The sequence below is a fragment of the Bufo gargarizans genome, unplaced genomic scaffold (assembly GCF_014858855.1).
Source record: "Bufo gargarizans isolate SCDJY-AF-19 unplaced genomic scaffold, ASM1485885v1 original_scaffold_1288_pilon, whole genome shotgun sequence".
NCBI classification, from domain to species: domain Eukaryota; kingdom Metazoa; phylum Chordata; class Amphibia; order Anura; family Bufonidae; genus Bufo; species Bufo gargarizans.
The window spans coordinates 1-58,626 of record NW_025334294.1 but is presented as its reverse complement, the minus strand read 5'-3'; the positions used below and the strand labels follow the sequence as shown (position 1 = coordinate 58,626).

Below are 58,626 nucleotides of genomic sequence, written 5' to 3'. Positions count from 1 at the left end.
CCCAGTGACATAGTGGTGAGCTGGCATCAGCATGAGGATACCACAAAGTGCTAAGGTAGCAGCAGCATATGAGATCAAAGAGTGGCCCAATGACAGAGTGTTGAGATGGCAGCAGCATGAGGAGACCACAGAGTGGTGAGGTGGCAGCAGCATGAGAAGACTACAGAGTGGCCCAGTGAAAATATGGTGAGCTGGCAGCCGCATGAAGAGTAGAGATGGATTTGCCCGGCAGTCGTTTGGCAGCGAACTTTGCTCACTCGCGGTTCGCAGAACAAGCGATCATATGGCGATGTCCGCCGGCGCCATATTCTTTTGCATTGTACCAAACTTTGACCCATGACACATCCATCAGGTGGGACAGGACAGCCATTTGAGACGATTCAGCACATGGACACAACCCCTACCCTATAAATAAACCTGATCTGGCAGCCATTTTACATTCAGTTTTTTGTTATTATAGGGAGAGGTTGCTATGTGCAACAGGGACAGACTGAAAAGTATTTTTGAGGACTAGAATAGGTGTGCTATAGAAAGGTGTTATATACTGAGGGTTGTGATAGAAAGTATATTTTATTAAGTGTTTTTGAGGACTGGTATAGGTGTGCTATAGAAAGGTGTGATATACTGAGGGGTGTAATAGAAGGTATATTATAGTGCATTTGTATTGTGCAGGAGTGGGGTTCAGTTCTGCTAAGATACCGCAGCTAGATAGACGGACAAATGCTATTGGATTAACTAATTGCAACTGGTGTGATAAACCTGTTGTCCGGAAAAAAAAATGATTAAGGGGCTCGATATACCTGATTCCACAAAATACTCATTTAGGAGTTTGATATTCCTAATTTAACAAAATACTGATTGAGGCCTGCGATACACTGGTTACCACCAAATATTGATTGAGGGGTTTGATATACCAGCTTCCAGCAAATACTCATTAAGGGTTTCTAGATACCTGTTTCCACAAAATACTTATAGAGGGGATTGATATACCGGCTTCTACCAAAAATTGATTGAGGACTGCAATACACCAGCTTCCACCAAATATTGATTAAGTGGTTAGATATACCATCTTCAAGCAAATACTCATTAAGGTGTTCTATATACCTATTTCCACAAAATACTGACAGAGGGGATCCATATAATAGCTTCAACTAAATATAGATGGAGGCATGCAATAAACTGGTTCAACCAAATGTTGATTGAGGGGTTTGATGTATCAGCTTCCAGCAAATACTCATTAAGGGGTTGTATATATAAGGGGTTGTATATACCTGTTTCCACAAAATACTGATAGAGAGAATTGATATACCAGCTTCCACCAAATGTAGATTGAGGCCTGCCATACACCGGATTTCAACAAATATTGATTAAGGGGTTTGATATGCCAGCTTCCAGCAAATACACATTAAGGGGTTTATATATTCCAGTTTCTACAAAATATTGAAATAGGGGATTTATATACCGGCTTCCACCAAATATTGATTGAGGCCTGCGATAAACCAGCTTCCACCAAATATTGATTAAGGGGTATGATATACCAGCTTCCAGCACATAGACATTATTAGGCTTTATATACCTGTTTCCACGAAATACTGATAGAGGGGATTCATATACCGGCTCCCACCATTCTCCTTCATGGTCAAATAGCCCTTACACAGCCTGGAGGTGTGTTTGGGGTCATTGTCCTGTTGAAGAATAAATGATGGTCCAACTAAACACAAACCGGATGGAATAGCATGCCGCTGCAAGATGCTGTGGTAGCCATGCTGGTTCAGTATGCCTTCAATTTTGAATAAATCCCCAACAGTGTCACCAGCAAAGCACCCCCACACTATCACACCTCCTCCTCCATGCTTCACGGTGGGAACCAGGCATGTAGAGTCCATCCGTTCACCTTTTCTGCGTCGCACAAAGACACGGTGGTTGGAACCAACGATCTCAAATTTGGACTCATCAGACCAAAGCACAGATTTCCACTGGTCTAATGTCCATTCCTTGTGTTCTTTAGCCCAAACAAGTCTCTTCTGCTTGTTGCCTGTCCTTAGCAGTGGCTTCCTATTAGATATTCTACTATGAAGGCCTGATTCACACAGTCTCCTCTTAACAGTTGTTCTAGAGATGTGTCAGCTGCTAGAACTTTGTGCGGCATTGACCTGGTCTCTAATCTGAGCTGCTGTTAACCTGCGATTTCTACGGCCGGTGACTCGGATAAACTTATCCTCCGCAGCAGAGGTTATTCTTGGTCTTCCTTTCCTAAGGCGGTCCGCATGTGAGTCCGTTTCTTTGTAGCGCTTGATGGTATTTGTGACTGCACTTGGGGACACTTTCAAAGTTTTCCCAATTTTTCGGACTGACTGACCTTCATTTCTTTAAGTAATGATGGCCACTTGTTTTTCTTTACTTAGCTGCTTTTTTCTTGCCATAATACAAATTCTAACAGTCTATTCAGTAGGACTATCAGCTGTGTATCCACCGAACTTCTCCACAACGCAACTGATGGTCCCAACCCCATTTATAAGGCAAGAAATTCCACTTATTAAACCTGACAGGGCACAACTGTGAAGTGAAAACCATTTCAGGTGACTACCTCTTGAAGCTCATCAAGAGAATGCCAAGAGTGTGCAAAGCAGTAATCAAAGAAAAAGGTGGCTACTTTGAAGAACCTAGAATATGACATATTTTCAGTTGTTTCACACTTTTTTGTTATGTATATAATTCCACATGTGTTCATTCATAGTTTTGATGCCTTCAGTGTGAATCTACAATTTTCATAGTCATAAAAATAAAGAAAACTCTTTGAATGAGAAGATGTGTCCAAACTTTTGGTCTGTACTGTATATCATCGTCCCAAAAATTCTCATTAAGGTGTTCTATATACATGTTTCCACAAAATATTGATAAGAGGGGTTAGATATACCAGCTTGCAGCAAATACTCATTAAGGGGTTTTATATACCTGTTTCCACAAAATACTGATAGATGGGATTTATATACCAGCTTCCACCAAAAATTGATTAAGGGGTTTGATAAATCAGCTTCCAGCAAATACTCATTAGGTGGTTCTATATACCTGTTTCCACAAAATACTGATAGAGGGGATTGATATAAAAGTTTCCACCAAGTATCGATTAAGGCATGCCATAGAAGACTTAAAGGTAGGCAGACAATGTAATAGAGCAGCAGGAAATGCTAGCAGAATGCTTGGGTGTATAGGGAGAGGAATTACCAGTAGAAAGAGGGAGGTGCTCATGCCGCACTACAAAGCACTAGTGAGAACTCATTTGGAGTATTGTGCGCAGTACTAGAGACCATATCTCCAGAAGGATATTAATACTTTGGAGAGAGTTCAGAGAAGAGCTACTAAACTGGAACATGGATTGCAGGATAAAACTTACCAGGAAAGATTAAAGGACCTTAACATGTAAATCTTGGAAGAAAGACGAGACAGAGGGGATATGATAGAAACTTTTAAATACATAAAGGGAATCAACAAGGTAAAAGAGGAGAGAATATTTAAAAGAAGAAAAACTGCTAAAAGAGGACATCGTTTTAATTTAGAGGGGCAAAGGTTTAAAAGTAATATCAGGAAGTATTACTTTACTGAAAGAGTAGTGGATGCATGGAATAGCCTTCCTGCAGAAGTGGTAGCTGCAAATACAGTGAAGGAGTTTAAGCATGCATGAGTGTCACGGAAGGTGTACAGGAAACAAGACAATACAAAATGAATATATGACTCACTGGATCCAAAACTAAGGAATAAAAGGGAGACCCCTGAATAAGACCTGGCACTCTCCCTGACTGCTCAGCCTATGCAAAGATCCCGATGGTAGATGATCGCATATCCTCGTACCTCGACTGTATAACACCTGAACACCCTATAATAGTGAGGGGACACAACCACCGGCTCCCTACACTAGACACGGAGGGAGTCAGGGTCACCTGGGATCCAGCAAACATAAAATCACAAATGAATGTAACACTTATCTTGTAGAAGACTGGGAAATAGGATCAGCATGCACACACACTCCAGGAAGTTGTATAAGCCGCACACTATTGCATTATGGGGAGGAATTTAAAGGGATGCAATGAGTCCAACTACAAGACAGCTGAGAGAGGCTAACGAGATGAGGAACTGAAAACCAACACGAAGAAAGCTCAAGGAGGAGGTTCTGAAAGGCATCTGTCAGAGCTTCTCAGATGTCTGGTTGTGACAGTACCCCTCCCTCTACGAGTGGACTCCGGACACTCAGAGCCCACCTTCTCAGGATGGGACCTATGGAAAGCCCTGATGAGATGAGTGGCCTTAATGTCCGTCACTCGGACCCACATCCTCTCCTCAGGACCATAACCCTCCGAATGAACGAGGTACTGGAGAGAACCGCGGACAACACGAGAATCCACAATCCTAGAGACCTGAAATTCAAGATTACCATCAACCATAATCGGAGGAGGAGGCAAAGGCGAGGGTACAATGGGTTGAACATAAGGTTTTAATAAGGACTTATGAAAAACATTATGGATCTTCCAAGTCTGAGGAAGATCAAGATGGTAGGCAACAGGATTGATGACCGACAGGATTTTGTAAGGCCCAATAAACTTAGGACCCAACTTCCAGGAGGGAACCTTCAATTTGATATTCTTGGTAGACAACCACACCAGATCACCAACATTCAGGTCCAGACCAGGCACACGTCTCTTATCTGCCACACGCTTATATCTCTCACTCATGCTCTATAGATTATCCTGAATCTTTTGCCAAATCGATGACAAAGATGAGGAGAATCTGTCCTCATTAGGTAAACCAGAAGAACCCTCTCCCGAGAATGTCCCAAACTGCGGATGAAACCCATATGCACCAAAAAATGGTGACTTATCAGAGGACTCCTGATGACGGTTATTTAAAGCAAACTCAGCAAGGGACAAAAAATCACACCAATCCTCCTGATTCTCCGCCACAAAACAGCGCAGATATGTCTCTAGATTCTGATTGACGTGCTCTGTCTGGCCATTCAACTGCGGGTGGAAAGCAGAAGAGAATGACAACCGAACCCCCAAGCGAGAACAGAAAGCCTTACAGAATCTGGAAACAAACTGCGTGGCCCTATCAGAGACTATGTCTGAAGAAATACCATGCAATTTGACAATGTGATCAATAAATGCCTGCGCCAGCGTCTTAGCATTGGGCAAACCAGGAAAAGGGATAAAATGCACCATTTTGCTAAAACGGTCCACCACCACCAGAATCACAGTCTTCCCCGAGGAACGAGGCAGGTCCGTTATGAAGTCCATGGATGGGAAGGAATGGGTAAGGGAAGGAGAGGACCTGATGGCCGTGAATGAGGGACTTTGGCACGAGCGCATGTCTCGCAAGCAGCCACAAAACCCTCAACCGACTTACGAAGCGCAGGCCACCAGAATCTCCGAGCGATGAGATCCACTGTGGCTCTTGCCCCCGGGTGCCCAGCAAGGACAGTATCGTGGTGTTCCTTAAAAATCTTGTGTCTTAAAGCGAGAGGCATAAACAACCTCCCAGGAGGACAAAGATCAGGAGCCTCTGACTGGGCTACCTACACCTCTACCTCCAATTCAGAAAAAAGAGCAGAGACCACCACACCTTCAGCCAAAATGGGACCCAAGTCTTCAAAATTCCCACCTCCCGGGAAACAACGTGACAGGGCATCTGCCTTCACATCCTTAACCCCAGGGCGGAACGTGACAACAAAATTAAACCTTGAAAAGAACAAAGACCATCTGGCCTGTCTCTGGTTCAGACGCTTGGCTGACTCCAAGTAGGCCAGATTTTTATGGTCAGTAAACACGGTAATAGGGTGTCTGGCTCCCTCTAGCCAATGGCGCCATTCCTCAAAAGCCAATTTGATGGCCAACAACTCCCTATCTCCCACATCGTAATTTCTCTCTGCGGAGGAGAGTTTCTTCGAGAAAAAGGCACACGGTCGCCATTTGGCAGGAGAGGAACCCTGAGACAAGACAGCACCCACACCCACCTCAAAAGCATCAACCTCAACTATGAAGGATAGAGAACTATCAGGTTGTACCAAGATGGGAGCGGAAGCAAAACTCTCCTTGATATTAGAAATGGCCTTCCGCGCCTCTACCGACCAGGACGAAAAATCTACCCCCTTTCTGGTCATATCAGTGAGTGGTTTAACAGCAGAGGAATAATTCAAAATAAACTTCCTGTAATAATTGGCAAAGCCCAAAAAACGCATCAGCGCCTTCTGATTCTCAGGAAGCTCCCACTCAAGCACAGCGCGGACCTTCTCGGGGTCCATGCGAAAACCAGAAGCGGAGAGAAGAAACCCCAGAAATTGAATTTCTGGAACCGCAAACACACATTTTTCCAGTTTCGCATATAATTTATTCTCCCGCAGGATGAGCAAGACCTGACGTAAGAGTTTCTTATGAGTTTTGAAATCAGGAGAAAAAAATCAAAATGTCATCCAAATACACTAATACAAATTTTCCCATTAAATGATAAAAAATGCTGAAAAACGGCTGGGGCATTCATCAAACCAAAAGGCATAACCAAATTCTCCAAATGGCCCTCAGGGGTATTGAAGGCCGTCTTCCATTCGTCTCCTTCTCTGACCCTGACCAGGTTGTATGCCCCTCTTAGATCTAATTTGGAAAAGACTTTAGCCCCAACAATCCGGGATCAGAGGAAGCGGATAAGGGTCACGAATAGTGATACTGTTCAGCTCCCTGAAATCCAGACATGGTCTTAAAGAACCATCTTTTTTCTTAACAAAGAGAAAACCAGCGGCAACAGGTGACTTCGAGGGTCGTATGTGTCCTTTTCTCAGACTCTCAGAGATATAAGCACGCATAGCGATCCTCTCAGGTTGGGAAAGATTGTATAAACGAGATTTAGGCAGCTTGGCGCCTGGGATGAGATTAATAGGGCAATCGTACTCCGTGTGCGGGGGAAAATCCTGAACTCCACTCTCAGAGAAGACATCCAAAAATTCAGAGAGAAAAGGTGGTACAGTCTTAGTAGAAACCTCAGAAACAGATGTCGTGAGGCAATTCTCTCTGCAAAAGTCACTCCAACCATTTATTTGCCTCGCTTGCCAATCAATGGTGGGGTTATGTTTAGTGAGCCAGGGTAGCCCCAACACAAGAGGAGTAGGTAATCCGCTAAGGACGAAACATGACACATCCTCAACATGAGCATCACTCACAATTAAACAGATATTGTGAACTATGCCCTTTAATGATTTCTGAGAAAGTGGAGCGGAATCAATAGCAAAAACAGGAATATCCTTTCCCAAAGTGCATACCTGGAAACCATGAGTTATCGCAAATTAATTATCAATTAGATTGACAGCTGCTCCACTATCTACAAAAATCTCACAAAAAATGTTCTTGCTCTCTAGCGCCACCCTGGCAGGCAGGACAAAACGGGAACTACAAGCAAACGGAAAACCTGCAATCTCTGCCTCAACCCTGCCAATAGTAACAGATTGAACATTTTTAAAAGATTTTTTCCTTTTTGTTTCTTTATTACTCCCAAAAAACTGCCTGAATCTCCTAGAGGGACAAACATTTGCCAAATGATTTATACCTCCACAACAAAAAGAAACTTTCCAATGCGGGCTGAATCTTCTATTGTCAGAGGCAATCAACCCCAGCTGCATGGGCTCCTGCTCAGAAGGGACTGACAGCGACTGAGAACCCTGCGCACAGAATGAGACCGCTGCACTGTCCTGGGATTGAGTATGACAGGAAGGAGTACTCTCTTCTCTCTCTCTAAGATGCCTGTCAATACGAACGACCTGAGACATAGCAGAGTCCAAGGAGATAGGCCTCTCATGAAAGGCAAATGCATCTTTCAATCCCTCTGAAAGACCATGGTAAAATTGACTTCGGAGTGCAGCATCATTCCAACCAGTATCAGCTGCCCATCTCCAAAATTCTGAGCAGTATATCTCTGCGGATTGTTTACCCTGGCATAAGAGACGTAGTCTAGACTCAACCAAAGCAATACGATCCGGATCATCATATATCTGACCCAGGGCTAAAAAGAATTTATCCACTGAACGGAGGGGCCGTGCCCCCACCGGCAGCGGAATGGCCCACGACTGAGCGTTACCCCTGAGCAGCGGGGAATGGGGAAGAAGGCGAAAATGGAGTTTGCAAGCCTCTCTAAAATGCACAAAATTTTCACTGCCCCCGGAGAACGTATCCGGGAGCGAGATCTTAGGCTCAGAACAAACTCCATGAACGCAAGCTGAACCGGTCACTAGAAACTGAGAAAGAGTCTTACGGAGATCAGCTACCTCCAATGAAAGACCCTGAAAGCGTTCAGTCAAAAGTGAAACCGGATCCATGCTTGAGACGGTTTTAGCGGCTTATAATGTCACGGAAGGTGTACAGGAAACAAGACAATACAAAATGAATATATGACTCACTGGATCCAAAACTAAGGAACAAAAGGGAGACCCCTGCATAAGACCTGGCACTCTCCCTGACTGCTCAGCCTATGCGAAGATCCCAATGGTAGATGATCGCATATCCTCGTACCTCGACTGTATAACACCTGAACACCCTATAATAGTGAGGGGACACGACCACCGGCTCCCTACACTAGACACGGAGGGAGTCAGGGTCACCTGGGATCCAGCAAACATAAAATCACAAATGAATGTAACACTTATCTTGTAGAAGACTGGGAAATAGGATCAGCATGCACACACGCTCCAGAAAGTTGTATAAGCCACACACTAATGCATTATGGGGAGGAATTTAAAGGGATGCAATCAGTCCAACTACAAGACAGCTGAGAGAGGCTAACGAGATGAGGAACTGAAAACCAACACAAAGAAAGCTCAAGGAGGAGGTTCTGAAAGGCATCTGTCAGAGCTTCTCAGATGTCTGGTTGTGACAATGGGATAGGAATGAGGCCATCCTTCATATAAGATAGGGCCAGTGGCTATCCATAGTATTCAGTATATTGGGCAGACTAGATGGGCCAAATGGTTCTTATCTGCCGACACATCTGTGTTTCTATAAACTGGTTCAACCAAATATTGATTGAGGGGTTTGATATACCAGCTACCAGTAGTGATGTCCCGAACTATTCGCCGGCGAACAGTTCACGGCGAACATAGCTTATTCGCGTTCGCCATGGCAGGCAAACATATGCGATGTCCGTTCCGCCCCCTATACATCATCATTGAGCAAACTTTGATCCTGTACCTCACAGTCAGCAGACACATTCCAGCCAATCAGCAGCAGACCCTCCCTCCCAGACCCTCCTACCTCCTGGACAGCATCCATTTTAGATTAATTCTGAAGCTGCATTCTTAGTGAGAGGAGGGAGAGTGTAGCTGCTGCTGATTCAATAGGGAAAGCGTTAGCTAGGGCAGTCTTCTGTGTCCACAGACTCATCTGCTGTAAGGACAACATCCTGACAGCACCCCAAAAAGCCCTTTTTAGGGCTGGTACATCAGTCTGCTTTTTTTATATATATATACAGACGTGGACAAAATTGTTGGTACCCTTTGGTCAATGAAAGAAAAAGTCACAATGGTCACAGAAATAACTTTAATCTGACAAAAGTAATAATAAATTAAAATTCTATAAATGTTAACCAATGAAAGTCAGACATTGTTTTTCAACCATGCTTCAACAGAATTATGTAAAAAAATAAACTCATGAAACAGGCATGGACAAAAATGATGGTACCCCTAGAAAACACAGAACATAATGTGACCAAAGGGACATGTTAATTCAAGGTGTGTCCACTAATTAGCATCACAGGTGTCTACAACCTTGTAATCAGCCATTGGGCCTATATATATGGCTCCAGGTAATCACTGTGTTGTTTGGTGATATGGTGTGTACCACACTCGACATGGACCAGAGGAAGCAAAGGAAAGAGCTGTCTCAAGAGATCAGAAAGAAAATTATAGACAAGCATGTTAAAGGTAAAGGCTATAAGACCATCTCCAAGCAACTAGATGTTCCTGTGAGTACAGTTGCACATATTATTCATAAGTTTAAGATCCATGGGACTGTAGCCAACCTCCCTGGACGTGGCCGCAGGAGGAAAATTGATGACAAATCTAAGAGACGGATAATCCGAATGGTAACAAAAGAGCCTAGAAAGACTTCTAAAGAGATTCAAGGTGAACTTCATGCTCAAGGAACATCAGTGTCAGATCGCACCATCCGTCGTTGTTTGAGCCAAAGTGGACTACATGGGAGACGACCAAGGAGGACACCATTGTTGAAAACGAATCATAAAAAAGCAAGACTGGAATATGCCAAACTACATGTTGACAAGCCACAAAGCTTCTGGGAGAATGTCCTGTGGACAGATGAGACAAAAATCGAAGTTTTTGCCAAGGCACATCAGCTGTATGTTCACAGACGAAAAAATGAAGCATATCAAGAAAAGAACACTGTCCCTACTGTGAAACATGGAGGAGGCTCTGTTATGTTCTGGGGCTGCTTTGCTGCGTCTGGCACAGGGTGTCTTGAATCTGTGCAGGGTACAATGAAATCTCAAGACTATCAAGGAATTCTAGAGAGAAATGTACTAGCCAGTGTCAGAAAGCTTGGTCTCAGTCGCAGGTCATGGGTCTTGCAACAGGACAATGACCCAAAACACACCGCTAAAAACACCCAAGAATGGCTAAGAGGAAAAAATTGGACTATTCTAAAGTGGCCTTCTATGAGCCCTGACCTCAATCCTATTGAGCATCTTTGGAAGGAGCTGAAACATGCAGTCTGGAAAAGGCACCCTTCAAACCGGACACAACTGGAGCAGTTTGCTCATGAGGAGTGGGCCAAAATACCTGCTGAGAGGTGCAGATGTCTCATTGACAGTTACAGGAAGCGTTTGATTGCAGTGATTGCCTCAAAAGGTTGCGCAACAAAATATTAAGTTAGGGGTACCATCATTTTTGTCCATGCCTGTTTCATGAGTTTATTTTTTTACATAATTCTGTTGAAGCATGGTTGAAAAACAATGTCTGACTTTCATTGGTTAACATTTATAGAATTTTAATTTATTATTACTTTTGTCAGATTAAAGTTATTTCTGTGACCATTGTGACTTTTTCTTTCATTGACCAAAGGGTACCAACAATTTTGTCCACGTCTGTATATATATATGTTGGTAAGGCTGATTAGTCAGTTGTGGGAGGGGCGGAGGCTCTTCATATACGAGCCACAGCCTCATTCACAGGCGTGTGTTCTCAGGTGCCCCACCCTCCCTCTCTTATCTTCTCATTTCCACAGGGTATGCCCACTTACAGGCCTACCCACGATCATGGCTTAGGGCACACAACAAGCCATTTAGTCAGCTAAGACACGCCTAGCTGGGTTAGGTTGTTCCCGTTGCTTCTCTCCTTAGGGTTCTTCGGATATCTCTTGGCCGTAGCCATGACCACAAATATATATATGCTTAAACTCCTCCACTGTATTTGCAGCTACCACTTCTGCAGGAAGGCTATTCCATGCATCCACTACTCTCTCAGTAAAGTAATACTTCCTGATATTACTTTTAAACCTTTGCCCCTCTAATTTAAAACTATGTCCTCTTGTAGCAGTTTTTCTTCTTTTAAATATTCTCTCCTCTTTTACCTTGTTGATTCCCTTTATGTATTTAAACGTTTCTATCATATCCCCTCTGTCTCGTCTTTCTTCCAAGCTATACATGTTAAGGTCCTTTAATCTTTCCTGGTAAGTTTTATCCTGCAAACCAGGTACCAGTTTACTAGCTCTTCTCTGAACTCTCTCCAAAGTATTAATATCCTTCTGGAGATATGGCCTCCAGTACTGAGCACAATACTCCAAATGAGTTCTCACTAGTGCTTTGTAGTGCGGCATGAGCACCTCCCTCTTTCTACTGGTAATGCCTCTCCATATACACCCAAGCATTCTGCTAGCATTTCCTGCTGCTTTATTACATTTTCTGCCTACCCTTAAGTCTTCTATGGCATGCCTTAATCGATATTTGGTGGAAACTTTTATATCAATCCCCTCTTATCAGTATTTTGTGGAAACAGGTATATAGAACCACCTAATGAGTATTTGCTGGAAGCTGATTTATCAAACCCCTTAATCAATATTTGTTGGAAGCTGATGTATCGTAGGCCTCAATGAATATTTGGTGGAAGCTGGTATATCAATCCCCTCTATCAGCATTTTGTGGAATCAGGTATATAAAACCCCTTAATGAGAATTTGCTGCAAGCTGGAATATCTAACCCCTCTTATCAATATTTTGTGGAAACAGGTATATAGACCACCTTAATTAGAATTTTTTGGAAGATGATATATCAAAACCCTTAATCAATATTTGGTGGAAGCCATTGTATAGTAGGCCTCAATCTACATTTGGTGGAAGCCGGTATATGAATCCCCTCTATCAGTATTTTGTGGAAACAGGTATATAGAGCCTAATAATGACTGGAAGCTGGTATATCACACCCCTTAATCAATATTTGGTGGAAGCCGGTTTATTGCAGGCCTCAAACAATATATGGTGGAAGCCGGTATATAAATCCCCTCTTTCAATATTTTGTGGAAACAGGTATATAGAATTCCTTAATGAGTATTTGCTGGAAGCTGGTATATCAAACCCCTTAATCAATATTTGGTGGTAACCAGTGTATCGCAGGCCTCAATCAGTATTTTGTTATAGCAGGAATATCAAACCCCTTAATGAGTATTTTGTGGATTCAGGTATATCGAGCACCGTAATCATTTTTTTTTTTTTTTGGGACAACAGGTTTATCACACCAGTTGCAATTAGTTTATCCAAAAACATTTGTCCGTCTATCTAGCTGTGGTATCTGAGCAGAACTGCACCTAACTGCTGTACAATACAAATGCACTATAATATACTTTCTATCACACCCCTCAGTATATCACACCTTTCTATAGCACACCTATACCAGTCCTCAAAAAGACTTAATATAATATACTTTCCATCACAACCCTAAGTATATAACACCTTTCTATAGCACACCTATACCAGTCCTCAAAAAATAAATATATAAAAAATAAAAAATAATATAATATATACTTAGGGTTGTGATAGAAAGTATATTATATTAAGTCTTTTTGAGGACTGGTATAGGTGTGCTATAGAAAGGTGTTATATACTTAGGGTTGTGATAGAAAGTATAACACCTTTCTATAGCACACCTATACTAGTCCTCAAAAATACTTTTCAGTCTGTCCCTGGTCCACATAGCAACCTCTCCCTACAAAAACAAAAAAACTGAATGTAAAATGGCTGCCAGATCGGGTATATTTATAGGGTAGGGGTTGTGTCCATGTGCTGTATAGTCTAAAATTGCTGTCCTGTCCCACCTGATGGATGTGTCATGGGTCAAAGTTTGGTACAATGCAAAAGAATATGGCGCCGGCGGACATCGCCATATGTTTGCATGTTCTGCAAACCGCGAGTGAGCAAAGTTCGCTGCCAAACGACTGCCGGGCGAACAGCAAGTCCATCTCTACTCTTGCGGATTTTGGATCAAATCAAATATTTTTGGAGAACTTCGGCGAACTGACCGAATCGAATTTTTGAGAAATTCGTTCATCTCTAATATCACACATACATTATTAGTACACATAAAATAACTGTATATTTACCATTATAGATGATGCAATTAGAAACTTTATTAGCAAGACTTTATTTTTTTAGAAGGCATGTATATAATGGACAGAGAAGTCATATGTATTGTCTATACACTACCATTAAGAACAATTTTCTAAAGTAAAAGAAAGTCAAGAACATCCCTTAGATATAACTTCAGTGAGGAGGTAGAGTAAACTAGTAACACTGCACTGTATTCCGGTGTCTGACGATCCCCAGTTACACTGCAGAGAAAAAGACATGGATTAAGAAAAACAAATAAAAATGTCAAATTCAATCCACTGTATTCATATTACCGATAGAAAAGCAATGAAGTGATAAGAAAATGAGAAGTTAATTTTTATTTATAGCACAATGGGGTTTGTCTGATTATATAAAGAATAGTTTAAAAAATCAGACATAAAAGAGGAATGGGATGCCATAAGGACCCTCATCTATTAGCCAGTAGAAAACCAGTTCAAATATCATCTTTTTCTGCATTTAGTTATTACACAGAAATCCCACTGTATTCAATCAAAACTGTAATGCTTCTTAGCAGCCGTGGAATGGAAAATGTAACATTGTTTACTGTATTACCTCACATTTACCAGCAAATCATTGGAGGTCCCAGCAATGGCTCAAAATGTGGTACGCTTACTGCCTGAAGTCCTGGGGACCTCTACACAGGCCGATTATCAGGAATATAAAAATATTGCTTGTAGGGTGATCACATCTTTCACGTACAGTACTTGGCAGCACATGGTCGTGTATAAACTGGGGTTGTGCTGCCAACAATGTGAAAACTGAATGGGGCAAACAATCATAGTAGCGATCATTTATTCCCTACTAGGTGTGTCTCGGGTTGTTAAGAAGGCAGTGTTGAGCAACTTGCATAGCATCAATCCTTGCATGTGTGGACAGAAGTTGCCTAATGGAAGAACCCTAACAAAGGTTAGGCAAAAAAAAATATATATTTTAAAGAAGCCATCCATATCTGTATTCATATAGATTTTAGTGAATTGTAGAACAAAGAAGGATCCTCTGTGCAGGATTCTCAATTCTTTACCATAATGGGAGCTTTTGCAAAAACATCCGTATGTCTGGGGGATCTGTTTTATCTTTCATTACACATACAAGCCCTTGAGTTAATGGGTATTGTTTAATGCTCAATATGTCCTATGGTCAGGGTTGGACTAGGACTCCTTGAGCTGACCAAGGAAAACCATTCTTAGGGCCAAACCCTCATAACATCAATAAAGTCAAATAGGTTTTGATTCAAGTAAGTAGACCCTAGTGTGAATTTACTGTCGCTAAAAGCAGACAATGGACTTTCAATGGACTTTTGGGGCCCGTTATAGTATGAGAGCTCGGGCCCACTGACATTTCCTCTGGACCAATCTGATACTGTCTATGGTGGCACTACAGAGAAACTAAACACTTACTGTTAGGTTTCCCTACTGATTATAGCTAATTGTAGAGGAATGTTTTGTCATCTGCATCTTAACAAGTGAAACTTCTGACAAGTAGACATTGTCCAAAGAGAACATCCTCTATACTTTATTCTAAAAAGAACTATATGACATATCATGCAAGTTGACTATATCTTGGTCTTTCCTCAAGATAACATTATGTTGATTGCATGACTGTAAAGCACCTTGAAATTCTGCAGATTTTGTTGAAGACTAAAAATCTGTTCAATTCATTTAAATAAAATGTAAACTCTATACAGGGGCATGAAGTTGTTTTTTCAATCTGCAGCATGTGAAGGCATTCTTATAGTCCACCTATAAGTATAATGTCCTGTGAATTGTTAAGAAAATATAAATATGAGGCTTTAGTACTCACCAAATTTATATGATGCCTGGAAGCCTCTAAACTGAGTTCTGTCATCACTAACAAATCTCAGCCACAGTGAATTGCCTTGAGAGGTAAAGGAAGGGATTTTATAGTTCCCACAGAATGGACCCTTCCAGTTGGACCCATCCTGGATCTCTAAATAGTCATAGATGCAGTACTGACTAGCCTCTGTCTGAAAATCAGCAACCTTGAAGGAAATCTATAAAGAGCAAAAGTGTACATTGTAATATCATATCACAAGGTGATCCGACTCCAAGATTTTCCATATCATTTTTATTTATCAAATTTTTATTTCTGTATTTAGTAAAAATTATGTGGAAATATTTCGTAAAATTGTGACACTGATATGTTTTTCGAAATATAGATAAAAATAGAGAGAGAAATTCTAGGATAACTGAAATAATAAAAAAAATATATATTTTAGGGGAAGCTTTGGACAAGTTGAAAAGAATACTTTACCTTCTTTCCAACAGGAGCTGTAATGGTGTAGATGCAATTCATGTTTGGGCGGTAGGAATTGGGGTAACCAGGGGATGTAAAGTTTCTTTCCGGTGCATAGAACGCTCCTCCACATTGCACTGTGGAAAATATAATTTAATATCGTTATTGAAGTAGAATATTCATATACAACTTATTTTATATTTGTTGTCCATTCCGTTTAAAATCGTAGTCTAAAGAATAAAAAGAGAAATAAATGTAAAACTATATTTGATTTTAGCTGTTGAGAATTTGGAGCCTTTTTCAGAAAATCGGAGCCCCATAAAAAATTACTTTGTAGCTAAAACCTTACAATGGTACTCTAAGATTTTTTAGATACTTTTTTATGTGTTATTAGGTTCAGTGGGTCCATAAATGCTACTTGTAACCATCACATATTGTAAATTGTGTATCTCGAAGTATTCATGGATAAGTGATATAGTCATTGTAGTCATGCGTGGGTAATAATGAGTTGAGTGCTAAAAAATGATCTTCAAAGAACAGGAAGAAGTTCTATATGATTACTTAGTGATAGCTGCATGATTTTGGCTTAATATAGCTTGTGGCATGGAAAAAAAAGCTACTAAAACTTATAAAAAAAATTAACAAATAAACTTCAAACATTAGGCCATTTTCTGATTAAGTATCCACTTTAAGTTTTAAAATTAAAAGTTAAAAACAATATACCAAGATAAACTATAAACTCTAGAAAGTAATAGTGTACCTGTGCTGTATGTGGCTTTAAAGCCTACTCCAGCAACACTGCTGTCACTGGAAAACTCAACCAGTAACTGGTTAGTAGAGGCAATAATTTGAGGAATCAACCCAGTCCCACAAGTTCTGTCCAACAACAGGGGATCTTTCTTAGTGGGACCATCATAAATCCTAATATAGTCAGATATACAATTGGGTGACGACTGGACATCAAAGGCAACAAAGTTCAATGTAACCTAAAGAAATAATGAAAGGAAAGGACAATCAAACCAGTTGTGTGAGTCAGCACCAATATTAATAATGAAGAGCTATTTAACCTAATTGTAGATAGACCACAATGACCCGATGTCTGTTGATTTGTCAAAGCAATGAAACTTTAAAGTGTTAAAGCAGGGATCAGCAACTTCCGGCACGCCAGATGTTCTGAAACTACAACTCCCAGAAAGCTCCAGTCACTTCTATGGAAGTTGTGGGAACAGCCAAGCATTTTTGCATGCTGGGAGTTGAAGGTTCACAGTAGCTAGAATGCTGAAGGTTGTTAGAACATCGAGGTGAAGAAACACAAACATCATGAAAGTTGGAAAACTACTGGTAATTTTATAGTGAGGGGTCTAAAAAATTAAACACATCTATAGATACAAATAATGACATAGGATTAGTTGATGGTAAAACTTCTCATAAAAGGACAATAGCTGCTTATTTAATAAAATTTGGTGCTCTGTTCACACAAATTATTAATTTCAGATCCAAATAAAATAGAATCAAACCGATTCCAAAGTGCCTCATATGCCATTAAAAGTTGTGAATAACACTCTGTGGTCTCCTAAGACTGTATCAAATCTCTTTCAAGCTCTTGAAGGTCAAGACAGCATTAGAAATGTCAAATTGATGGTGACATACAAGACTTTGGGTAAATGGATGTTAGCCAGTAATAACAAGCATACTGCTTTTTTATTGTTTTTTTTATTAAGAAATGTATTCTATTTTGAGAGTAGATATAGTTTTTCTCTGTCTTCCGTCCTGTACAATGATGGCCACCATTTTGACCGAGCCATCCAAAATTAGAAAATATTTCTATTCTCCTGAACACAGATGTTCTGGGAATTTGTTATTATCGATTCCCTCATCTCTACTAATAACTGTTGGATAATTCATTCTATGTTTGTAACTTAACATCAATGATTATTCCAGACTGTAGACGACAATTTATCATGGTATAACATCTCCTTCCTTGTATACTAGACATTGAATATTTAAAGGAAAAATGGTCTAATGTAAAAAAAATTAGGAGCTCTGGTTCTTTGTCAATAGTTGTGCCTTTTCACTACGGTACCTGATCTGATGGTGTTCTGATCAGCCAAACACAGCTAGCATTATTCGGGTATGCTGATGGGTAGTTGGCGGAGGTTAGACTTCCATTCTTTTCATTAAGTAAATAAGCACAGGCATCTGAAAGGGGAAACACAACACAATCAATGACTGTGATGGCTCTTGTATGTAACTTTTTTAAATCTGTAGACCTGCAAAAGCTTACTGCATTGATACAACCGGTTGATTTTAGAGACATCTAGAACACTCAGTCCATCTCTTTGCCCAATTGGGATGTTTGGGACCGGTATGGTCACAATGGTGGGTTGTCCTGATGTGTTTGAAAAAGCGAAACTGTCCAAAAAAAAGAACAAATAAAGGTAGAAACATCAAAATTTGTACTGTATCATACATTATAGAAAAGGATATTACAGAATTTTACTATAGTCTTTATAGCTGCCATGTATTATTAATTTTACCAACAAGTAATGAGCTAATGACCTTACCTGTCATAATGCATCACTGATTTATAGTCATACTCAAGCCCAAGGTTGTTGGTGTTTTGTTTATTAAAATTTATAACTTGACCTACAAGACAAAGAATCTCTATAAGGCTTTGTCCATGTGTGTTGGATTTCATTTACAGAATTGACTCTGCACCTAATTCAATGTGAAATCTGCATCCAATGCAGGTAAAGGAAGTTTCCGCAAATAAAAAAATAAAAAATTGGAAATTACCTGGTGATATGTACTGGTACATGATGGTGACATAGTTATCCCGGTCACTCCTTGTATGCTCATGGTAGAACCCCAGGGCATGGTTTAGCTCATGCTGTACAATTCCTCTGTACATACAGCCAGCCATGTCTACTGCAACCATCTGACCTCCACCTATCCGGCCCACAAATGATGCACATCTGAATATAAATAAAACATTTTTATTATTTGTTATAGTATTGACAGATTGGTCAAAATAATAATAACGCATAAGAAATAAAGCTGATATTAATGTAGAAAAACATCAAATTAATTACTGATATTCTGATTCATAGCAAATAAACGTATTGGTTCCCACTATAACAGCGCTACAATTAGGTGTAATTGTGGTTAATATTGATCTATTAGTGAGGGATGTAACATCTCATCAGCTTTTAACACAGAGGCTCACAAACCGTGTTGTAGTGTAATACATTCATGACTATGTGCAAATACAAACCATAGTTAACTTCTATTATTCTACTGACAACTTCATAGGTCGTCCGCAGTGAGTTTCAGTTTCCTTCAGCTTCATTAATATATTTATAACTGTGACTAAATCTAGTCATCTAATAGGATGAGGAAAATTGGATGAGCTCACTCATTCCTCCAAAAACCCAGTCAATCTGGTGCATGGACTAGCTGGGCTGGCTTACTACAATGGGTCTTTAATATAGTATATATTTTATGCCTTGTGTGTCATCACAGACACTCAAAAATAATAGAAATCTGGTTACATGTTTGGAGTCTACCTTTGCTGTTAGCTACTAATATCTAAAAGGTAGACTTGAAATGTTTAAAATCCATGATCAAAGACAATATTTTAAACACTGCTATTGTGCGCACAAGGTGAAATACCACGTGCCGTTAAATGTTAAGACTGAAATAATAAGACTCCATTATGGAATTCACTTTTAGGTTAGTATAGGTACACCAAGCTTCACACACAATAGTAGATATAAATTTTCATTTCTTTACTTGTTTCACACTAATAATCATAGATTACATTATTATATAGACACTTCCAGTAAATTAAACTTGAAAAAGCCTAAATAATAGAACCTACCCCCTTGAAGTCATAATATTGAGGTAGTCTTTCTCTGTTGTCCGAGGCACAAACCTCACACAGGTGAGGGTTTCAAATTCCTCCATTGATGTCTTAAACAAGTTGAGGCTCCCAATACCTGGGGTTAAAAGAGTATTTATACAATGATGAATCTACGGTAAAACTGTCTAGTTGGCCAAGTTAGATATGACTTGAAAAATCTTACTATAATTGGAGGCAAACGAATAAGGCACATTGACCGTCCCATTGGCAGATTTGGGCCACAAGCACCCTGTGCAGGACGTAGCGCTGCGTCCAGTTGTTTCCAACATGTCACCTTGATGTAAGTTTATGTCATTTTCTAAATAAAGAAGATGGTGACATTTTAAATGCAGTATTTACCCTTACTGTACAAATCAAATATAAAGTTCACTTAGTTGTCTAATCTAGTCTTTTAGACCCATGGACAACACAGAAAATGAGTCAATGGTTGAACACAAAGTTCAACTTTTTCTGTAAAGTACAGTAAGATTGAAAATGTATAAAATAACTTGTATCATTTATACTACTGCTGCAGATCTGATTCCGTTATATGTTTAGTTTCTAAAAACTACTCCATACAGAGATATTCTCTCAACATATTCTCAATTAGGTCCATTAATATGCTCTTCATGTTATTAATATACAATATAGTTAAACATAAAATATATATATATATATGATAGTGAAAGCAACCAATTTACTTTGGAAGACTGTTTTGAAATCACCTTAGGTGGATACTTTGTGATGATCATAAATTACAGCCTAAATTATTCTTCATAGCTATATTTAGAATTCTGTCGGCTTCAGAACCAAACTATTGCCTGTTTAGTTAGTGTTTCTGTTATGGTTTGTTTGGAGACTTAAGGTTTGTGTGGTCCCATTGCATTTTACATAAGTGACATATGAATATTGCATTTTATCAGGTTGTAGAACCCCTCCAGATGATTCATTCACTGAAGTTGTAGCAGGTCTATACAGGGATGCACCACCAATGTTGCCAGGTGAGGCCTCAGGCAGCACCAGGTAGGGGCAAGAGGGGGGCAGCGGAGGGGACATGGGCAATGATCGCTTTCATTGTGGCAAATGGGTTAGGTTAACAAATTGGCATTAGGGGGGCCCTGTTTCAGTTTTCGCCTCAGGCAACGGAAATGCTAGGTTCAGCCCTGGGTCTACAGTGACCAAATCCATGCTCTACAACAATGGCTGGTGCTCTGTAGTTCCAGCAATACCTCCCAATACCATATCCACTACAGCTATCGCAGGCTTATTGTGTGGTAAACCCACGAGGATAGGTCATCAATATTAAAGTGCCAAAAACCCTCTTAAGGTTCTGTATCAGTTTTAAAAAGTATTCTCCTAGTTAGTATGTACTGGTGACTTGTATTTTCCCTTTCCCATCTGCATAACAGTACATTTATCAATGTTAAACCTCTTTTATTCCATCTCTGCCTAATCCTATAACTTATCTTCCAGATTCATCTGTAGCAGTATAGTCTCCTCTTACATCATAATTACTTTACACACTTAGTTGTCATCTATAACAATTGATGTTTTACTATGCAGTCCCTCTATGAGATCTTATATAAATATAGTAAAAAGTATAGCTCACAAATCTAACCCCTGTGGTACCCATATAGTAATAGTGACCTCTCTAATATTTACCCCTGTGGTACCCATATAATAATTGTGACCTTTAATATACTAACCTGTGTGGTACCCATTTAGTAATAGTGACCTCTACAATACTAACCTCTGTGGTACCCATGTAGTAATAGTGACCTCTCCAATACTAACCCATGTGGTACCCATATAGTAATAGTGACCTCTACAATACTAACCACTGTGGTATCCATATAGTAATAGTGACGTTTAAATAGTGTATACGTTTAAATGGATAGCTGTTGGCCAAGCCATAGTTTGAATGACAGCTAAGTTATGGGCATGGCCATCACAGGGGTCAGTGCAAATTGATTGATGTATATCATTAATTATCTATGTATGGCACTAATCCCTAGTAATTGGTGGACATACTCTTGAAGCACCTGATTCTTGTAACAATGGAATGATTATGGTTTTCACTATGTCAAATACACTATAGAAATTATATTAGAAGGTTTTCTTTAAAAAACATTCTAAAATTATTCCTTAATGTAAATGCGTAATGTCTATAACTCATGACTTTTATTGACCAGGGAAAATAAGCTGTTACCTTTGTTGACCTTGATTATCTTGGCAAAGGTTCCTTCAGGTTCTTCTGATGCTTTAGAATCTGTAACTAAAAGCATTTATATAATGAAGGAATCATGTCATGTATTTATCAGCAATGTATAATATTACTATTCGTTATAATTAGAATGTTACTATTCATTATAATTCTTATATTAATTAGAATACTATCACTCAATAAAACCTCGGAATTAGAATTTTCTTATTCTGTATTGCAATTTATTTTAATGGGATTCGAATTTCAACTTCCTAACAGTCTGTGATTTATCTTTCTATTATTTGCCCCATTAGTTAATTGACTAATAAAGTCACAGAAAAAATAAATAAATAAATCATCTGTGACTTTAAGACGTAACTGAAAAATGGGAAAATAATAGAAATATAAATCCCAAAATGTAAGAGTGTTATACATCCAATCCCTTTGTCATACATTATAATACACAATAAGACACTTCAGCTTTCATTGATGATTAATTACCAGATATACTAAACTTGACCTCATCTTACCTGGGCCTGATTTTGCAATTTTCTTGATCACATTTAATGTATTTTCTGTTGATTGGAAATGAGAAGTATATTGATGAATAAAATAAGAAATAAATAAAGCAATTGAGTTCTCATGGGGCAGAATTAAGATAATTTTTTTGTGAAATTTGAGAATAAAAAAACAATACTGTGCATGCTCTGTTTATGTCCTGCTACACCTAGAAGTAAAAAGTCTTGACATTGTAGGTACTGGAATTAGAGACCAGATGCCAAGTCTTTTCACTTCTAAGTGTAGTGGGAAGTGAAAAATCTGGTCTCTGATTCCAGTACCTACAATGTCAAGACTTTTCACTTTCAGGTTAAACATTATGTAATCTGCGCGATTGCAATACAGTTATTTTTGGCCAGCCAGGATCAATTAGTCTATACTGCGCATGCGCTAAGATTGAATCTAATAGGGCAAGCATGAAACTAAAGGGTCAGGTTATAGGAAGATTCAAACGCCTGGTTTTGGCTTCTGAAAGCAATCTGCAGGCAGGATGTTATAGAGCAGGAGCGGCTGAGCAGATTGGTCGGAAAGGATTTATAAAAATTTGTAATTTATTCTTTTAATTCTCTGATCTGAGCTCAATAGCCAAATGGTCAGTCCTATCAGTGACTGAGAGCCTTCCCTGTATAAGTGTGTATACCGAGATATCAATCACCAATAGGACCATCCACAGAGCTACTAAACTCAGAATGAGCAGAGATTTAATTTAAAGATAATCTAAACAATTTATTAGAATAGAAATTTGATCAGATTTTTTTAAAATTTCAGATTCAGTTGGGTAAAATTTTTAGACAAATACATTTTCCAGACATTTTAAAACATGTTTGATCAATGTAAATAGGGTTTGTACCAGAATCTAATTTCTTAGTCTGATCTAACAAATGAAACCAAAACTAATTTTAGGAAAATCGCTCATCTCTAATCTAAATGAATGAATCAGGAGTGATGCTGAATCTTTAGCAAAAAACTATAGTTAATTTCTATGCAACTAACGTTTTTTGTGCACTGTGGGTGAGGCGACTTCTTTCAGTCCGTTTGACTTACCCTGTGTCATCGCTACTCACTCTGAAGTCTTAGGGCTTGTCAATTGGACTAGAGAAGGCAACACTGGGAGGCATTACTGATGTAGCAATAATGCACTGAACTGAAAGGCTCCGCCCAAAGTGCACCAAAAACCTTATCTTCATACAAACGAAAATAACCATTTCTCAGGGTTAGGCAATCTGTTTTTTTTATTTTATAAGAAATGCCTGACTATGTTCTAAGAATTTACTAGAAAAATAAGTATGATTTTAATTAACCCCTTAAGGACACATGACGTACCGGTACGGCATGTTTCCCGAGTTCTTAAGGACACATGACGTACCGGTACGTCATGGCTTTAAATAGCGATGCCGGCGCCGCGGGGGTTAATCGGAACGGGATGCCGGCTGAAATCATTCAGCCGGCATCCTGTAACAATGCAGGGGGGGGTCATTTGCCCCCCCCGCATCGACGATCGCAGAAAACCGCAGGTCAATTCAGACCTGCGGTTTGCTGCGCTTTTTGCAGTTTCTGATCCCCGCGGTCCCGCGTTGCGGGAGGCGGGCTGTGCGGCAGGCGGGATCGCGATCCCCCGCCCGCCTCCTATTGCGTAATCGTTGGTGTACAGTGGGTATACCAGGGTGCCAGCACATTGCTGGCACCCTGGTATAAACGGCTGACATCGTTGATGCGATGTCAGCCGTTTAACCCTTTCCATACAGCGGTCCGTACGGACCGCTGTATGGAAAAGGTTAACAGTAAGAGGGAGCTCCCTCCCTCTCCGATCGGGGGGCTGCTGTGCCTTTGCAGCCCCCCGATGGAGAGGGAGAGAGCCCCCAGAGAGCCCCCCGAAGCCCCGTCCTCACCCTTCCCCGTCTGCAAAGTTCTGACCATAACTGAGCAGACGGGGAAGGTTCCCATGGCAACAGGACGCCTGCTCAGGCGTCCTGCTGTCCATGGTGCTGAACAGATCTGTGCTGAAAGCATAGATCTGTTCAGTGTAAGTAAAATACAGTACAGAAACCTATATAGTTTCTGTACTGTATTTTACAGACATCAGACCCACTGGATCTTCAAGAACCAAGTGGGTCTGGGTCAAAAAATAAAAAGAATAAGTGAAAAAAGTTAAGATAAAAAAAAAAAAACATTTATCACTGAATAAAAATTAAAAAAATAAAATAAACTACACATATTAGGTATCGCCGCGTCCGTAACAACCTGATCTATAAAACGGCCATGTTACTTTCCCCGCACAGTGAACGCCATAAAAATAAAAAAATAAAAACTATGAGAAAATTGAAATTTTGCCCACCTTACTTCCCAAAAAAGGTAATAAAAGTGATCAAAAAAGTCGCATGTACGCCAAAATAGTACCAATCAAACCGTCATCTCATCCCGCAAAAAATGAGACCCTACTCAAGATAATCGCCCAAAAACTGAAAAAACTATGGCTCTTAGACTATGGAAACACTAAAACATCATTTTTTTGGTTTCAAAAATAAAATCATTGTGTAAAACCTACATAAATAAAAATAAAGTATACATATTAGGTATTGCCGCGTCCGTATCGACCGGCTCTATATAAATATCACATGACCTAACCCCTCAGATGACCACCGTAAAAAAAAAAAAAAAAACGGTGTAAAAAAAGCTATTTTTTGCCATCTTACGTCACAAAAAGTGTAATAGCAAGCGATCAAAATGTCATATGCACCCCAAAATAGTGCCAATCAAACTGTCATCTCATCCCGCAAAAAATTAGACCCTACTCAAGATAATCGCCCAAAAACTGAAAAAACTATGGCTCTCAGACTATGGAGACACTAAACAATTTTTTGGTTTTAAAAATGAAGTTATTGTATAAAACTTACATAAATAAAAAAAATTGTATACATATTAGGTATCGCTGCGTCTTTGACAACCTGCTCTATAAAATTACCACGTGATCTAACCTGTCAGATGAATGTTGTAAATAACAAAAAAAAAAAACGTGCCAAAAAAGCTATTTCTTGTTACCTTGCCGCACAAAAAGTGTAATATAGAGCAACCAAAAATCATATCTACCCTGAACTAGTACCAACAATACTGCCACCCTATTCCGTACTTTCTAAAATGGGGTCACTTTTTTGGAGTTTCTACTCTAGGGGTGCATTAGGGGGCTTCAAATGGGACATGGTGTCAAAAAAACTGTCCAGCAAAATCTGGCTTCCAAAAACCATACGGCGCACCTTTCACTCTACGCCCCGCTGTGTGGCCGTACAGTAGTTTACGGCCACATATGGGGTGTTTCTGTAAACGGCAGAGTCAGGGCAATAAAGATACAGTCTTGTTTGGCTGTTAACCCTTGCTTTGTTAGTGGAAAAAATGGGTTAAAATGGAAAATTAGGCAAAAAAAACTTTGAAATTTGCAAATTTTTCGTAAATTAGGTATTTTATCAGGGGTCGAGTGGAGGGGGAACGCATGGGAACGGCGTTCCTGCACTTTTTTCATGGCAGGAACGCCGTTCCCTTTCAGCCTCAAGCCAGGAGAACACGGCTGAATCAGATTCACAGGGGGAGACGGAGCGCACTGTGCAGGGCAGGTTAAGGGAGGAGGGGCGGCTTCAGTTGAGAGGAAGCTGTCTGTGCGGTGCCGCTGCCTGCGACTCCTCTCATGGCGCCCCGCCCCCTAATGACATCATCTCCTTCACTACGAGATCATTTAGAATGTCTTTTAGAAAAGTTTGTCTTGGGATTTGAACTCACGACCTCTAAAAAAAAAAAAATATAAGACTTCTAATTATACCTAGTGTACTGATATCTAGTGTACAACCATACACATGACAGCTGCCCACTGTGTATGGATGTAGCAGAGCTGGGTGTGTTGGGGCAGCTGTCATGTGTATGGTTGTACACTAGGTATCAGTACACTAGGTATAAGTAGAAGTCTTATTTTATTTTTTTTAAACAGCTACCTTGACAGCTTTTATGGCTGTGAGGGTAAATGCCTTGCCTCTGATGTGTAGAGGTCATGAGTTCGAATCCCAGGACAAACTTTTCTAAAAGTGTTTTTTTTTTTTTTATAAGACTTCTACTGATACCTAGTTTACTGATACCAAGTGTACAACCATACACATGACAGCTGCCCACTGTGTATGGATGTAGCAGGGCTGGGTGTGTTGGGGCAGCTGTCATGTGTATGGTTGTACACTAGGTATCAGTACACTAGGTACTAGGTATAAGTAGAAGTCTTAGTTTTTTTTTTTTTAAGCAACTACCTCAACAGCTTTTATGGCTGTGAGGGTAAATGCCTTGCCTGTAATGTGTAGAGGTCATGAGTTCGAATCCCAGGACAAACTTTTCTAAAAGTGTTTTTTTTTTTTTTATAAGACTTCTACTGATACCTAGTTTACTGATACCAAGTGTACAACCATACACATGACAGCTGCCCACTGTGTATGGATGTAGCAGAGCTGGGTGTGTTGGGGCAGCTGTCATGTGTATGGTTGTACACTAGGTATCAGTACACTAGGTATAAGTAGAAGTCTTAGTTTTTTTTTTTTAAGCAACTACCTCAACAGCTTTTATGGCTGTGAGGGTAAATGCCTTGCCTGTAATGTGTAGAGGTCATGAGTTCGAATCCCAGGAAAAACTAAAAGTGTTTTTTTTTCTTTTTCTGATACTTCTACTGATACCTTGTGTACTGATAACTAGTGTACAACCATACACATGACAGCTGCCCCAACACACCCAGCTCTGCTACATCCATACACAGTGGGCAAAGTTACCTACAGTAGAAGTCTTATATATATATTTTTTTAAGTAGCAAGCTAGACAGCTTTCATAGCTGTGAGGGCATATGCCTTGCTTCTGCTGTGTAGAGGTCATGAGATCGAATCCCAGGACAAACTTTTCTAAAAGTGCTATTTTTTTAATTTATTTTTTAGTCCGCAGCGACACAAATTACAGCATGCTAGATTTTCTGTGCTTTTTTATTTTTTGGAGGGGGGGGGGGGTTGCAGTGGATCTTGGGTGAGTTCCCACACTTTTTTTCCCAGGACTTGACCCCTGTATTTTATTATGTAAAAAAATTAATTTTTTTGACTTTATTTTACCAGTGTCATGAAGTACAATATGTGACGAAAAAACAATCTCAGAATGGCCTGTATAAGTAAAAGCGTTTTAAAGTTATCAGCACTTAAAGTGACACTGGTCAGATTTGCAAAAAATGGCCTGGTCCTTAAGGTGAAAATGAGCCTGGTCCTTAAGGGGTTAAACTAATACCAGACACTAAAGACACACTTGAAGAATAGTGGTACAGACACTGAAGTATAGCCCAAATAACGCTGAGGAGCTCTTACCATATTCATTTAATCCAGGTATGGAAAGCTGGAGAAGAAACACATGCAGTCATTAGTAACACTACAATTCCAATCATGAAAAATATATAGCTTCATTAATATAATAGTATAAAAAGAATACAATCTGATTGGGGTTAATTTGACAGCATTTCATAGATTTCTGCTAAATCCTTCCATAGGAATGGGACAGTCAAATAAGTTTCTTCTGTCCTTCTAACATGTGCAGAGACTGTCAGGACATCTGAGAAGACACTAATTTTACTGGAGACATAAGAAATGACCTTACCTGTAATGATGGAGATAGAGGAACACTCGTCACGGATCCCACCACAAAAAGCAGGAGAAGAAGAGAAATCTTCTCAGCCATGTTACTGAGAGATAGCTACAGTATTGGAAGATTGTTTTCTTGTCTGGATTAGTGCTCAATGTATATGCCTTATATACCTGTAAATTATAGACCTCTACCAATCACAAAGCAGAACGAAACATATCTGTAATGGTCAAAATAACAGCCTGAAGCCCATAACAGGTTTAGAATCATCTGTGTGTGTGACCACCAGGTGACTACCAAGGAGATGTTTTTCAATTTGTTCAGCCATTCCAGTAAGTTTTCATGGTGTAATTGTTATCCCATTGATAATTTTGTGTATGTGTGTCTAACCTTAAAAAAATAAATAAAAAAATACAAATTTACACCCGATTACTAGTATTTAAGAATTAATGATTTGTTTTGTTTTTATAGTTAGATTTGCAACCTCTGCTTGGAAGGGCAACTGTATCATTTACTTCTGTAGGGAATTCTAAAACAACAGACAGATCTATCATAGAGTTGAATGTGGCTCAGTTGTTAGCACAAAAATAGAAAGAAGTTAAAGCAGCACTTACAGGAGAAGATATTCAGCTAGTGGTGGTGCCAGCAGTGATGGGTACCAGCCTGTAGTACCCTCGTTATTGAGAAAGCAAAAGAGAAATCGCAGCACTCTGTAGTTGTTTGCTTTGTTCTTGATATCCAGTGGTAATTTGTATAATTTATTTAATGATGGCGTTGCTAGTAAATTGAAATTTAAATGTTATAGTGAGAAGAATAGATAGCAATGCTCGCGTGGACCTGCATATCCTCTTCAAACAGCTGTTTGTGGGAGTGCCGGGTGTCGGACCCTCGTCGATCAGATTTTGATGACCTTTCCTGATGGTAGAGCATCAATATTTCTGGCCTACACAACCCCTCCAATTATTATTAGTTTTGTTTTCCTCATTTATGTTTTCATTTTGAGTCATAAGTGATAACGCGATGTACTAGTCCGCAATCCGTGTTGGTGCATCTACAAGCAGTTCAAGTGTTGGTGTGATGATGAGGGGAAAATAATCACATAGTAGGCTGACAACTTTTATTTTACACTAGAGAGAGCATTTTCCTGAATCTGGAATTTGTACTACACTTCCCTGTCTTTAAGTTCCAGAAAACAGATTTTCAAACTGTTCCATACTTTGTGTGACTGCATAGACTTAGGCCCAAAAACGGTCAGGAATACGGAAGGATTCCAAATGAAAGACCTAGGGCCATAATGTTGGTAGTAGCCGCATAAGTAGTAGTAATAGTCCACAGTTGTCCCTGTTGGTTTGGGAAAAGCGCAACATTACCCCTTTCTTGTGGGGCTCCTTCCATTTTCCAAGTAAGTAACAAATAAACCGCACCACGCTCTACAGCAGACAGTCAAGAGAGTTTCCCTGCTAATGACTTGTCTTCGAGAAGTCATCATTTACGCTGCAGTGAGAAAGAAGTTCAGAAGGAGGCTAGGGACCCCATGCATAGCTGTGTTGACAGTGGTAATAGTGGCACCTTTAGCCACAACATTGGTGCTATAGGTAGCGACAGTGGCAGTCAGTGAAAATTCATAGCAGGGGAGGGGGCCAAAAAGAGCCCATCATGATATCTCACAGTCTAATAAAAATGGCAGGGAGGGTGTGGACTCCGAATGTGTGCTGGACAAGACCTGGGCGTTGGATAGAGGTGCTAAGGAAACAACATCAGAGGGGGAGGGAGATGTTGACAGCAGCAGCAATAAAGTGTAGAACCAATGTACCTTCCAAAGAACAGCCAGGCAGGCCAATGTCTGCTTCAGGATCCGTTGATACCACTGACACTGTGGACTCGTTAGGCCCAGAACATGCCATAGCTAGGATAAGTTCAGTTGCTTCTATTTCTGTGTGAGTAACTTCCATATAGCGTTTTTCTCCACAAGGTAGAGTCCAAGATCTGCAGGAATAAAATAGGCTGTATTCATGCCAACAAAATCACAGATAACAGAGCTCTATTGCAGCAAATTGCAGCAAACTGACCAGCATTCCAATTGAGAACAAGTCTGTCCTCCTTCTCCTGTTCCACTGTGTGGCAGCCAACCAGCATCCACAAGCAATACAATGCCCTTGTCCTCATCATCATTAGTTTCTTCTACTCATGCTAATATTCCTCCTCGTCCTTGTTCTCCGCTTCATTGTGAGAACTGTATTACTGCCAAGTTTGGCCATGAAAAAACTTTTCTCCATCAAGAATTAGCTTTTCTACAAGCCAAACGCCCACCTAAACACGTTGCTGGTGGAGTAATCGCTGCCATACCATTGTAGCAGTGCCTTGTACTCTCACGTGGAGGAGAATCCGGCAGTTCTTTGTGATTTTTGCTGTGTGGCAATCTGCACTCCACGGTGGACACCTGGAGCAGCTGTTATAGGCAGAGACGCACAATATTTAATTTATGGGGGATTGGGTCAACGTTTTTTGTAAGAGCGGAGATTCAGCACACCCAGCAACATGGCCATGACTCCGCTCTTCACAAAGCCACCCCCACCCCTCACCCCACCCCTACTTCTGGCTGCCACAAGCAGCAGGTGCCACAGAAGCAGTAGCAGCACCAGCAGTCTGTTCAGTCTTCTCAATATACGTAGATTTTTTTTTTCCTGTGCCACACCAGGCTGAGGCTAGTCAACAAGTTGAGACCTCTTGCCTCAGCTCCATATTTAAGGCCTAACTACACACTGGCCTGTCTCCGGTGCATACACTGTTCCCTGACCCCATGTATTTCTGGGCAGGCAGACTGAAACAGTGGCCTGAACTGGCATAGCACAGCTCTTCCTTCTTTCTTGGCCATCCTCCAGTGTCATTCCAGAGAGGGTTTTCAGTGCTGCAGAATGCGTAGCGGAACGCAAACGGACCTTTGTCCTTCACCAGTGACCAAAACATCACTATTCTTAACAAACTAAGCCTGGATTCAAGAGGATTTTTACACTCCTCCAGCTCAGGCAGATTACTAGATCTTGCCTTGCTGACAATGTCCCACCTGGCCACTGCATTCTGTACTGCCTACCATTATGTTGGCTGCCTTCTATCATGTTCTGTATGGCTGCTGATGCCTCCATCATGCCCCTGTTGCCTTCATTCCACTGCTGCTGCCTACCCACCATCATGTTCAGTAAGGCTGCAGATGCCTCCATCATCTTGCTGTTGTCTTCATTCCACCTACCAACATGTTGTGTACATCTGATACCATCATCATGCCGCTGCTGCCTTCATGCCTATCCTGATACATGCTTACCATCATGTCTCATACAGCTTCTGCTGCCTCCATCATACCACATTTGCTGCCTGCCTACCAACATATTCCATACATCTGAAGCTGCTACTACCTGCCTACCAACATGTTACATACCTTTCACACGAGCATTGTGGAATGTCTCAGGATTTATTGAAACTGACGCGATTTCGCAAGCAAGTTTAGTGAGTGTTGGTAGCAATTGCGTACAGTGTTTCAGTTTTTTCCATGCCAGTGCAATCAGTTTGGATGCATGCGTTTTTCATGCATGTGAAAAAAATTGAAGGTTTACAAACAACATCTCCTAGCAAACATCAATGAAAAATGCATTGCACCCGGACTGTATCCAGATTACATTCAGATGGAATGCATTTTTCACTGAAGCCCCTATCACTGTTATGGAGCCATGGCTGGGTATAAAACGCAGAATATAAACCATGCTTCGATTCTCAGGTGACGCAGAAATGATGCATGAAAAGCAATGCTTATGTGCACAGACCCTTTGAAATAAATGGGTTAGGATTCAGTGCGGTTGCTATGTGTTCACTTCAATACATAACATCCGTGGGGAAAACTCGCTCGTCTAAAAGGGGCTTAAGGCTGCTGCTGTCACTTTAGCTGCTGTTCCTCGCTGCTAATCTGCTACTACCAACATTATTAATGCTATGCATCTGCTAGTACTACCACTAATATTAGTACTACTCATAGATAAGCAACCTACTGCTTTGAAGGTTCCATGAAATGATGCTTCTGCTGCCACTACCATTGCGGCCTTGTGCCTCTTATTACCCTACCCTTTCCAAATCCACCCTGTACTGCTGCTGCTCTCAATTAAAAGTAAGAATGTTATAGGCTTGTTAATAACAAGCCACTTTTTCTTCAGACATCTCTTGTGTGTATCATATGAGCCAACATTCTGACCCCATCCAGAATTTTTGGATACTTTATCACCCAACAAGCTACCGAAATGTGTTTTTAAACACACTGTTTGTTAATGCAGTCTTTACCCATAGCTATATCATACAAAAAAGGTGTATCATCAAAAATGATTCATTTAATTAACAATATCAACTCTAACTAAAGTTCTATATATAAAAGTCTGGATAAATTGAAACGCATATTACAAAACAGAATGTGTCCTAATGCCTGAATGTGCATGCCCGAATTTTACAGAACGTGGCCAGGGGGAAAAAGCTTCCTTGTAGCCAGGAAACTAATCCTGTTTTTCCACACTGATCTAAACAGTCTATTCACTATGAAATGAATGCATGATAAACAAGTGCAGGGAAATCTTTACCAGCTCACGTCTATTCTCCACATATCAATGAATTGATGACACCAGTACCTCCCCAGCCCTAAAGGGAGGCAATAAATGCTTTTTAAAACTCAATGACTGCTTTGAGTAAACAAAAGTATATCATTGTTCTGTTTAATTTACCATTGAGGAGACGGATAAAGCCATGACATTTCAAATGCACCTGTAACAGGCAATGGGTGTGGACCCACAGTGTCAACTAACCTGTATGACTTGGGGCAGGCAAACAGTTAAGCACACCTTCGCTGGAAAAATAGCGATCTAGGAACCTAAATTTTAGGCATTCTCCTCTAGTGGAGGGCAACTTAAACAACCCAAAGTTACCTGCCATAAGAGGGGAATAGTAAGGGTGCAAGCACGCTGTCCTATTAAGAGCCTGGAGTGGGTGCTCCCTAGGGCAGAGGACCTAAAAAGAAAGCACAGGCTGTGGCCTGCAGCAGAGGAGTGGGGATTTAGTGGGCACATGGAACATTGGCATCCAGACTTGCTGCAGAGGAGAGCACACGGGTCCACACAGCAGGCAAGATGAAGAGTAGATTAAGAGATGCAGGGCAGCACTGGGCATGGGCCAGCATTGCCACAACCCCAAAAAATTCCATTATACAGATAACATCAGATACTCAACCAAAAATTGTAAGGCTCCTGTGTGGGAGGGAAACACCACAACGAGCATAGGATGGAAAAGGTGATACCTGAATAAGGCCTGGAAACTAGGGAAGGAAAAAGGACACCTGCTAGAGAAAACTCTAACTCCAGTCCTGACAAACTGCTAGTATGAATAGGCCCCAAAGGTAGGCAAGATCATACACCGGATACCTAGAATCCTATCTCCCCCTATAGGACCCTGGAACTAATGTCAGGACTGAGTCTACCTGTTCCTCCAAAGGGAAGGATGAACAGGAGACTCCCTCAGGCCTAATGACAAATAGGGAAAGGCAACACACATATACAGTTGCAAGAAAAAGTATGTGAACCCTTTGGAAGGATATGGATTTCTGCACAAATTGGTGATGAAATGTAATCTGATCTTTTTCTAAGTCCCAACAATAGACAATCACAGTCTGCTTAAACTAATAACACAAAGAATGACATTTTACCATGTTTTCATTGAACACACCATGTAAATATTCACAGTGATAAAGTTCTGTAGCTCCAAAGTAACAGTTATAAAATGCACCGTGGCGTGATAGTCCCACAACAAACAGGTATAGCGGCGCCCCGCTTCAGATTTAACTTTTTATGGCATATTCTTGAAATAAAACTGCAATAAAATGGTACAATCGATTGCTAAATCACAAATTATTCACACAATAAAAAACGCATAAATAGCGTGGACGCTGAATGTTCACTGGGAAAACTACAAATGTCACTGTTGTGAGTTATTCCCAAACTCACTGATAAAGTTCTGAAGCTCCAAAGTAACAGTTATAAAAGGCACCGTGGCGTGATAGTCCCACAACAAACAGGTATAGCGGCGTCCCGCTCTAGATTCAACCAGTAGCGTCCCACTGAGCGAATAGCATTCAAGTCTTGTTAAGTCTCCTGTCAGCAAATATTCAATGAAAGGTTCTTCTCACCACTTCGCTGCACACAGTCGCTCTGCTGGGTCGCGTTTTTATAAATTACCTCCAGACTTTTTTGAGCGGTCAGGTTGTTGAAATCCCACGTAGGTAAAAAATTGGCATGTGCAGCCCGGTCTCTGCTGTAGGCTATCACAGATTCCATATACTTTAACCTTATCGTGGTGTTGAGAAGTGTGGTATGAGGTTCCGGCACTATCTGCTGGTCCTCACTCTTTCAAAGTTCGGGGTCCTGTTAGAGCTAGAGGCTTAAGGTTGTCCCTTCCTCAGCAGCGAAGTGGTGAGGAGAACCTTTCCGGTAAGACTATCTTTTTCATTGAATATTTGCTAACAGGAGACTAGAGGTGTATAGAAACCCTTTATGAGAATTTTCTGGATGATATATCAAACCCCTTAAACAATATTTGGTGGAAGCCGTTGTATCGTAGGCCTCAATCTACATTTGGTGGAAGCCGGTTGTCACGGACGGTGTACAGGAAACAAGACAAAGCAACATGCATATATGACTCACTGGATCCAAAGCTAAGGAACCAAAAGGGAGACCCCTGCACAAGACCTGAGACTTTCCCTGGCTGCTCAGCCTATGCAAAGATCCCAGAGGTGGATGGTTGCATATCCACGTACCTCGACTATATAACCCCTGAACACCCTACAATTGTGGCCGCGGCCACGGTCAGTAAGGTGACGGGAGGGGGCTGGACAGTGGCTGGTGTGTGCCTGGAGCCACGGGACGTGGGCCTGCCTAAAAAGAGGGCCAACCCTAGGGAGAGTGGAAGAAAGGGGGGGGAACGGGTGGGTGAAGTGCGGTGGCGGACGCGGTGAATGGTGAGTCGTGCAGGGGGGTTTAAGTAGGGGACCTGGCCCCTCCCACAACAACAGGCTGCATGCAGCCTTAACTATTTGTGGCCGCGGCCACGGTCAGTAAGGTGACGGGAGGGGGCTGGACAGTGGCTGGTGTGTGCCTGGAGCCACGGGACGTGGGCCTGCCTAAAAAGAGGGCCAAAGAGACACCAGGTAGGAGAAGTGCTGCTGTTTAATGCGTGTGAAACAGGGTTACAAAGCCAAGGAACGGAATACCTGTCGGGTTTCAGTCAGCGGATCCGGGATGTATCGGGAAAAACAGGCAGATCTCCACCTACCCATGTGACGGATGACGTGCGGAGGCGTCCCGTGCTTGGAAGCCGCTGAAGCTGCTCCGATGCGGAATGAATGACCTGATATGGTCTTGGGGTCCACCCCCAACCCTGCGACCAGGGATCTGATGTGGGAGACAAACTGTGGCGTGGAAAGGGGGTTCCCCTGGAATGGCAGCAACGGAGACTCTGGATCTGGAGATGGTGTGTAACCCAGGAGATGTTGGAGTACCACCACCGGACACCAGGCGTTCCCGGACTTGAAGAAACGGATCAGTACGGGAGGACCGGTCTGGGACGTCTTGGTGGAAGGCAGGCTTAGTACCAGATGATCCTGGCTCCAGGATAGCTGTTTCTTTTTCAGGAAGACCGTTTTCCGGGAAGGAACTGAAAATTCTCCTGGACGAAGGAAGCCGTAGAAGCTTAGGTACATCGCGGCTTTGATGACCAGGCTAGTGAAATGGCCAAAAGGATTGCCATCTAGGGCTGCAGACAGCTGCCTAAACAGCTCACCGGAGACCGGCCGACGGGACGGGTTGGAGTCTTTACTGTTTTTCTCAATGCCTCTGAGCGTGGCCTTGACGGCTTGGGATGTGAACGCTGCGCGTACTTCTGGGTTCTGAAGGGCTAAGAAGTGCTGTGCCCCGGCCAGGTACAAACGTATGGTGCTGGGTGCCAGCTTGAGGTTGACATGGCAATGGGCCATGAAAGCCATGATGTACTCAATGAAGGACATCCCCTGTTGGGGATGGACCCTGGAAAACGCCTGGAAGTGGTTCCAACCCGTGCCGTAGTTGCGAGCCGTGTTGACCGAAAGGGATCGGTGCCTGAGGTCCTCGGTGGTTGCCAGCAGAGACCTTAGTCCAACATCAGGTCGCTGAAACCGGGAATTCGGGCCCCGGTCCGGTCTGCTTCTGGACATACCTGAAAGAAGGTGTGAAAATTGAACCTTGATAAGGCATCGGCCGCCGTGTTGCTGGTACCTGGGATATGGGAACATGAAAAATGAAAGTTATGGGTCATGGCCAGCCAGACCAGTTTGCGCAACAGGGACATGACCCTGGCCGACTTAGCTCGGCCTTTGGAGATGATGTCCACGAGGTCCTGGCTGTCAGACACAAACATGACGCTGGAATTCGCCCAGAGGTGACCCCAGACAGAAGCGGCCGCCACGATGGGGTAACATTCCAGGAATGGTGATGAGCTGAGGGACTGAGGGTCAGAACTGACCTGAGAAGGCCATGGGCCAGCCAGCCACTGGGACCCGAATATGGCCGCGAAACCCCGGGATGCTGCGGCATCGGCAAACACCCTGGTGGACGACTGGGACCATGAGGGGACAAACAGGCTGACACCGTTCCAAGATAACAGAAAGCTGTCCCACATGCGTAAGTCTGCCATGGCAGCCCTGTCCAAGTGGACAATGCTGCTGGGTTCGGAGGCTGAGGGAAGGAGCGAGAGCAGCCGGGAAATGAAAGCCCTGCCCTGGGGCATGACCCTTAAGGCAAAGTTCAGCCGACCCAGGATGGACTGTAGCTCGACCTTGGTCACCTGGGACGAGGTGATGGCCCTGGCCACGACTTCCCGTATCTGGGACAGCTTTGCCTCTGGGAGCCTGGCTTCCATTTTGTCTGAGTCCAGGACAATGCCCAGGAAGGTGATGGAAGTTACCGGCCCCGCGGTCTTCCCCTGCGAGATTGGAATGGAAAGGGCGGCAAAGATCTCCAGGAGTGAGAGCAGCCCTGATGGTTGACCTAGCGGAGGTTCGATGAGGAGGAAGTCGTCCAGGTAATGGATGACCGCTGGGGCGCTGCCATGGTGGATCAGGATCCAGTGCAGGGCCTGCGCCAATTGGTCGAATAACCACGGGCTGCTTTTTGAGCCGAAGGTCAACCTGTTGGCAAAATAGAACCTGCCTTCCCACCTGATGCCATAGAACTGCCAAAGGTGAGGGGCAATGGGCAGCAGTTTGAAGGCGTCCGCAATGTCAGTTTTGGACAACCAGGCGCCTTTCCCGGCGCTAAGGATGAGGGCAATGGCCTCGTCTATGGATGCGTAGGTCATGGAAAATTCTTCCGAAGGGATGAGCGAATTGATGCTGGGGATGACAGAATCATGGGGGGCGGAGAGATCATAAATTAAACGTTTTTTATTAGAATCTTTTTTGGCCACGATGCCTATGGGACTGATGCGCCAGCGCGAGAAAGGAACCTGGTTGAAGGGGCCCAAGAGGAACCCTTTCTCTACCTCCGAATTCAGGAGTTCCTGTACAGCGGTGGGATCTGACCTGGCCGACTGCAGGTTGTCGCACTCCCAGGTGGAATGGGGTAGTGCCACCAACCCTGTGTCAAACCCGGAGCAGAGGCCCGTGATCAGGAAGTCCACGAACCCTGGCACCGGATGGTCCCGTAACAGGAGAGCCAGGAGGTTGATGTCGCAGTCGGCTAGTCATAGGCGTTTGTACCCCTTCTTGGGACATGTGGACCTGGGGTGGGCCCTGAAGCAGATGGAGCAGATGTGCAGGGCCCTGCAACCGCTAAACACACATGCACCAAAGTTAAAGTTGTTGCAAACTTGGCTGTTGCCAAGGTAGACAATGGGTCTGCCCAACTTGTCGGTGGTGGAGGGGCTGCGGGAGACCCCAGAGGGGCCCGGAATGGCCTTGTCTGGTTGGGCCGTGGCCGTCTGAGTCGTGCAGGGGGGTTTAAGTAGGGGACCTGGCCCCTCCCACAACAACAGGCTGCATGCAGCCTTAACTATTAGTGAGGGGACACGACCACCGGCTCCCTACACCAGACACGGAGGGAGTCAGGGTCACCTGGGATCCAGCAAACAGAAAATAACAGATAAATATTCAACACTTAACTTTGTAGCAGACTGGAAAACAAGATCAGCATGCACACACACTCCAGGAAGTAGTATAAGCCGCCCAGTAATGCATTATGGGGAGAAATTTAAAGGGAAGCAATCAGTCCAAACTACATGACAGCTGAGAGAGGCTAACGAGATGAGGAACTGAACATCACAACAAAGAAACTCAAGGAGGAGGTTCTGAAAGGCTTCTGTCAGAGCTTCTCAGCTGTCTGGTTGTGACACCGGTATATCAATCCCCTCTATCAGTATTTTGTGGAAACAGGTATATAGAATCTAATAATGACTATGTGCTAGAAGCTGGTATATCACACCCCTTAATCAATATTTGGTGGAAGCTGGTTTATCGCAGGCCTCAATCAATATTTGGTGGAAGCCGGTATATAAAACCCAATAATAAGTATTTGCTGGAAGCAGGTATATCAAACCCCAATATTTGGTGGAAGCCGGTTTATTGCAGGCCTCAAACAATGTATGGTGGAAGCTGGTATATCAATCCCCTCTTTCAATATTTTGTAGAAACAGGTATATAGAATTCCTTAATGAGTATTTGCTGGAAGCTGGTATATCAAACCCCTTAATCAATATTTGGTGGTAACCAGTGTATCGCAGGCCTCAATCAGTATACCCTGCAAAATCAGGATTAAAGCGCTGAAGAGGTTTTGTTTCAGGTTGGCAGAATTTTTCAAAAAGTTTTGTTCGGATCTGAACCAGTTTGGGCTAAACCAGATTTTTTTCCCATTGCCTGGAAATAGGTATATTACACCTTCTAGTCTCCTAGGTCTAGAATATTTTGGAAAATGTGTTAATTTTTTTGTTCATTTGTTTTTTTATAAATGTTTGCTTCACCCCATCTATAAACTCTTTTACTCAATGACAGCAATAGTAAATCATGTCCAAGTGATACATACATAGCTATGGATAAACAAATGTTTGACCCCGTTAACAAACAATGTGTTTAAAAACACATCTCAGTGGCTTGTTGGGGAATCATGTATCCATAAATTCTTGATGGGGTCAGAATGCTTGCTCATATGATACACACAAGAGATGTCTGAAGAAAAAGTGGCTTGTTATGAACAAGCCTATAAAATTCTCCATTATAATTGGGAGCAGCAGCAGTGCAGGGTGACTGTGGAAAGGGTAGGGTAATAATAGGCACAAGGTATCAATAGTAGTGGCAGAAGAAGCAGCATATCATGGAACATACAAAGTAATAGGTTGCTTATCTATAAGTAGTACTAATAGAAGTGATAAGGGCTTCAGTAAAAAATGCAATCCGGGTGCAATGCATTTTTCATTAACAGTTCCTAGGAGATACTGTTTGTAAACCTTAAATTTTTTTACATGCGTGAAAAACGCATCAAAACTTATTGCAGCGGCGTGGACAAAATTAAACACTGAATGCAATTGCTGACAAAACTTACTGAACTTGCTTGCAAAATTCCATCAGTTTCAATGAACGCATCCTGAAAGAATCCGTAACGCTGGTGTGAAAGGGACCTTATGGAACATGTTGGTAGGCAGGTAGCAGCAGAATGATGAATGCAGCAACAGCCATACAAAATTTATGGTAGGCAGGCAGCGGCTATGGCATGATGGAGGCAGCAGCAGCCATACGAGACATGATGGTAAGCAAGCAGCAGGATAGGCATGAAGGCAGTTGCAGCATGACGATGGCATCAGATGAATGGTACATGTTGGTAGTTAGTCAAAAGCAGTGGCATGAAGATGACAGCAAGATGATGGAGGCATCCGCAGCCTTACTGAACATGATGGTGGGTAGGCAGCAGCAGTGGCGTGAAGGTGACAGGGGCATGATGGAGACATAATCAGCCGTACAGAACATGATAGTAGGCAAGCAAAATGATGGTAGACAGAACAGTATGCAGTGGCAACGTGGGACATTGTCAGCAAGGCCAGATCTAGTAATCTGCCTCAGCTGGAATAGTGTGAAAATCCTCTTGAATCAAGGCTTGGTTCATGTGATGTTTTGGTCAGTAGAGGAGGACAACGGTCTGTTTCGGTGTTACCACACATCTTGCGCACTGAAAACCCTCTCTGGGATGACACTGGAGGATAGCCAAAAAAGAAAGCAAAGTGTGCTATGCCAGTTCAGGCCACTGTTTCAGTCTGCCTGCACAGGAATACATGGGGTCAGGGAACAGTGTATGCACCGGAGACAGGCCAGCGTGTAGTTAGGCCTTACATTTGGAGCTGAGGCAAGAGGTCTCAGCTTGATGATTGGCCTCAGCCTGGTGTGGCACAGGAAAAACATCTATGTTGAGAAAACTGAACAGGCTGCTGGTGTTGCTACTGCTTCTGTGGCTTCTGTTACTTGTGGAAGCCAGAGGGTGGAGGTGTCTCTGGAGCGGAGAGGGGCCTCCCTTTCAGACACGTTGGTGGCACTGGCAGGAGTCTGCATGACAAAAGATATGGCAAGCTGCATACATAGTGATTCCTAGTTATAAGATAATATGGCATCCCTGTCATAGGGAGGAAAACATTCCCCCATTTTGCTTTAATAGCGGCAATATAAAATCATGGCTATCCAGGAAACACCAGACAGCTTGATGTCAATAATATGCCTGTCACAGTAGCAAGCAAATGACTATACAGCTAAACATTTTTGCCAGTGTGCTAAAAGAGCCAGCTCTTTCCAACTCTGTCCCCCAACTTAGACAATTAAGTGTTGTGGCCGGTATCACCATCATCAACCTCTTTCTCCTTTGACTCTGATTCCTCCTCCACTGAGCGCTCCTTTCCTCATCTTCTTCTTTCTCCTCAATGGGAGTTTCTCCTTGTGGGACCCCAACAGCTATAGGGCAGACAGCAAGATGCATTTGCTCTTCTTTCTCAGGGACAACTTCTGTATGAATGGGAAAAGCTGCCACTGCCAACCTGGAAATAACACATGCCCCCTTCTGAAGCAGTCCGGTGCATGACAAAATTGTTCACGGTTCTCTCCTTCTCATACAGATGCTGCAGCTTGAGCAATGTTGAATTCCAGACAGTTGGAACATCGCGGACTGAGTGGTGTAATTTCAGACCCTTCTGTAATTTCAGACCCTTCTGTCACTGCAAGTCAGGAGAGTGTTCCTCGCCAAATGAAAATGGCTAAACAGAGGGACAGTCTCTTGGATATTGCCAGGAATATTGCGCAACCCAGTATACTTTTTTAATAAGCCATGTAGTTCAGATCAGCCATGTTACGGCCATTGTCGCTGACCACCTTGCCTAGTTGGAGTCTGCTAGTCGATGTATTTTAGCAACTGTTCGTCTGTATCACTACTCTAGCCCAGGGTGATCAGCTCCAACACCACATGGCAACACTTGGCTTAACACATTTGACAGGAAGAAGGATGAGTGGGCTTTGCTGCTATTAATTACAGGAGCTTGTCCATGGAGGAGGAGTAGGAGGCAGATAAGTACCTACTGTGTGAACCAGCCTGATATAATCATGGGTGAGTGCCAAAAAGACATGGCCATGTTGCATGGGGTGCTGCCTCTCCCCTCCCAGAAAAAAAAACATTGACACAATGGGCCATGAATGAAATATTGTGCGTCTTTGCCTATAACAGCTGCTCCAGGAGTCCACCATGGAGTCCAGGTTGCCACACAGCGAAAACCACAAAGACCAGCTATATTCTCCTCCATGTGAGAATACAAGGCACTGCTACAATGGTAAGGCAGCAACTGCACCACCAGCAATATGGAGCAGGTGGGGCTTTGGCTGGTAGACAAGCTAATTGCTGGTGGAGAAAAGTTTTTTCATGGGCAAACTTGGCCATTATAGAGGTCTCTTGCTAAAGCGGAGGACAAGGACGAGGAGCAATATTAGCATGATAAGAAGAAACTGATGATGATGACAAGGGCAGTGTATTGCTTGGGGATGCCGGTTGGGTGCAATAAAGAGGAACAGGAGAAGGAGGACAGGTTTGTTCTCAATGGGAATGCTGGTCAGTTGTATTTTCCCAAAGGATTTAATGATGCCACCTCATTTGTTGCAATAGCGCTCCGTTATCTATAATTTTGTTGGCATGCCTAGAGCTTATTTTATTCCTGCAGATCTTGGACTCTACCTTGGGGAGAAAAACGCTATACGGAAGTTACTCACACAGAGCTAGAAGCAGCTGAGCTTATCTTAGCTATGGAATGTTTTGGGCCTACCGAGCTCACCGGATCCTGAAGCAGACATTGGCCTGGCTGTTTTTTGGAAGGTAAATTGTGTCTACACTTTATTGCTGCTGCTGTCACCATCTCCCTCCTCCTCTGATGTTGTCTCCTCAGCACCTCTATCCGACTCCCAGGTCTTTTTCAGCACACATTCAGAGTCCAAACCCTCCCTGCCACTTTTATCAGACTGCTAGATATCATGATGGACTCTTTTTGGCCCCCTACTTTGCTATGAAATCGCCCTGACTGCCACTGTTGCTGCCCATAACGCCAATGTTGTGGCTACAGGTACCACTATTATCACTGTCAACACAGCTATGCATGGGGTCCTTACCCACTTCCTGAACCTCTTTCTCAGTGCAGCCCAAATAATGACTGCTCGAAGACAAGTCATTAGCAGGGAGACTCTCTTGACTGTCTGCTGTAGGGCATGGTGGGGTTTGTTTGTTACTTCATAGGAAAAAGGGAGGAGCGCTTTTCCCAAACCAACAGGGACAACTTTGGACTATTACTACTACTTGTTGCTACTACCCACATTTTGGCTCTAGGTCTTTCATTTGGAGTCCTTCCGTATTCCTGACATTTTTTGGCCTAAGTGTATGCAGTCACGCAAAGTATGGAACAGTTTGAAAATCTGTTTCCTGGAATTTAACCCCTTCACTACTGCGATCTGTTTATATACGTGCTATTTGCACATGCCCAGTGCAGCTAGCACCTGTATAAATGTCAAGCCAGCTCTTTAATCCAAGCGCTGCAAAACGCTTGAATTAAAGATTCTGCCCCTGCACTGCTGCTGTCACGGACAGCATACAATGCAGTAATGCCAGCAAGGGACCAATCAGAGTGGTCCCATGCCAGCAATCGATCCGATTAGTTAGTCTGTGCAGACTAACCAATCAGATTGCAGCAGTAATAAAATGCCTGTTTTAGACTCTGATCTGCACTCTGCAGATCAGAGCCTGAAATCAGGTAGTGTCCTGAAGCCCCCCGATCTGTGCCCCCTTCCTGTGCACCTCCAAACCCCCACCACCACTGTGAGCCCTGCCTCTGCCTGCCCCTGATGGGGTCCCCGCCCCCCATCCATGTATCGTGCCCCTGATGTGGTCCGCCCCCTCCCCGCCCAATACATTCATCCTGCACCCATCTGTGCCCCCTCTATGCTAAATGTACCCCCCATTTCCCGTCCTGCCCCATTTGTGCCCCCTGCCTCCAATGTGGTCCCTCTGCTGTGTTTGATGGCGACGGCTCAATTCTTCAGCCGCCGTCATCAGCAGTGAGTGCTGACACTCTGCTGTAACCCCTTAAATGCTGCGGCAGCGGCATCCATGGGGTTAGTAGAGGGAGGTGGCTCCCTCTCTCCACCATCGGGGCTGCTGCGCTGGTTGCCATGGGAACCGGATGCTTTGCAAAGGTGTCCGGTGTTGCCACCTACAGGAAATCTGGTAGTATTATACTTTGCAATTCAAGAGCATTGCAAAGTATAGTACAGCCATCAGCCTCACTGGATCTTCAGGATCCAAAAGGGACTTAATAAAAAAAAATTGAAAATAATAAAAGTATAAATAAATAGAAATGTAACTTAAAATAATTTAATTGCCTTTTCCTATAAAAAAATAAAATAAAAAAAACATATTAGGTATCACTGCGTCTTTAACGACCGTCTCTATAAATATATCACATGATCAACCCCGTCCAATAAACACCATTAAAAAATAATAATAATAAATATGTAAAAAAAATGCCATTTTTGTCACCTTACATCAGAAAAAGTGCATCACCAAGCGATTAAAATGGCGTATACACCCCAAAACAGTACCAATCAAACTGACACCTCATCCCACAAAAAATAATACCCTATGTAAGACAATTGCCAAAAAAATAAAAACGCTATGGCTCTCAGACTATGGAGACACTAAAACATAATTTGTATTGGTTTCAGAAAAGCTATTATTGTGTAAAACTTAAATAAATAAAAAAAAGTATACATATTGGGTATTGCCACGTCCGTAACGATCTGCTCTATAAAACTGTCTCATGAACTAACCCCTCAGATGAACGCTGTAAAAATAAATAAATGAAAACTGTTCCAAAACAGCAAATTTTTGGGTTACCTTGCCCCATAAAGTGTAATAATGAATGATCAAAACATCATATGTACCCAAAAATGGTACCAATAAAAACCTCAACTCTTTCTGCAAAAAACAAGCCCATGCAGAAGATAATCAGTCGAAAAATAAAAAACATATGACGTTCAGAAAATGGACACACAAAAACATAATTTATTTTTCAAAAATGCTTTATTACATAAAACTGAAACAAACAAACAAGGTAGAGATATTTGATATCACTGCGTCTGTAACAACCTGCTCTATAAAAATAGCCCATGATCTACTCTGTCAGATGAATGTTGTAAAAAATTAAAAATAACAAAACGGTGCCAAAACAGCAATTTTTTTGTTACCCTGCTTCACAAAAAACGTAATATAGAGCAATTAAAAATCATATGTACCCCAAAATAGTACAAATAAAACTGAAACCTTATCCCCTAGTTTCCAAAATAGTGTCAGTTTTTGGGAGTTTCTACTGTAAGGGTGCATCAGGCGGGCTTTAAATGGGACATGGCATCTAAAAACCAGTCTAGCAAAATCAGCCTTACAAAAACCATGCTGCAGTCATTTATTTCTGCGCCCTGCCGTGTACCTTTACATCATTTTATGACCATAAGTGGGGTGTTTCTGTAAACCGCAGAATCAGGGTAATACATATTGAGTTTTGTTTGGCTGTTAACCCTCAATGTGTTAAAGAAAAAAATTGAATAATATAGAAAATCTGCCCAAAAAGTGAAATTTTGAAATTTTATCTCCATTTTCTATTTAATTCCTGTGGAACACCTAAAGGGTTAACAAATTTTATAAAATCAGTTTTTAGTAACTTGAGGGGTGAAGTTTCTACAATAGGGGCATTTATGGGGGGTATCCACTGTGTAAGTCCCACAAAGTGATTTTTAGACCTAAACTGGTCCGTAAAAGTGTGTTTTGGAAATGTTCTTAAAAACTTTAAGAATTGCTTCTAAACTTCGAAGCCTTGTAACGTCCTAAAAAAATTAAATTACATTTTCAAAATGATGCAAACATAACGTATACATATGGGAAATGTTAAGTGATAAATATTTTGTTTTAGAAGCAGAGAAATGGAAGTTTTGAAAATTGCGTATTTTTTTAAAAATTTGGTAAATTTGGGATTTTTTCATAAAGTACAATGTGTCATGAAAAACCAGTCTCAGAATGGTTTGGATAAATAAAAGTGTTCCAAAGCTATTACCACATAAAGTGACACATGTCAGATTTGTAAATTTTGACATGAACACTGAGGCATCAATGACCTTTGGTCATGAAAGGTTTAAAGACAGGGAAGTGTAGTACAATTTTCTGATTCAGGAAAATGCTCTCTCTAGTGTAAAATAGAAGTTGTCAGCCTACTTTGCAATTATTTTCCCCTCTTCATTACACCAACACTTGAACTGCCTGGAGATGCACCAACACGGATTTCGACCTAGTGCATCACGTTATCACTTATGACTCAAAATGAAAACATAAATGAGGAAAACAAAGCTAATAATTATTGGAGTGACATTAAAGGGGTTGTTTAGGCCATAAATATTGATGATCTATCATCAGGGGATTTCATCAAAATATGATCGACATGGGTCCGACACCTGGCACTCCCACAAACAGCTGTTTGAAGAGGAGATGCCGGTCCACGCGAGCATTGCTTCCTATTCCTCTAACTATACATTTTCAATTTCAATTTACTAGCAACACCATCATTATATAAATTATAGAAAATACCACTGATTACCAAGAACAAAGCAAAAGAGAAACCGCAGCACTCTGTAGTTGTTTCTACAGAGTGCTGCGGTTTCTCTTTTGCTTTCTCAATAACGGGGGTACTTCAGGCTGATACCCATCACTGCTGGCAACACCACTAGCTGAATATCTTCTCCTGTATATGCTGCTTTAACTTCTTTCTATATTTGTGCTAACAGCTGAGCCATATTCAACTTTATGATAGATACGTCGTTTTTTTAGAATTCCCTACAGAAGTAAATGATACAGTTGCCCTCAAGTAGAGGTTGTAAATCTAACTATATATATAAAAAAATGTTAAATCTTAAATATTAGTGATCAGGTGTAAAAAATAGTTTTTGTTATTTTTTAAGATTTGACACACATACACAAAATGATCAATGGCACAACAATTACACCATGAAAACTTACTGGAATGGCTGAGCAAATTGAAAAACATCTCCTTGGTAGTCACCTGGTGGTCACACACACAGTTGATTATAAACCTGTTATGGGCTTCAGGCAGTTATTTTGACCATTACAGATATGTTTTGTTCTGCTTTGTGATTGGTAGAGGTCTATAATTTACAGGTATATAAGGCATATACATTGAGCACTAATCCAGACAAGAAAACAATCTTCCAATACTGTAGCTATCTGTCAGTAACATGGGTGAGAATATGTATCTTCTTATCCTGCTTTTTGTGGTGGGATCTGTGACGAGTGTTCCTCTATCTCCATCATTACAGGTAAGGTCATTTCTTATGTCTCCAGTAAATTTAGTATCTTCTCAGATGTCCTGACAGTCTCTGCACATGTTAGAAGGACAAAAGAAACATATTTGACTGTCCCATTCCTATGTTCTTTTTATACTATTATATTAATGAGAAAAAAATATATTTTTCATGATTGGAATTGTAGTGTGACTAATGACTGCATGTGTTTCTTCTCTAGCTGTCTATACCCGGATTAAATGAATATGGTAAGAGCTCCTCAGCGTTATTTGGGCTATACTTCAGTGTCTGTACCACTATTCTTCAAGTGTGTCTTTAGTGTCTGGTATTAGTTTTACTGGTATCATACAATTCTTAAAACATACTCAGGCATTTCTTATAAAAAACAGATTGCCTAACCCTGAGAAATGGTTATTTTTGTTTGTATAAAGATAAGGTTTTTGGTGCACTTTGGGCGGAGCCTTTCAGTTCAGTGCATTCATCAGTAATACCACCCAGTGTTGCCTTCTCTTGTCCAATTGACAAGCCCTAAGGCTTCAGAGTAGTTATGACACAGGGTAAGTCAAATGCACTGAAAGAAGTCACCTCACCCACTGTGCTCCAAAAACTTTAGTTGCATAGAAATGAACTATAGTTTTTTGTTAAAGATTCAGCATCACTCCTGATTCATTCATTTAAATTAGAGATGAGCGATATTCCTAAAATTTGTTTCGGTTTAATTTGTTAGAACAGACTAAGAAATTTGATTCTGGTACAAATCATATTTAACTAGATCAAACGTGTTTTAAAATGTCTGAAAAATGTCTCTGTCTCAAAAGTTTACACAAATGAATCAGAATAAAAAAAGAAAATTCTGATCCAATTTCTATTCTAACAAATTGTTTTAATTATCTCTAATATAAATCTCTGCTCATTCTGAGTTTAGTAGCTATGTGGATGGTCCTATTGGTGATTTGTATTATCAGTATACACACACATTCAGGGAAGGCTCTCAGTCTCTGGAAGGACTGACCACTTGGCTACTGAGCTCAGAGCAGAGAATTAAAAGAATAATTTATAAATTTTGGTAAATCCTTTCCGACCAATCTGCTCAGCTGCTCCTGCTCTATAACATCCTGCCTGCAGGATTCTGAATATTCTTATAGCCTGACCCTGTAGTTTCATGCTTGCCCTATTGGATTCAATCTCAGCACATACGCAGTATAGGCTAATTGATCCTGGCTGGCAAAAAAGAACTATATTGCAAATTACACCCAAAAAATTTATTCTGCCCATGAGAACTCAATATTATTATTTTTTTCTTTCTTATTTTATTCATCAATATACTTCTCATTTACAATCAACAGAAAATACATTAAATGTGATCAAGAAAATGGCAAAATCAGGCCCAGGTAAGATGAGGTCATGTTTAGTATATCTGGTAATTAATCTTCAATGAAAGCTGAAGTGTCTTATTGTGTATTATAATGAATTACAAAGGGATTGGATGTATAACACTCTTACATTCTTGGATTTGTATTTCTATTATTTTTCCCATTTTTCAGTTACGTTAAAAAGTCACAGATTATTTAGTTTTTTTTTCTGTGACTTTATTAGTCAATTAACAAATGGGGCAAATAATAGAACGATAAATCACAGACTGTTAGGAAGTTAAACTTCAAATCCTATTGATATAAATTGTAATACAGAATAAGAAAATTCTAATACCGAGGTTTCCTTGAGTGATAGTGTTCTAATTAATATAAGAATTCTAACGAAAAGTAACATTCTAATTATAACGAATAGTAATATTATACATTGCTGATAAATACATGACATGATTCCTTCATTATATAAATGCTTTTAGATGCAGATTCTAAGGCATCAGAAGAACCTGAAGGAACCTTTGCCAAGATAATCAAGGTCAACAAAGGTAACAGCTTATTTTTCCTGGTCAATAAAAGTCATGAGTTATAGACATTACGCATTTACATTAAGAAATAATTTTGGAATGTTTTTTTTTACGAAAACCCACTAATATTATTAGTCTGTTGTTGTTCTATAATTTCTATAGTGTATTTGACATGGGGAAAGCCATAATCATTCTATTGTTACAATAATCATGTGCTTAAATAAAATGTCTACCAATTACATGGGATTTGTGCCATAAATAGATAATTAATGTTATACATTAGTACATCAATCCATTTGCACTGACCTCTGTGACGGCCATGTCCATAACTTATCTGTCATTCAAACTATGGCTTGGCCAAAAGCTATCCATTTAAACTCATCCATTCCTGTGATCTCTTAGCTGTACAAATATTTTAGCATACTAGTGGTCTACTAACATCATTCCTAGAATACAAAAGGTAGTTGTAAATAGTATTGTACATACAGAGACCGAGTCACTGTCACAAGTGGGGTACCACAGGGCTTAGCATTGGAGAGATCAACATTAACATCAGGGTATCACAGGGGTTAGTATTTGAAAGGTCACTATTACTACATGAGTACCACAGAGGTTAGTATTGTAAAGGTCACTATTACTATATGGGTACCACAGAGGTTAGTATAGGAGAAGTCACTATTATTATATGGGTACCACAGGGGTTAGTATTGGAGAGGTCACTATTACTACATGGGTACCACAGAGGTTAGTATTGTAGAGGTCACTATTACTAAATGGGTACCACACAGGTTAGTATATTAAAGGTCACAATTATTATATGAGTACCAAAGGGGATAATATTAGAGAGGTCACTATTACTATATGGGTACCACAGGGGTTAATATTAGAGAGGTCACTATTACTACATGGGGACCACAGGGGATAGATTCAGGTCCTATTCTTTTTACTATATTTATATAAGATCTCATAGAGGGACTGCATAGTAAAACATCAATTGTTATAGATGACAACTAAGTGTGTAAAGTAATTATGATGTAGGAGGACACTATACTGCTACAGATGAATCTGGAAGATAAGTTATAGGATTAGGCAGAGATGGAATAAAAGAGGTTTAACATTGATAAATGTACTGTTATGCAGATGGAAAGGGAAAATACAAGTCACCAGTACATACTAAATGGGAGAATACTTTTTAAATCTGATACAGAACCTTAAGAGGGTTTTTGGCACTTTAATATTGATGACCTATACTCGGGGGTCGAACACACAACAAGCCTGCGATAGCTGTAGTGGATATGGTATTGGGAGGTATTGCTGGAACTACAGAGCACCAGCCATTGTTGTAGAGCATGGATTTGGTCACTGTAGACCCAGGGCTGAACCTAGCATTTCCGTTGCCTGAGGCGAAAACTGAAACAGGGCCCCCCTAATGCCAATTTGTTAACCTAACCCATTTGCACAAATGAAAGCGATCATTGCCCATGAACCCTCCGCTGCCCCCCTCTTGCCCCTACCTGGTGCTGCCTGAGGCCTCACCTGGCAACATTGGTGGTGCATCCCTGTGTAGACCTTCTACAATTTCAGTGAATGTATCACCTGGATGGGTTCTACAACCTGATAAAATGCACTTTCCTTATGTCTCTTATGTAAAATGCAATGGGACCACACGAACCTTAAGTCTCCAAACAAATCATTACAGAAACACTTACTAAACAGGCAATAGTTTGGCTCTGAAGCCGACAGAATTCTAAATATAGCTATGAAGAATAATTTAGGCTGTAATTTACGATCATCACAAAGTATCCACCGAAGATAATTTTAAAACAGTCTTCCAAAGTAAATTGGTTGCTTTCATTATCATATATATATATATTTTATGTTTAACTATATTGTATATTAAAAACATGAAGAGCATATTAATGGACCTAATTGAGAATATGTTGAGAGAATATCTCTGTATGGAGTAGTTTTTAGAAACTAAACATATAACGGAATCAGATCTGCAGCAGAGGTATAAATGATACAAGTTCTTTTATACATTTTCAATCTTACTGTACTTTGTGTTCAACCATTGACTCATCTTTCTGTGTTGTCCATGGGTCTAAAAGACTAGATTAGACAACTAAGTGAACTGGATATTTGATTTGTACAGTAAGGGTAAATACTGCATTTAAAATGTCACCATCTTCTTTATTTAGAAAATGACATAAACTTACATCAAGGTGACATGTTGGAAACAACTGGACGCAGTGCTACGTCCTGCACAGGGTGCTTGTGGCCCAAATCTGCCAATGGGACGGTCAATGTGCCTTATTCGTTTGCCTCCAATTATAGTAAGTTTTTTTTCATGTCATATCTTACTTGGCCGACCAAACTGTTTTATTGTAGATTCATCATTGTATAAATACTCTTTTAACCCCAGGTATTGGGAGCCTAAACTTGTTTAAGACATCAATGGAGGAATTTGAAACCCTCACCTGTGTGAGGTTTGTGCCTCGGACAACAGAGAAAGACTACCTCAATATTATGACTTCAAGGGGGTAGGTTCTAGTATTTAGGCTTTTTCAAGTTCAATTTAATAAAAGTGTCTATATAATAATGTAATCTATGATTATTAGTGTGAAACAAGTAAAGAAATGAAATTAATATCTACTATTGTGTGTGAAGCTTGGTGTACCTATACTAACCTAAAAGTGAATTCCATAATGGAGTCTTACTATTTCAGTCTTAACATTTCCCGGCACGTGGTATTTCACCTTGGGCGCACAATAGCAGTGTTTAAAATATGGTCTTTGATCATGGATTTCAAACATTTCAAGTCTACCTTTTAGATATTAGTAGCTAACAGCAAAGGTAGACTCCAAACATAAAAGTAGAGACCAGATTTCTATTACTATTGAGTGTCCGTGATGACACACAAGGCATAAAATATATACTATATTAAAGACCCATTGTAGTAAGCCAGCCCAGCTAGTCCATGCACCAGATTGACTGGGTTTTTGGAGGAATGAGTGAGCTCATCCAATTTTCCTCATCCTATTAGATGACTAGATTTAGTCACAGTTATAAATATATTAATGAAGCTAAAGGAAACTGAAACTCACTGCGGACGACCTATGAAGTTGTCAGTAGAATAATAGAAGTTATCCATGGTTTGCATTTGCACATAGTCATGAATGTATTACACTACAACACGGTTTGTGAGCCTCTGTGTTAAAAGCTGATGAGATGTTACATCCCTCACTAATAGATCAATATTAACCACAATGACACCTAATTGTAGCGCTGTTATAGTGGGAACCAATACGTTTATTTGCTATGAATCAGAATATCAGTAATTACTTTGATGTTTTTCTACAATAATATCTGCTTTATTTCTTATGCTTTATTATTCTTTTGACCAATCTGTCGATACTATAACAAATAATAATAATGTCCTATTTATATTCAGATGTGCATCATTTGTGGGCCGGATAGGTGGAGGCCAGATGGTTGCAGTAGACATGGCTGGCTGTATGTACAGAGGAATTGTACAGCATGAGCTAAACCATGCCCTGGGGTTCTACCATGAGCATACAAGGAGTGACCGGGATAACTATGTCACCATCATGTACCAGTACATATCACCAGGTAATTTCCAATTTTTTTTTTTTTTTGCGTAGCAGATATAAATTTTGTGATACATGTGAGCAGGGTTGTGGAAACTTCCTTTACCTGCATTGGATGCAGATTTCACATGGAATTAGGTGCAGAATCAATTCTGTAAATGAAATCCAACACACATGGACAAAGCCTTATAGAGATTCTTTGTCTTGTAGGTCAAGTTATAAATTTTAATAAACAAAACACCAACAACCTTGGGCTTGAGTATGACTATAAATCAGTGATGCATTATGACAGGTAAGGTCATTAGCTCATTACTTGCTGGTAAAATTAATAATACATGGCAACTATAAAGACTAAAGTAAAATTCTGGAATATCCTTTTCTATAATGTATTATACATTAACATGTTGATGTTTCTACCTTTATTTTTTCTTTTATTTGGACAGTTTCGCTTTCTCAAACACATCAGGACAACCCACCATTGTGACCATACCGGTCCCAAACATCCCAATTGGGCAAATAAATGGACTGAGTGTTCTAGATGTCTCTAAAATCAACCGGTTGTATCAATGCAGTAAGCTTTTGCAGGTCTACAGATTTCAAAAAGTTACATACAAGAGCCATCACAGTCATTGATTAAGTGTTGTTTCCCCTTTCAGATGCCTGTGCTTATTTACTTAATGAAAAGAATGGAAGTCTAACCTCTGCCAACTACCCATCAGCCTACCCCAATAATGCTAGCTGTGTTTGGCTGATCAGAACACCATCAGATCAGGTACCGTAGTGAAAAGGCACAACTATTGACAAAGAACCAGAGCTCCTTATTTTTTTACATTAGACCATTTTTCCTTTCCAGGAAGGAGATGTTATACCATGATAAATTGTCGTCCACAGTCTGGAATAATCATTGATGTTAAGTTACAAACATAGAATGAATTATCCAACAGTTATTAGTAGAGATGAGGGAATCGATAATAACAAATTTCCCAGAACATCTGTATTCAGGAGAATAGAAATATTTTCTAATTTTGGATGGCTCGGTCAAAATGGTGGCCATCATTGTACAGGACAGAAGACAGAGAAAAACTATATCTACTCTCAAAATAGAATACATTTCTTAATAAAAAATAAAAAACAGCAGTATGCTTGTTATTACTGGCTAACATCCATTTACCCAAAGTCTTGTATGTCACCATCAATTTGACATTTCTAATGCTGTCTTGGCCTTCAAGAGCTTGAAAGAGATTTGATACAGTCTTAGGAGACCACAGAGTGTTATTCACAACTTTTAATGGCATATGAGGCACTTTGGAGTCGGTTTGATTCTATTTTATTAGGATCTGAAATTAATAATTTGTGTGAACAGAGCACCAAATGTTATTAAATTAGCAGCTATTGTCCTTTTATGAGTAGTTTTACCATCAACTAATCCTATGTCATTATTTGTATCTATAGATGTGTTTAATTTTTTTGACCCCTCACTATAAAATTAGTTTTCCAACTTTCATGATGTTTGTGTTTCTTTACCTCGATGTTCTAACAACCTTCAGCATTCTAGCTACTGTGAACCTTTAACTCCCAGCATGCAAAAATGCTTGGATGTTCCCACAACTTCCATAGAAGTGACTGGAGCTTTCTGGGAGTTGTAGTTTCAGAACATCTGGCGTGCCGGAAGTTGCTGATCCCTGCTTTAACACGTTAAAGTTTCATTGCTTTGACGAATCAACAGACATCAGGTCATTGTGGTCTATCTACAATTAGGTTAAGTAGCTCTTCATTATTAATATTGGTGCTGACTCACGCAACTGGTTTGATTTTTCTTTCCTTTCACTATTTGTTTAGGTTACATTGAACTTTGTTGCCTTTGATGTCCAGTCGTCACCCAATTGTATATCTGACTATATTAGGATTTATGATGGTCCCACTAAGAAAGATCCCCTGTTGTTGGACAGAACTTGTGGGACTGGGTTGATTCCTCAAATTATTGCCTCTACTAACCAGTTACTGGTTGAGTTTTCCAGTGACAGCAGTGTTGCTGGAGTAGGCTTTAAAGCCACATACAGCACAGGTACACTATTACTTTCTAGAGTTTATAGTTTATCTTGGTATATTGTTTTTAACTTTTTCCATGCCACAAGCTATATTAAGCCAAATTCATGCAGCTATCACTAAGTAATCATATAGAACTTCTTCCTGTTCTTTGAAGATCATTTTTTAGCAGTCAACTCATTATTACCCACGCATGACTACAATGACACTTATCTATAAATACTTCGAGATACACAATTTACAATATGTGATGGTTACAAGTAGCATTTATGGACCCACTGAACCTAATAACATCTAAAAAAGTATCTCTAAAATCTTAGAGTACCATTGTAAGGTTTTAGCTACAAAGTATTTTTTATGGGGCTCAGATTTTCTGAAAAAGGTTCCAAATTCTCAACAGCTAAAATCAAATATAGTTTTACATTTATTTCTCTTTTTATTCTTTAGACTACCATTTTAAACGGAATGGACAACCAAATATAAAATAAGTTGTATATGAATATTCTACTTCAATAACGATATTAAATGATATTTCCCACAGTGCAATGTGGAGGAGCGTTCTATGCACCGGAAAGAAACTTTACATCCCCTGGTTACCCCAATTCCTACCGCCCAAACATGAATTGCATCTACACCATTACAGCTCCTGTTGGAAAGAAGGTAAAGTATTTTTTTCAACTTGTCCAAAGCTTCCCCTAAAATATATATTTTTTATTTTTTCAGTTATCCTATAATTTCTCTCTCAATTTTTTATCTATATTTAGAAAAACATATCAGTGTCACAATTTTACGAAATATTTCCACATAATTTTTACTAAATACAGAAATGAAAATTTTATAAATAAAAATGATATGGAAAATGTTGGAGTCGGATCACCTTGTGATATGATATTACAATGTACACTTTTGTTCTTTATAGATTTCCTTCAAGGTTGCTGATTTTCAGACAGAGGCTAGTCAGTACTGCATCTATGACTATTTAGAGATCCAGGATGGGTCCAACTGGAAGGGTCCATTCTGTGGGAACTATAAAATCCCTTCCTTTACCTCTCAAGGGAATTCACTGAGGCTGAGATTTGTTAGTGATGGCAGCACTCAGTTTAGAGGCTTCCAGGCATCATATAAATTTGGTGAGTACTAAAGCCTCGTCTTTATATTTTCTTAACAATTCACAGGACATTATACCTATAGGTGGACTATAAGAATGCCTTCACATGCTGCAGATTGAAAAAACAACTTCATGCCCCTGTATAGAGTTTACATTTTATTTAAATGAATTGAACAGATTTTTAGTCTGCAACAAAATCTGCAGAATTTCAAGGTGCTTTACAGTCATGCAATCAACATAATGTTATCTTGAGGAAAGACCATCTAGTCAACTTGCATGATATGATATATAGTTCTTTTTAGAATAAACTATAGAGGATGTTCTCTTTGGACAATGTCTACTTGTTAGAAGTTTCATTTGTTAAGATGCAGATGACAAAACATTTCTTTACAATTAGCTATAATCAGTAGGGAAACCTAACAGTAAGTGTTTAGTTTCTCTGTAGTGCCACCATAGACAGTATCAGAATGGTCCAGAGGAAATGTCAGTGGGCCCGAGCTCTCATACTATAACGGGCCCCAAAATCCATTGAAAGTCCATTGTCTGCTTTTAGCGACAGTATATTCACACTAGGGTCTACTTACTTGAATCAAAACCTATTTGACTTTATTGATGTTATGAGGGTTTAGCCCTAAGAATGGTTTTCCTTGGTCAGCTCAAGGAGTCCTAGTCCAACCCTGACCATAGGACATATTGAGCATTACACAATACCCATTAACTCTAGGGCTTGTATGTTTAATGAAAGATAAAACAGATCCCCCAGACATACGGATGTTTTTGCAAAAGCTCCCCATTGATGGTAAAGAATTGAGAATCCTGCACAGAGGATCCTTCTTTGTTCTACAATTCACTAAAATCTATATGAATACAGACATTGATGGCTTCTTTAAAATATATATATATATTTGCCTATCCTTTGTTAGGGTTCTTCCATTAGGCAACCTCTGTCCACACATGCAAGAATTGATGCTATGCAAGTTGCTCAACGCTGCCTTCTTAACAACCCGAGACACACCTAGTAGGGAATAAATGATCGCTACTATGATTGTTTGCCCCATTAAGTTTTCACATTGTTGGCAGCACATCCCCAGTTTATACACGACCATGTGCTGCCAAGTACTGTACGTGAAAGATGTGATCACCCTACAAGCAATATTTTTTTATTCCTGATAATCGGCCTGTGTAGAGGTCCCAGGACTTCAGGCAGTAAGCGTATTTTGATTGAATATAGTGGGATTTCTGTGTAATAACTAAATCCAGAAAAAGATGATATTTGAACTGGTTTTCTACTGGCTAATAGATGAGGGTCCTTATGGCATCCCATTCCTCTTTTATGTCTGTTTTTTTAAACTATTCTTTATATAATCAGACAAACCCCATTGTGCTATAAATAAAAAATAACTTCTCATTTTTTTATCACTTCATTGCTTTTCTATCGGTAATATGAATACAGTGGATTGAATTTGACATTTGTATTTGTTTTTCTTAATCCATGTCTTTTTCTCTGCAGGGTAACTGGGGATCGTCAGACACCGGAATACAGTGCAGTGTTACTAGTTTACTCTACCTCCTCACTGAAGATATATCTAAGTGATGTTCTCGACTTTCTTTTACTTTAGAAAACTGTACTTAATGGTAGTGTATAGACAATACATATGACTTCTCTGTCCATTATATACATGCCTTCTAAAAAAAAGTCATGCTAATAAAGTTTCTAATTGCATCATCTATAATGGTGAATATACAGTTATTTTAAGTGTACTAATACTGTATGTGTAATATTAGAGATGAGCGAATTTCTCACAAATTCGATTCGGTCAGTTCGCCGAAGTTCTCCAAAAATATTTGATTTGATCCGAATTTGTTTGCGTCAAATCTATTTAAAAACAGCTATTTCCTGGCTGCAGAGAGCCTGTATAGTGGTGTAAAACACTGTTCCTTGCAGAAATACGTATAGGGAGTCTGCTGTGGTAGTGAAACAATACTGTGAGTTAGTATGACACGCAGGTGACAGGCATCGCTCTTAGAATCACTGCACACTTCATGGGGCCAAAACTGACCAAATAACTCAAGTGTGAACTCAGCCTTACAGGTCAATGTTAGTGCCAGGTATAAAGAAAAGTGCAGTGGCCCAAGATCCTGCTATAGTGTGAAAAGGCGCACTCATTTTACACCGCCGTCTGCTGATTCCACGTAGATTTCTACAGAGCCTGTTCTATTAAACATTTATGCAAGTTGAGCCCCCGACAGAGTGGAGTGGGTGTCAGCAGTAAATTTGTGTTGACGTCACTGATTATTTTGCCCTTCCTCTGATCCGCCAGAACAATAACTCCAAAAAAAAGGATACTGTCTGTGGAGCATCCACCTTCACTCGGTCAGCATTTGGTCAGTAATCCATCAATATTGCAAATGCCAAAAACAGGAGTGGGTCTAAAAAAGAGATGACACGTAAATGGAATATTTTCATGTCTTCTGTGTTTTGTACCCACTCCTGCTTTTGGCTACCAAATCATAAGCCAATTCTGATGCAAAATACGGACCATGTCATACAGGCCTTACAGCTGCTACATAAACAGGATCTGTTGTGTGTCTCATTGTTCCATCCTTCTGACAGATCAGGGTGAGGTGGCAGCAGCATGAAGAGACCATAGAGTCATGCAGTAACAGAGTGTGGAGGTGGCAGAAGCATGAGGTAACCCCAGAGTGGCCCAGTGACATAGTGGTGAGCTGGCAGCAGCATGAAGAGACCATAGAGAGTGGAGGTGGAAGCAGCATGAGAAAATTACAGAGTGG

General features: G+C 40.7%; 2 protein-coding genes across 2 annotated transcripts; one reads left to right on the top strand and one right to left on the bottom strand.

Annotated features, from left to right (window-relative positions):
* Positions 1-15,461: 15,461 nt before the first annotated feature.
* On the bottom strand, positions 15,462-31,523 carry LOC122923155 (embryonic protein UVS.2-like; the record flags this gene model as incomplete). The annotated part of the gene is made up of 12 exons (XM_044273886.1): positions 31,458-31,523; positions 27,940-27,967; positions 22,025-22,090; positions 20,000-20,134; positions 19,795-19,912; positions 18,711-18,889; positions 18,479-18,560; positions 18,199-18,326; positions 17,998-18,113; positions 16,675-16,900; positions 15,933-16,051; positions 15,462-15,672 (listed from the first exon to the last, which is right to left on the bottom strand). Coding segments are annotated over exons 1-12 (1,474 nt in total), but the record flags the coding sequence as incomplete, so codon positions are not given.
* An 8,500-nt stretch (positions 31,524-40,023) lies between these two features.
* LOC122923156 (embryonic protein UVS.2-like) lies at positions 40,024-55,855 on the top strand (the record flags this gene model as incomplete). The annotated part of the gene is made up of 12 exons (XM_044273887.1): positions 40,024-40,203; positions 47,401-47,428; positions 49,027-49,092; positions 51,270-51,404; positions 51,494-51,611; positions 52,523-52,701; positions 52,890-52,971; positions 53,123-53,250; positions 53,336-53,451; positions 54,519-54,744; positions 55,267-55,385; positions 55,645-55,855. Coding segments are annotated over exons 1-12 (1,588 nt in total), but the record flags the coding sequence as incomplete, so codon positions are not given.
* Positions 55,856-58,626: the final 2,771 nt, after the last annotated feature.